The sequence below is a fragment of the Cornus florida genome, unplaced genomic scaffold (genome assembly GCF_030987335.1).
Source record: "Cornus florida cultivar Cherokee Brave unplaced genomic scaffold, ASM3098733v1 CherokeeBrave_3.0.0_Hap2_Chr09, whole genome shotgun sequence".
In the NCBI taxonomy this organism is placed as follows: domain Eukaryota; kingdom Viridiplantae; phylum Streptophyta; class Magnoliopsida; order Cornales; family Cornaceae; genus Cornus; species Cornus florida.
Window position 1 is genome coordinate 92,683,172 of NW_026775579.1, and position 72,089 is coordinate 92,755,260.

The following is a 72,089-nucleotide window of genomic DNA, read 5'->3' on the forward strand; positions in this document are numbered from 1 at the left end:
TCTCTTGACTAAAACTAGGTTTCTAATGTTCCATATAATTTAAAACTCATTAATCTTCAATCTACTTGAATCAGAACAGGAAATAGCAAAGATGAGTTATAACAAGAAATCTCGAAGCATGTAAACACATGCGGTTCGAAACGAACCTACCATACAAACCAGATCCCTGTTATTACTTCCCAGTGTGTTACAGACTAATTCAACTCTGTTCACGTTAATCTACATGAATTAATTCAGGAGTTACGCAAGAAAGAATCCGAAACAACCAATACGTAACATGTAACCACAACCAGTTTTGTTTTTCATTCAGACAAGCCATCCGGTTTAATATTAATCTTTATTAGTCCTGGACTTGCATTAAACATGTAATGAACACAAGTCCAAGGGAGAGAGTTAGGAATAGAACTTGCCTTTTGCCTTTAGCCTTGCACAGTCGTCTTCCTACTTTCTCCGGCAACGTCCTACTGAAATCCTCCTCTGTTCTCTCTTTCTACCTCCACTGTCGTGAATAGTTTGTTCTTTCTAAAACCCTAAGCAGACTTAATACTTATATTTATAGGTTTATGCGGAACCTAAAATCAAGCCAAACCCTACAATGAATCCTAACCGTCCCTTAGAGAATCCTAATTAAAAGCTACGTCGGCTACCAAGACTTAACTTCTAAAACAAAACCCTAAATAAAACCAAAGAATTAATTATATTTAAGAAAACAAATAAACTAACGAATTAATTCACATAACACCAATAAGTCAAGTAAATCAAATCCTTAAAAAGTCAATTAAACATAATTCAAAAACAATTAGTGAACAGATAATGAACAGAAAACAATTAATTAACAGATAATGAACAGAAAACAATTAATTAACAGAAAGCAATTAATGAACAGATAATGAACAGAAAACAATTAATTAACAGATAATGAACAGAAAACAATTAATTACCAGAAAGCAATTAAACAAAATACCGAGACTATCCTTTTGAAAATTAGGGGTATTACAGAAACCTTCAACCTTCGTCTGCAAATTCCGGAAAACCTAATACATTCCCTTCCTCCTTTGGTCACTGCCCCTTTTCCTCTGTTTTGCCTTCTCAAAACTAATACGTGCATAGGGTTTTCTAACCCTAGCAGACTTATTTTGTTCAATATATATAGGCCTTCATTCTATATTTAACCTACTTTTAATTTCGACTAAATTACAAGTCGGCTAAATACTCCCCGTAAAAGAAAATCCTAACCTTAATCTATATCCACAACCATTTAAAATATAAACCAAATGAGTCACCCAAGCATAACTGTAAATAAAGCAAAAAAAATAAATAAACAATTTACAAATAAATTATATAAACTAACCAACAATACACGTCAATTAAATCAGACTAATAAAATAATTAAATTAAATCACACATAAACAGTAATTACGCAATTTAAATTAAATACACACAACTAATAATTAAGCAACTAAGCAAATACACATAAAATAAATTCCCCAAATAAAACAATCAATTCAAACAACTAAGTCATATAATCAAATAAAAATGAAATAAAAACCAAAATGCAAAATTAAATTCCCATTTTGTCCTTTTGAAAATTAGGGGTATTATATTCTTCCCCCCTAACAAAAGGAATTCCGTCCTCGGAATTCACGAAACTCTGAATTAATTACTGTGCAAAATTCATTTTCGTTTTCGTGTGGCACAGCCGCTTATACGAGCTCCACCAAATTCCTAACATAACCAACAACATACCAAGTTTCTATGTAAAAGAAAAATAGTAAAAAAAAAAAAAAAAAAAAATGTACAACTCCTAGGTTGTATCTATCAACGCTCCAATCGTACCCAAAATGAAGCAAAGGGTAGCGATCCCTGTTTCTCCATGTTCAACAGAACAAACGCATAAAAGTTCGATACATCTGGCGTTTAACAAGTTAGTAGCGCTGTAGTATAGGCAACTGCCTAACTCGAGTAACAAAATCCGTGAAAAGTCAGTGTAATACGAAACATAGTTGTTGCTCCAACACGTTCAAAGACTCCATTGCCATAGCAGTGTTTAACCCTTATAAGAGATAACCACCTACTATAAGTCCGTTACCAGTGCAATGTATAACTGACATAGCACGCCAAAACAAACACCACGAATAGTGATGTTACAACACTACTTTATTGTAGCATTCCTATTTTGAAATATATCTGCGTCCTCATCTATTTTTTTTTCTTTTTCGTGTATGTCTTCTCTGTGATATCGTGAGTGATGAGAATCGTGGGAAGGTTTTGCGACTTAATGAAGGCTCCTGTGGAGAAACATTTTGGGAGGGTTTTACGATGGCAACGATTATGTTTGCAGCATTTGAGTTTGGACGGAATCTTGGTAGCAATTTTATAGCATTTTTAACCAGTGAAAATAAGCTGAAAGCAGCTAAAAAAAATATGAAGTAACACGAGAGGTTGCATTATATGATGAGAAGATGGGCCCGGGATCTCATAATAAGCTTCAAAGAATATAATTGATTCCGGTTTACCAAAAAAGCTTATCTACAAAGAGATGGAGAAATCATAGATGATTCAATCTTATCAACATATTTCAGCGTAGGCTGTCCCAAGTGTCCTATATTCAGTCGAGACTGAGAAAAAGAAGAAATATGAAGAAAATCTAGAGGAAAGGAAGAATGAACCCGATAAGGGAGAGTAAGATTAATTGATGATTTTTGTTCTCTGTATGCCGGTTCTATCTATATGCTTTTTGTTTCTTGTCAACGGCTCTGACCTGCTTTATGATATTTTTTCTTTGTTTCTGCGCACACTTTATATAATATTTATGCGTTTCTCATGAACTATTGCTGATCAAAGATTTTTATAAAAATTGAAATTAGTGTTAAATCTTATTTGCTATTGCCTTTTAATTTTGTACAAGTCATCATCTTATTGTATTCCATAGAGTGTTTAATGTTCAAATATATATATATATATTTGGAGTACTATAATTCTTATCTTTTTGAATTTTTTTGTACCAATAAATAATTGACAACCGGATTGTCCGTGAAATACACATGCTTACAAAATTATTGCACGGGTTATAATAAATGGTTGAATGTGCGCATTGTACCTTGCAACGGGAACATCCAGATTGTCGAGCGCGTGTATTGCACGTGTTGTGATGAACGGTTAAATGTGTCCGTCACCGTGCAATGAGCACATCTTCACCGTCCGTGCCCTAGCATATATTACATATGTGGTAATGAACGGTTGGATATGGACATTTCACCATGCAAAGGGCACATCCAGATCGTCATGTAAGCGTCCGCACGTGTATTGCACGCATGGTAATAAATGATTACTCGTTACACCGTCCAACGGACACATCTGAACTATCCGTGTAATACCCGTATGTGTATTACATGTGTGGTAATGAACGGTTGAATATGTCCGTTGTACGGTGCAACAAAAATTAGAATTTGTATATGAATGAAGGACACGTGTCTTAGGGTTTGTATATCAGGCAATCAATCTTTTTCTTTACTCTTTATTCACTTTTCCAATTTGTATATATGTTCAGACCACCATCAGCTTATTTTAAATTATTGAATGTAAATTATATTATTAATCTTTGAATTCTGTATGATAGTCTAGATTCTGGTAACACTTGACCCAAATCAAATACAAATAGGCCCAGTCCAAATGGCCCAAAGACTATTCAACCCTAATAGCAGACAAACATCTATAATCCATATTGTTAGTACTGTGTAGCTTAGAGACCAATTAGGTGTCGAAACATGTCCACTCCTTAAAGGGTTTTGCACATAAAGGTTTTGTCCTTTGTTTCTTCTGTGATTTACAGTAATTATTAAAAAAATTGAACTACATATATACACAAAATAAATACATTATATATTTTTGTAGAGAGAATTTTTTAAGACCGGGCACGAGTTCCTCAAGTGCAAAGCTCGTGCCATGCTCTCATATCTTTCTCCTTCCTTGCACCATCCTTTTCTTCCTCATTATTTTTCTTTTTCATCTCATCTTTTTGTTTCATTACCCAAAAAAAGATGAATACCTTGAAGACCAATTTGTTTGGCACTATGAAAGGTACTTGGAAATCACTGTTATTGAGGATTGGGAAGGTGATAAGCGGAGTTACCATTTTGTACAACACAATTGAAGCCGCAAATGTAAGTTATGGTTATTTGAGAGAAAAAATCACTAGGGAAGGGAAACTTAGAGAAGCTTGACGAATTGTTGAGGAAAAAAAGAGCAAAATAATGATTAATTTTGTGATTGGTCTAGGAAGGTACGACACTATTTTTAAAGAATCCATGGTGGTTGCCCGGGTTACAAAAGAATTGAAGAATAAGGTGATGATGGAGTTAAGGGAAACTAACCACATGAAAGTCCACGTCCAAGCAGTTCAGGAGAAGGAAGAGAATCCCATGGTGAAGCCACAAGAATAAGCCCCTGCAACAGGATTTTATGGGTTAGCTTTCCTTAACTTCTTCATCGCCTTATCCTTCAATTTTACTGGAACCCTGACCACCACTATGGATTCTTAAAGAATAGTGTCATACCTTACTTGACTAAGCACAAATTCAATTATTATTTTGCTCTTTTTCTGCTCAACAATTCGCTGAGTTTTCCTAAGTTTCCTTTCCCCAGTGATTTTTTCTCTTAGATTAACCATAACTTACATTTGCGGCTACAATTATACTGTACGAAATGGTAACTCCGCTCATCACCTCCTCAATCTTCAGCAACACTAGCTTTCAAGTGCCCTTCATAGTGCCAAACAAATTTGTCTTTAAGGTATTCATGTTTTTTTTTTTTTTTTTTTGGTAATGAAACAAAAAGATAGGATGAAGAAGAATAGTAAGAAAGAAGAACATTGTGCAGGGAAAGAGATGGTGCAGGGAAGGAGGAAAATGTGACAGTACGACCTACAAATATAAGAGACCATGGCACGAGTTTCGCACGAGTTTTGAAAATGAAACTAATAAGACTATTTTACCCACATTTTACCAATTTGTTTAATTTGATGAGTAAAAATCAAATTCATTATTTAGATTGGGCAAATTATTATTTTTCAAGAAGTTAGTATTAATTTGCAGTATAGCACCCTTTTTATATATACTAATTTTGAATTTTTTTTCAAGCAAATTTCATTTACACAAATTTTTTTTTTTTTTTTTTTTTTTTTTTTTTTTTTTTTTTGAGGTAGTTGCTATAAGTTTAACTCTCGTTAATCATTTGAAAATCCTTAATATTCAAGATTAATAGGTTCAAATATAGAAATAGCTCCAACATAACCATAACTTGTTTCAAAGATCACAAATTAAGATAGTTACAAATCAAATTAAGATAATAATGGCTTACTTCAAAGATCATTAATATGATCCACGGTACCACTTCAAATTTGAAAAATAGAACAAAAAGAAACATAACTCCGGCCATTGCCAGTAACAAAACCCTATTATCATATATTTTTCCCCAAAAACTAATATCATATCCAAAATAAAAATTAAATCCTAAAATATAATAAAGTTGATCACTTACCACCTGCTGCAGGGGCTTGTTCTCGTGGATTCACCCTAAGATTCTCTTCATTCACCTGAACTGATTGGATGTAGGCTTTCATGAGATATTCCCTTAACTCCTTCATCACCTTATCCTTCAAATTTTCTGGAATCTGGGTAACCACCATGGATTCTTCAAGAATAATATTGTACCTTCTTAGGCCAAGCACAAAATCGATCATTATTTTGCTCTTTTTCTCCTCAACAATTAGCCGAGCTTCCTTAAGTTTCCCTTTCCGAGTGATTTTTTCTCTCAGATAACCATAACTTACATTTGCGGCTTCAATTGTGCCGTACAAAATGGTAATTCCACTTATCACCTCTCCAATCCTCAGCAATACTAGTTTCCAAGTACCCTTCACAGTGCCAAACAAATTGGTGTTCAAGGTATTCATGTTTTTTTTTTTTTTTTTTATATTAAAACAAGAAGATGGGATGATGATGATAAAGAAGAAGAATAGTGAGGAAGAAGTGGATGGTGCAGGGAAGGAGGAAGATGTGACATTACGACCTGCAAATATAAAAGAGCATGGCACGAGTTTCACACGAGTTTCAGAAATGAAATTAATAGGATTATTTTACCTACGTTTTACCAATTTGTTTAATTTGATGAGTAAAAATCAAATTCATTATTTAGATTGGGTAAATTATTACTTTTCAAGAACTTAGTATTAATTTGCAGTTTAGCACCCTATGTGCATATATTAATTTTAAAAAAATTTCAAGCAAGTTTTATTTACACAAATTTTCTAATTAATTTTTTTGCTTGGAAGTGGTTGTTACAAGTTTAACTCTTGTTCAATCAAAAGAATCATATATATATTTGTAATTTTTATTGAAAATCTTGTTCTATTTAATGTGTAAAAATCAAATCAATTATTTTGGGGCAAGTAATTAATTTTTAAGAACTTAGTATTAATTTGCACCTTAGCACCCATGTATATATGCTAGTTTTGAAAAAATTTCAGGCAAATTTCATTTACACAAATATTCTAATAAAATTTTTTTTTTTTTTTTGAAGTGGTTGTTGTAAAGTTTAACTCTCATTGAATCAAAAGAATCATATCTATATAAATTAGAGCTCATTGACATGACAAATACACACATGAAGTGTTCATTTATGTCACACGTCTAGGTGTGTAAACGGGTCGAGTTTAGTAACTTTTGTTCGTATTTAAATAATATCATGTTTGTTGTTGAAAAGAAATCCAAACTGAAAACACCAATGGGTGTTTCTTAATATTTTTTGCACTATACGTACCAAATCAAAGCATTATAACTGTGAACAATACCAAAAAAATATAAAATAAAAAAGATAAAATCTCTAGTCATTTTGTTTTTCAATCTTATAACATTTTTTTATTAAATATGATTTTCAAGATTTTGCTTTCAAAAAACTTGCAACAAATTTTATTTTTACCAAAATATGTTTCTAATTACACACTTGGCAATAAACCGAAGATGCTGCAACTGGCCCCACAACAATAGCACCTAGCTTTCTTAGTATTTTTTCATTTCAAAAAAATCCTTGAGAGAGGCGATTTATTCATCCTGTGGCTCCTCAGTCTGATTTTTAGGCACCGAGAATAGACCAGTTGTCAAACCAAAAGTTTGTGATTTGCCCATTATATCAGACTTGACAAGAGGTTTGAAGGCAGGTCAAAGTTGAAGAATCTTCTTCCAATTCCAAGAGCATTACTGGGGAACTGCGATATGCCATATGCACCTTCCTCTCAGCAGGTAAGTATATATGTCCACAGTAAATTTGATTATTTCATTTGTAATTAAAAAAAAAAAAAAAAAAAAAAAAAAGATTAATAAAAAAACTATATTAATCTGAGCTATCTTATTCAAATTAATGTGCCATAAATATAAGAATATTGGTTATGAACTTATGATGGCCAATAATTTAATGGATGGCATTGGCCTTCATAGAGATAAAGCAAACATCAAGTAATTAGGGTGTGTGTGTGAAGCTTTGCTAAGTTTGATGGAAAGGATTAAAGTCCTTAACCACCTTCAAGGCCAATGCATTAGGTGGCACAGTACTCTTTTAGGCATGGAACAAGGCAACTAGGCAAGAAAACAACTAGTAACACACATACGCGCAACACTGGCGGAGAAAATAATGCAACAACACAATTAGAAGAAACTTGTGAAGAAAAAACAAATTAAGTATACCTTCCAATTAGCCGAAGGATAATTACATGTGTAAGTCGATCCTATAATTTCAACAACAACAAAATGTGGCACAGTACTCTTTTAGGCATGGAACAAGGCAGTTATCATTAGTGGCTGTTAGAAGTAAATTAAGCTCCATCCATTTGCATCACCATTGAGCTAGCGGCATGGTAGCCAATAGCCATGAAAAAGTCATGTCATGCCATGCCCCTATAGGAGGAATGGAGAAAAGGGAACATCAGACAAAATAAGGAATTCAAAAATGTGGAGCATTAAATTAGTGGTACGTGTTCCAGGATTACAACAAAATTTACCAATTCTACCGGTCATTGGGCACCAAAATTACCTTAAAGTCAAATGCATTTGTTACCAAATGTGAACAAAAATAAATAAATAAATAGACAAATAAATAAATAACAGATTTACATTTCACATTGACAACAGACTAAGCTGATTCAAAGCTTCATATCAGAACATAAATCACACCATTCATTATACATCAGCACAAATCATATGCAAAATATAGATATATACCCCATAGTCCATATGCAAAATGTAGATATATACCACATAGTCCATACATATATATGTGTGTAGGGAGAGAGAGAGATGAGTAGAGTGAGATTTAGGTAGGAAACCAAAAAATTCATTACTCTAAGAAAAATCTGAAGACCACCACCAACAACAACCCAGTACTTGCACCAAATCCATTTTATGCTGCAGTCAGATGTCTAAATGAAAAATCAAATTTCAACATTAATAAATAGCACTTTAGTTTTATGTAAACTTACATTTGAGCTTTGTACAGCACATATAATCCCATCTCAGAGATGTTCAGCATGTAAAAATTGGAGAACTCTGATCACTTCATGTTTTCTAGTAGTGTACATCTTGAACTGAGAAACCAAAACACCAGAAAATAAACGCACACATACACATACAAACACACGCATATAGAGAGAGCACATATATAGAGAGATCTGAGCAGAACCGAGAAATGTGTTTCGATTAAAGCAAGATTATTCAATTACTACATCATTAATCAATAATCACCCAAAAAAAACCCAACAAAGCTGTGACATTTAAACCCAGCACATCAAATACAAACCCCAAAAAATCAACCACCACATCCAAGGCAGTCACTTCGTCCATTAGTCCATTAAACTAGAGATTTTCAATGAATTCGCGGTGTACATGAAAAATTAGTGATGGTACGATTCTGCAACTGGATTGGTTTAGAGAGAAGGGTCAGTGATACATTGTTTCTCCAAGATTGGACATCATCATCTATCATTTTTATTTTTTTAAATGGCAAAACTGCATTAAAAATAAAAAAATAAAAAAAAATACTAGCATCAACAGACTAATCCCAAAAATCAAAACATAAATCCAGAAAATATATACAAATCCCAAAAATCAACCACCAAACAAAACAGTAATCCGGTCATTGTATCATAAACAAAACCAAAACCCTAAAGTGACATTTTGTTAGCATTGTTCACATAGTAGTTGTAAAATTCATATTAGCATTGTTTCATACATAATTTGAAAATCTACATTAAATTCATATTGTGTGTATTTATATATATATATATATAAAATGCGAAATATTATATTACTAAATTATTACTCATTTTTAGCCACCCAAATTTTAAATGCAATACGGTTATGGTATATTGCTATTAGAATTTGGGCTTTAAAAAATTTATACTATAACCGGATTGCATTTAAAGTTACTAAAGCCCAATCAAAAAATTTATTTTGAGGGGCTAAGTTTGGGCTAATGCGTGTTTGGGGCCGTGGCCCATACCTCCCTCCGCCAGTCCGCCCCTGGCTGTGGGCTCCACCACTATAATTTTCCTAATAATATTAACTACTCCGTATTAAGTAGAGCCATCCTCGTTTTACTCATTTAGCAAGCATGATTTGGATATGGACTTCTTCGTTTTGGTCAAAAATCACGCGATTATCAGTTATTAACAGGTCCAATCAAGGAATAAGAACATCTCTCATTATATATATTCAGACACTTCTTAGACTCCTTTTATTGAGATAGCTTACCTACTAAATTATTATTACGAATATTTAATTAATAATTTTCATTTTAAAAAATCAGTTCCATTTACATATAAATCACATGGTATGTTCAACTCAGTCAATATTTACTCTCATTTGTATGTAGGTTTTTGATTTATAAAATCAATGCTTATACAATTGGATACATCATAACTATTGGAATTTTTCCGAGAAAATATTAACACTATGTTAAATGGGGGATTTTACCGGAATTAGATTTGGAATGAGATTTCAGATTTTTGGAACCTCTTGAAGTTTAAGAGGTTTGGGATTTGGCGGAATTTCATGGGAAATTTCACACAGCATAAAAATCCTAGGAAAATCGGGAAGATTTTGAGGGGATTTGAAAACTAACTCTACTATCTTTTTTTTTGGTTAATTCCATCTACACCCCCTGATGTTTGCCTATATTTCACTTACACCCCCTCTACATTTCATAATTCCACTTACCTCCCTTGAGATTTTGATTTATGTAGCAAAATACCCCTTGCAGTTAAGCAACTGACGGTGTTAGCATGAACAAATCGGTATAAGGTCAATTTTGCCCTTCCAATACTTGAAATGACATTTTTAACCTCATTGACTAATGCAAATTTGCAAAATTACCATCCTGCCTACACCCATCTTTGATTCTTCTGTTGGTGGCAGGACTGTTCGGTGGGAATGAAATGTCCGGCGAGTCCATAGCTGTCTTGAACTGGGTTTCACCGAGGTGGATTGAGGACACTTGTAGGGTCGTTGTGCTAAAGCACGTTGATGGGTCGTTGTTTGGCTGCATTGAAGCACACTTGTGGCGTCATTGGACTGAAGCATGTTGTTGGGTCGTAGGAGGAGGTTGAGAAAGGCAGTGGCGGTGGTTTTTTGAGATAGTGGCAAAACCCATTAATTTTTCAACCAAATTTGCTAATTTTTTTTGTTCCAAATTATTTGAGTGATACAACAATAACAAGTATGAACACGCATAATTCAGATTTTTTTTTTTTGGCGAAGCTAAGCATATACATCGATCAGTCAATAGAGACCCAAAATTTTAAGCAAATTAATCCTAAATACGTGGTTTTTAAAGAAAGTATTAAAAGAGGAAATTCAAAAACTAAAATATCAAATTACATTATAACTAGGACCAATTGAATGTGGGAAACACTAAAGATGAAGGGAAATTAACCTTGATTTGAGCTTCTTGTGTTGATCTTAATCAGTTTTTTGGGCTTTACAGACTGGAAATTCGAAACAAATCCCTAAACAAAGTGAACCTTAGACATACGACTTTCTGTCGCATTTCATCACCTTCGGCATCTTCCTTGCTCACCACCAGCGATCCCAACAAACTTCACGTTGGCCATCCCACTACACCGCCGTGTCATACGACTTTCCGGCCTCTAGAAGGAAGTTCAGAATTGTTTTACTTCCCAATCCAAACTCTAGACCTTTGGCGTTTGGGATCACGGATCTCCGCCGAGGGCTTACCCTACGGCCTTCGTCGGACGCTTCTGTACCCAATGCTGACACACCTCGCCGCCAATATCAACAACTGGGAGACCATCACCGTCGACAACAATGGGATGTTAGATCTGCTCTCACCGTTTGCCGCCGTTAACAACATCGAGATTTAAGGTCGGTATGACTGAATCGTTGCTTGCCGGACTGAACTGGGTTTGGTTGAAGAGGACGGTGGAGTTACGACAAGAGTTGGCGTCACAAAAGGAGTCGCCGTCGTCTGAGATTCCTATCGTGTTGACTTGCCATCATTGGTTTTTGGATCGATGAGGTGCAACCATGCACGGCTACCACGGGTTCTTATCACAGCTATCGTCTTCCGTTGCGAGCTTCGCCGGACTGAATTAAACTTCACAGAATTTGGGATCGCCATCCGACTTAGGTGAAGCAATCTTCGACAAGTTAAAGAGGTGAAACGATTTCCACCGTCCGACTTGGTCACCGGCATTTACATCATGTGTCTGTGTAAAGAGAGATAAATAAAGGCCATTTAAGTCTTTTCATTTAAGTTATAAATTTTAATATATAATTCACGTGCAAAAAAGTAAAATCATACATTTCTGTTAGAAAACTAGACGGTGTTTACTGACAGGGGGTGTAGGTGGAATTATGAAATATAAAGGGGGTGTAGGTAGAATTATGAAATGTAAAGGGGTGTAAGTGGAATATAGGCAAACGTTAGGGGGTGTAATAGAGTTAACCCATTTTTTTTTTAACTTCAGATTTTTTAGAACTCTTGAATTTTAAGAGATTTGTGATCTGGCGGAATTTCATGAAAATTTTCATAAAACATAAAAATCCTAGAAAAATTGGGAGGATTTAAAAAAATTTAGTTCCAAACAAAGCCTAAATGGTAAGTAAGGTGTGTAACTATAGAAAATTATTACGATAGTTAGAAGAAAATGAAAAGGATGTGTGGTTTGATCAACATCCCCTCAGTTCAACAAATTTTTATGTCATGTAGTTATCACATCACATCAAAGTGTGGGGAAATGTCCATAATTTCACATTGTAAGCAATTTGGAATCGAGAAATTTGGTAATTTTAAATTAAAAAGAATAATTTAATAATTTAAAATGGAGACAATGCATTAATTGCATATCCAGTTAACGGATAAAGCCTTTGCTTTCTCAAAATTATTAAATATGACTAGCATGTTCCTCCTAATTTTAGCACCGAAAATGACTAGAAAAATGAATAACATTGTTGTGTGAAATTGTCAGATTTCAACCGACAATTGCTAAGATTTAGACTTGAATAGGAGGACAATTTTTTTTTTTTTTTTTTTTTTGGGAATAGGAGGATAGTTAATCTCCATAAAATATATAAAATGATAAATAAGTCTCTACTATATATATATATATATATATATATATATATATATATATATATATATATATATTTTATTGCAGTCTCTACTACTTACTTCCCAACATATTATATAGGGTAAAGTGCATTAAACCCCCCTGAACTATTGGGGTATGTGCAAGAAACCCCCCTGAACTATAAAAGTTGCAAAAAACCTCCCTGAACTATTAGGGTATGTGCAAGAAACTCCCCTGAATTATAAAAGTTGCAAAAAAAACCCCTGAACTATTGGGGTATGTGCAAAAAATCCCCCTAAACTATATATTTTTTTGCAGTTTACCCCATCTACGCGAATTGAGTGACTGAAAGGGACGATGAAGCCGAGGAATTTGTTACTGGGTCTCCTGTCATAGCTCCATCATAGTTGTTGCATCACCCGTCATATCCGTCGGCCATATATATCGCACTTTTCTGCACCGTTGCGTCAACCCATCGCCGTCACCGCCTTGCCCGCCGTTCAGCTCACCTTGCTCGCCGGTCCATTCCACCGTCCATTCCAATCTCGCTGGCCCATTCCGCCATCTCCATAGCTGAACACACCGCCATCCGTGTTTCGAGCACACAGCCGTCCACAGTTCACTGCCGAGCCCCCTTGAGCTCGCCGCCACCTCCACAGTTCACGGCCGAGTCAACCAAGCTCTCATCACAGCCTAGTCCTCCGCGCACAAGCCACCATCATCCGAGACCGAGCCATCCTGCCGACCTCGGATTTCTTTAGTCTCTTCTCTCTCTCTCTAACTCTCAGTTTTGGGTTGTGTTGGGTGAAAATCATCTTTTGGCTGGAAAAAAAAAAGTAAGAAGTGTATAAGTAAAAACGACGCAATGTACGTGTTATAAGGGTAAACTGGTCTTTCAAAATTTTTGGTACCGGAAGCTGATGTCATGGGGGTAAATTGTAACAAAATCATTGTTCAGGGGGGTAAATTGTAGTTCATGGGGGTTTCTTGCAAATGACCAATAGTTCAAGGGGGTAAATTGCAACAAAATCATAATTCAGGGGGGTTTTTTGTAGTTCAAGGGGGTTTCTTGTAAATGACCAATAGTTCAAGGGGGTTTAATGCATTTTACCCTATTATATATATGTACATGGAATCAACACCTGTAGGCTCTAGTAATTAAATAACTTAGGAAAAATTCTTTATATGGTTAATTTTTTAAAATTTAATGATGAGCGGCGAATCTTGTTCTTTTAGAGTTCAGGTAATTTATTCCGAAAATAAAAAAAAAATTCGAATAAACTTTTGTCCGAAAAAGATAGCGTGGAACTGAACCCATATTATAGATATATCAAATACTTTTAAAATATAGTGTTTTATGACTAATATATATATATATATATATATATATATATATATATATATATATATATATATATATATATAGGGTCCTGGGCTATGGTCAGGCTTAAAGGAATAAGTATGGACCTTCTTAACACCAATTGGTTTTAAGAGAGATGGTTCCCAACTTTGCACTTTGGTATCAGAGCCAAGTGTCAAGTCGCGGTTTTGAATCCCCGGGAGGGGGAATGGTGTAAAAAGATCTGTAACCACGAGATGGGGAAGGATCCGTACCCACTAGGTGGGTCTTGGGCTATGGTCAGGCTTAAAGGAATAAGTATGGACCTTCCTAACACCAATTGGTTTTAGGAGAGATGGTTCCCAGCTTTGCACTTTGGTGTGTGTATATATATATATATATATATATATATATATATATATGTTACATCTACGTAGGTTCTCTTGTATTTCTCTTGAAACAGTAACGGGTTGAAGTTTTTTTTGATGTAGTTTAGGATTTACTGTAAAATAAAAGAAAAGGAAGAAAAAAAAACCTCTGTACGTGCTGCCCTTGCTGACATTTTTGAACTACAATGCTTTTATAAGAAATGAAGATTATATATATTTTATTGACAAGAAACCGGTCAACCTGTTTGCTTTTAGAAAGGGGGAAAATCACATAACCCCCTGTTAGGGATGACAATTTGATCCGCCCATGCGGTTACCCGCCCTGCCCCGCCCTATTTTTGACGATTTTGAGGAACCGTTTTGCTTATTTGGCGCGGGAATGGTTTGATACAATAAAAAATCGCACGAGTTTGGTGCGGAGGCGGGGGGAGGTCGCCCGGCACCACCTCGCCCCGTTTAGATAGACAAATTACTTAAGTATCCTTATTTCATATTTCATTAATATATATATTTCCTCCTATATATTAAGTATTTTCTATTATATATTAAGTACTCTATATAACAATATTAAAGTAACAAATGAATTTTATTAAAAAGAAAGTTGCAATGATGAAGAATTGAAGATGAAGAAAAAAAAAAAAAAGGCAAATCCATTTCAACAATAATTAATTTATGGTCTTAAATAGGGATGGCAACGGGGCGGGTTTGGAGCAGGTTTCCCTAAATCCCGCCCCGCCCTTTTTAATTTTTGTCAAGTACATGCCCGCCCCTAGACCTGCGACGGGTTGGATTTTCATGTCCAGCCCCGCCCCGTTAGGAAATACTATGCCCCCGTGCCCGCCCCGCTAACAAATTTTTTTCTCCCACTTTTTGGAACTTAAGCTTCTACTATTTAAATGTGGAAAGCCTGGGAATGACACAATATAAATGAAATTATGTATCCCAACAAAAATAAAAAAATAACATACACAAACATAATTGAGAGAAAATAATAAACAAAAATAAAAATTTAATACAACCAATCACAAGAAGTTCTAAGCTTCAACTTCCACCATAACTAAAACAAAAACAAATTTAATACCAAGTTTACATCCCAAATTAGGATTGTAAGAGATGGGTAACTGGGTAAGCCGCTAAAATAAGTTATTAATATTATATATATATATATATACACACACACATATATATATTAAATATAATTATATGCTTAGCGGGGCGGGTCCCCTAGGATATATATATTGAACCGGTACCCGCCCTATGACCTGCTACGGGTACAAAATTTGTATCCATGCCCGCCCTAACGGTATAAAAAGTGTTCCCATATCTGTTATTAACGGAGAAGGACGGGGCGAAGCCCCAGTGGGACGGTAAAAATTGACATCCCTAGTCTTAAACGGGGCAGAACGGGTACCCGCGGGATAAAATATTAAACGGTTACAGGGATGGGGTGGAAAGTTTCCCTATTTTTACGATTTTGGGTTGGGACGGAAACATGATTTTTAAACAGTTGCGGGGGCAGGGGAGGGTACACCTGTCCAAACCTGCCCCCGTTACCGTCCCTATCCCCTATAATATTATTTTCGTTCAAAAAAAACCCCAGTAAAATTAAACAGCCTGAACTAACAAAAGTAGTCGAGTTGCCCCAAAATTGATTATTACGTTGTAAAGTGTCAAAATTGGCCTCATGATGTAATATTAAAATTTTAATTGATAATTCTTATTTTAAAATTCCAAAAATACCCCTTTAAAAGTGGGTTCATGATCTGTTCGTCATTTTGATTATTACGTTGTAATTTTGATCTGTTTGTTGTTCGGAATTCGAAGTTTTGGAGTCGAAAAGAGTCATTCTTGAATGAATTTGAGTCCCAAAAGGCGTTTCAGGGAGTTTCTCCATTGGATTACTGGTTTTGTACTCGTGAACGGATCAATCAGAGGAGAGAGAGAGCGCCGATATGATGAAATTGCTTCAACTTAACAAGAAAAAAAAATGCTTGCTCTGTTTCTTTGATGAGTCTGGTTTTAGAGAGAGAGAGGGGCGAAGATTTCACACATTTGTATTAGGCATTTCTTATCGATCTATCTATCTATCTATATTTATATATATCTGTATATATACATGTGTATACATATATGTGAACGAAGAGACACTAAAGGTATTTGATTTGCTTCTAATGACTTATTTGGTTACTGAAAAAGATAAGAAATTGTGATTGCAAATCTTAAATTTCTCTTTTTACAAAGATTTTCTCTTTTAAGACCCAGAATCTGATTCATTCAAATCAAACCCTAATGATGAGATTGTTGTTGCTGGGTTTGTTTTGTTTTTCCCCAATTACTCGACATTCTTGGCCAAACCGGGACTGTATGTGGAAGATTTGTTCGTGAGGGAGTGCTATAGGAGGAAAGGGTTTGGGAAGATGCTGTTGTCGGCATTGGCGGCACAGGCGGCGAAGATGGGTACTCCCTCTTGTTAACAAACGACGTCGTCTTGTTAATAATGAAAGGGTAAAATTGTCACTTCAAAATAATTTTAAGTTTTAATTTAATATTAAATAATAAGGTTGAATTTTAACTTCACAATCTAATAATTGGTCAATTATGGGTTTGGGAATAAAATGATAAGTTTTGTTAGTTCAGGTTTAATTTTAGTGAGGTTTTTTTTGAATGAAAATGATAGTGCGGAAGGTTACGTGATTTTTTTCCTTAAAGAAAAATACCATAAAGGTAGCAGGTACATACCGACTTTCTCTTTTTTTTTTTTTGGTTTTGAACGAAATTATATATATATATATATATATATATATATATATATTAAGAGAATTATAAAGCTTATATTAAGAGAATTATAAAGCCTGAAAGAGCGTTCTTTCAAATTTCAAGAAAAATGGAATTCGAGTAGAAAAGTAGTTTTATTTGTTATAGTCAGCTAAATTACACGATCTTTCTTAAGAAATGTCACTTTTACGTATGTTCTCGTTCAAATTCTCACTACTTACGGCTCTCACGCTCCTGCTCTTAAATTCGTTCCCACTCTCGCTCCTGCTCTCGCTTTATATGACTCTCAGTCTTATTCATGAAAAGTACTGACATTTTAGTACGACCATCAAATAAAGAAAATAAAATCAGAAATTAAATATTAAAATATTCCATAATCTTTTTATTTGTCAATCTTTCTATTATTTTAAAAAAATTGAGATAATAAAATTTAATAAATAATTTCATTAAAATAAGACCAACGTACGTTTAACTTTCATAAAAAAATAGGTAAAAGTGCAAAAAAAAAAACTCCTTAAACTATTTAATTTATTGCAAATCTCCCTTTAAAGTATCAAAGTGTGCAAATACCGAGAGCCACCGGATCAACATTTCTAACGTGTGTAGTCACGCGCATATGAAATTATAATAATGCCGAAACTGCCCTTTTTAATATATATATATATATATATATATATATAAATTTATTTATCTTGTGATAATTATATGTCTGAAGGCCTCACTCCACACACAGTGTATTTATATATATATATATATAATATATAGATTTAGTAGTATATAGACATCTGTGAAGCTATTTGTTAATGGAAAGTTGAATTATCATAGATCTGATCTGATAAGCATCATATTTATGTAATTACAAATTTCATATCCAATATATATATATACATCAAATACTATGGGGTTGTTGAAGAACGATGATGAATTGGAGATGCCTCACCGGAAACCCCATCGACAACTATTGGAATTGCAACCCAAACAGGACCAACCGACAACGCCTCGCCAACTGCGCCATAGGGTTTCACTTGGGGGAGGCAGAAAAGTATCAAAACCTACAATCTCAACTACTGGCTTGGAATGATAGGAAGTAAGAACATCAAGTTATACAAATAATCTGCAAATTTGAAAATCTATAATTGACAAATTGAAGATTAGGCCACCAAATTGAGCAAACTCAAATTATTTACAGAGTCTCAACGTTTCTTTCTCCTAAACCCTTCATGTTCTTTGATAAACAATGATCAGTGGTAATCATGAAAAGTATGAATCTAAAACATAAAACCCAATACAGTTGAACAATGAACTTGATCAAAAGATTCAAAACACAAGAACCCATATAAAAAAAATACTAAAATACAAACACAGAAATCAAATCAAACAACAGAAACCCAATCTCTCTCTCTCTCCCACAAAACTGACACAATATAAATTGTGAAATATGAAGTGAGTTATATAACAATTAAAGACAAGAAATTCATGAAAAAGTTGACAGACAAAGAACTAACTTAAATCTTGAGTGAGTTTACTTGGTTTCTGGAAATTGATGATAACACATGCATAAATTGTAAAATATGGAGTGGGTTGATTTGGGCATTGTAAGAACAAGAAGCAATGTTGAAGGGGAAATTAAATTACGCGTTCTCCAAGGCAGAGAATTGTCTGATGAAAGAAAAAGAGGAACCGGAAATTGATAGAAATCTTGGGTTTTCTTGGAAACTAGAGAGAGAAAGTGGAATTGAAAGAAAAGCAAAATCTGATTTTAGAAAAGAAAATGAGAGTGAAGCTTCGTGAGGTTAGAAATTTTCTAAATTCGTTTTCCTTCAATTTTTTAATGTGAACAGCTTCTCTGCAACTTCTATGTTGAGCATACTATATCTATCATCGTGGCTTGACTTTGACTCTTGGTGGTAACACTGTTGGGACCATCTTCACTCTGTATCTGAATCAGTTGATGAGTTGGCAGTCGAATTAGTGGGGGTAAATTGGTATTTCATAATTAGGATTTTTTTTCCTCTTTGATATAATTTAATAATTAATATTGTTTTAGTTATTTCAAATCAACAAATGCCGAAAAACTGATCCAGTGAATTTCACGGGTATTTGCACACTTTTATATAAAGTGTGTAATTCAGGAGTATTTTTAGTACTTTCGTTAAAAAAAAAACATAATAATAAATAAATAAATAATGAGTTGTAATTGGGTAAAACATTTCACCTTGCATATTGTAATGGACAAGAAGACGAAATTGCTAGTTGGAGACTTGGAGTAGGTCCCACGCGACTTAACTTTATGGCCATCTTCCAAGCAGACGCGACCATAGTCCACCTTACTCTTCTCTCTCCTAATCCTGACCCTTCTTCTTCAACAAATATCTTTATATATATATATATATATTTTTAGAATCACAGTTTCTATCAGTTTCAGAATTAATAATCTTTCTTTTCTAGATCTTGATCTTCTCTGTTACAATATAACATAAATTATTCATTCATTTCTTATTCTCGAGCCTAAGTAGGAAGAACGAGAAACAATGCAAGCAACCCATCCAGTCACTATCTCAGTTGCAGATGATCCAACAAAGGTTCCTCTCTCTCTTATATATATGTGTGTGTGTGTGTGTGTGTGTCTTTGAGTAAGTATACGCAAGTCTTGTTATGGTAGTTGTGTTTTGTTACCCAGAAATGCTACTTTAGATCATTTTACCCATAAAGAGTGGTCAGATGTCTAAGTGCCCTTTTTTAATTTTGTTGTATTTCGTTTAGTTTCGGCAAATTACCTGACACTGTTGAGTTCTTGGGGGCTTAAACGTGTTCTCTGCTTCTATTTCAGCTGAATTTGTCTAGTAACCATATTTTTAGAAAATTAAGAAGAAATTGTGTATGCTTAAGTTTAGGACTAAATATTTTAATTATGTGAAGAATTATGGTTTCAAAATCCATCTTTTAATGATTTTGTGCGAAACCAAAGTTGATTCTTGACAATTATTAATAATTTCTGGGTACAAATTATAGGGTTGTTGCAATTTTTGATGCAATTGACTTGTTACGGCTTTAAAAGTGGCATATCTTGATTAAATATAGAGAAATAGGAACTAGTGACCAATTCTCATGATTTTTAGGAATGTTTGAATGGAAGAGATTATCCAAATGGGGTACTTGAAAAATTGGATGCCACTGAAGCGTCGCATCTTTAAATTTGCAGCTGGAATTTAAATATGAAAAAATAGGAACTTGTGTGCCATGTTCATGACTTTTAGGAATGTCTGAATGCAAGTTGTTACTCTCAGTATTTGTGTATCATTTCTTATAGTTCACAAGTGATCTAGATACTAAGTTGGGATTCAAAATTTCTATGGCATCCATCCTTTAGCAAACAGTGTGAAAAGGTATATTTTTGTAGAAATAATTTCTTATGATATCATTTAGTAATATATAGAACATGTTTAATCCGTAGAGCTCTTTGATCTTGATTCTCACCTTGCGGGATATAAACTATTATTTGACCTGGAATAAGCATGCAAGTTTGCAATATGGTTTTGATGCATTGATCTAACCTGTCTGCGATACACTTCAATGTAGATAATATATTTCTGGAAAGCTCAAAAACTGAATGGCTTAAGAGTTGTTGAAATGTTAATTGCATGCAGGCTAATCTGGAAAGCAGTCCCACAAATGAAGTTGTAAATTCAGAACCAAGAGTGAGGTGCTCAGATCTCTCCCTTCAAATACCTCCTAGGCCCTCAGGCTTTGGCAGTAGCCGTAGTGGAAAGGGATTACTCCACTCTCAAGGTGGGTCTTCATCAGGAGGCTTTCTTCGGGCTTTAAGCTTCAAGAAGAAAGTTACTGCACCTGACGGTGAGAAAACCTCTCTCCTCAATTCGGATCCCGAAAGCCCAGTTTTGGCCAATTTAGTGTCCGCTTGGAAAAGATGTACTTCTCTTCCAGTGTCGCCTGCCTCAAAATTGTCCCCTTCAGCTACCACGCCTGCTTCAGCAAGGACATATGGTGAAAGGCAGAAGTCACATGTAAGTTAATCTCACTTGTATTGCACCTGGATTATGAACTCAAAAAATTATTTTATTTACTCTTTCTAATATTGGGTTTTACATGGAAGCTGATCTCAATAAATCATTTTAATGGATTAGCACTGTGGTCATGCCTGGCTACAAGTAAACTGCAATTCTAGCAAAAATATATAATGTTCTGCTTCAAAACTGAAAAAAAAGAAAAAAAGAAAAAAAAAGGATTTCTCATAATCCTGATATTATATATGTATGTGATAATAACATGTGGTTTGATTGCGGCTATGACCTTATAAAGAGTGAAATAGAAAAATAGCATCATGTATCACAGTTTTAAAATTTTATCCATTGAAACAAATGGAATCTTTCTGTTGAAGGGCGTGGAAGGTACTTTATCTCATTGAACTTCCCAGGAAGCTTAAAAAAAAAAAAAAATCTCCTTCTATCCTAAAAAGTGGTAGTCTGGTAGAATCTTCCTCAAATTTAATATGATAAGCATTTATTTCATTCACACTTCATTGGAAAGGGTAAATTTTCAAAATTAACCTTTCTTTCACATCGACTGTAGAAGTTTAATAGTTTAATATTTTAAATTTGTAAGACATTGTAAGTTAACTTTTCAAAGTGGACATTTATTGTGGGGCATCAAGAAAGGACAAAGGAGTAAAAGAACTTGGATTGAGATAGTAAGGAAAGATTGAGGTTATGGCATTAGATGTAGAAGAATGGTGAAGCAAGGTTTAATTAGCCAAACTTAGTTGGGATAAGGTGTTGAGTCCAGATGGAGTTAAAGAAAAAAAGAGAGGTACTTTCCAGTTACTGTTAATTATTTGGGATCAGCAGGTTACTGATTTGGGCATTTTTTACTTAATGTTAGAAGGCTCTTCTCTTTTTATATGATCATTATCTTACCACAGGGAAACTTCAAATTTTGAAATGCCTTAATTTAGAAGCATATTTTCTATCAATGGTCTAGAACCTTGTCAAGTTAAATAGTTGTGGTTAATTTCTTACAGATAGGGGCTGTTCAAGCTACCGTTTCGAGGTCCCTCTCTATTCCTGGGAGAAATATTGTTATTGTAAGATCGGTGTCTTTTGCTACACGTAAAGAGCCTGTTCAAAGTACAGATCCTAATGATGGTATGTAGTTTTCACATATATTCTCTATTTGAATTCCTTCTGCAGCTTACATATCGGGGAAAAAAAAAAAAAAAAAAAAAAATTTCCTTCTTTGGGTTGCTTTTATTGACTCGTAACGCAGTGGAAAATCTTTCCATCAGTATATGATTTGTCTAAGTTGCACCATCTTAAAATCTATATTGTTGAAATACAGGCAATTTTACTTCTTCTTCTTTTCCTTTTATTTTATAGATTTGCTTACTCTTTATTTATTATTATTATTATTTATATAGAAATGCTCCAAGAGTCCAAGTAGATTGAGTTTTCCAGTGTTTGTTCAATGGTTCTAACTTTTTTCAGTGCAAATAGTTTAAAGACTTAGAAATAACTATGATAGCATTTTTTTTTTTTTTTTGTAAAAAAAAACTATACATGTTTTCAAGTCACAAAGTCAAATACATGTGGCAGTGTAACTGATCTAGAATCACAATTCAGATGTTATCCATTGAAGGTCGGGTTATATTCAGACTGTGTATCAGAAATTGGTAAAATAATTTGTGATTGATGTTTTAACTGTTTATGTCTAATAGTCTCTTGTTTACCGTTATTCTTTGTACTACTCTGCTTTGTGAAGAATCAGATCAAATAACTCCTGCTCCAACGGAAGATGATGATGAAGAGATTCCTGAAGAGGAAGCAATATGCAGGATCTGTTACGAAGCTTGTGAAGAAGAAAATACACTCAAGATGGAATGTAGTTGCAAAGGTGCTCTCAGACTTATACATGAAGCATGTGCAATTAAGTGGTTTAGCCAAAGAGGAAACAAGATTTGCGAGGTCTGTGGGAAAGAGGTTTTGAACTTACCAGTGACATTGCTTCGTTTGTCGAGTTCCACTCAAAGAGATAACAGGCAGGAGCGCAATCAACAGATTTTGAATTCGCGATCAGTAAGGTGAGTGAATTATGGTCACTTGTTAAAAAAAAGGTGGAGTGAATTATGGTTGAAAGTTTCATCGAAGTAATTTGGTTTTCAATGTTGCTAGACCAGTTAACTTATCTGATCAACTATCTTTCAGCCTAAGCTGATGTTCTTAATTCATTATGACTCATCTGCATGACATCGGCTTTAACTCAATGTCACCCTTGAGCAAATCACTATCGGAATGTACAACTAAATCCTTGCTGACACAGTGAATTAAGGAAGTCCAAATCAAATCTTTTAATTGATATACTAACTTTCAATTAAAAGTGTTCATGGGTTCGCTCTCTTTGTTGTTTCTTCCTGTGGTGGTTTTAACTAATTCTGATTAATTTTCTTTTTTCATAATTTATGCAGTGCCTGGCAAGACTTTGTGGTGCTTGTTTTAATTAGCACAATATGCTATTTTTTCTTCCTTGAGCAGCTACTGGTAAGCTATCTGGCAGAAACAACATCAATATATTTAGATTGATATCTTTTATAGGATAAATCTTGTATTTTATCTCTTTTCTTAATAAGAAATAGAAATTGAATTTAGTATAGAAAAATGCATCAGAAAATGTATCCAGCCATCTCAAGATCAGAGTTAAAGAGTTGTAGAAGGCCAGAGTTGGTGGGTGGGTTCTGATATTATACTTCTTTTGTGCACCAGCTTACCATTCTAATACAGTGGCTCACGGTATATATGCCCAAGTCCCTCCTCGTCCAGATCCGATGTGGGACAAGAATCACACCCTCGTTGTGGTCGAACCACCCTGCTTACCCAGGGCTGACCCGGGCACCTCCCAACCAAGCGTTTAGCGTGTCACCGGATCGATCGTTGATACCAATTGTAACGGGTCGGGCACTTGCCAACCGACCTAAAAGCTTAAGTTGTTGGGTGGTGCTGCCTACTCTCTCATATATGCCCAAGTCTCTCCCCATCTGGATCCGATATGGGACAAGAATCTCTAACACTTACTATCATACATGCAAAAAAACAATAGCTCCAAAAATATTTGTTCAAGCTGTCTTTGTCATTTTTCACTAATTAGTACCCATCTTGCTTCACTTTCAAATCCATTTTTACTAACACACAAATGACTCTGATCTTTGGTATGTTTCAAAGCGGCTGTCTCAGACAACCAATCAGAGCTCAGACCCCACATGACCAAGCGTCAGCTTCTTTGATGCGTCATAGTGGGCAAGTCTTCTCATAAGATCCTCCATGGAGTAATACAAAGGATGTAGAATCAGGACCACCTTAGTTCAACTGTTCAGCTAAGAGCACTTCAGTTTGCTTGGATCAAAAAGTTGCATGAGCATCCTAGTGATCACTTAAATGGCTATTTCACTGTGCTTCCATTATCATGATCTAGTAGCCATTTTGATATGATTAGGGACATAAAAATATCAGAATGTGAGCGGCTATGAAGCATGGATTCTTCTAGAAGGAAACTATAGGATATATTGTTTGTATTGGACATTGATACTTGGATATTTGTGAATACGCGTCTTTCTAAGAATTTTATAACCTGAAAATAAAGTTTTTAATTTCAAACACGGATCCACTATTTAAAAAGTTCATATGTCCGAAAAAGAGATTTGGCGTTTCTAGTATATCATCATGCTATAAGGTATAATTGTGATAAACTCAACAAAAAATAAAGTATAGTTGTTAAGAAAAACAATAAAACAGAGTTCAAATGGTGGATTGTTTTTCGTAGACAAGAAGAATTGAGATATAATTAGGGTAAATCATGTCAGTTTGGTCCAAGTACGTCCATGCAACATAAGTTTCATTTTTCTTATGGGATTTTAGGCACATCAAACATTTGATAGACTGGTAAAAAATGAGGGTTTGTTGCAATATTTGTAAATAACGTGACAAACAATTACTTTCAAATTTTTATATGTACAATATACATATGTAGTTACATACATACATCTGTACTGCCATGCTAGTTGCATCCACATCATTTTTTTTTATGTCATATTGATGCATCCATCCATAACTTCTTGTATTTGTATCCCATATTCCCACCAGGGGCGGAGGGCTCCGCCCCTGATTCCCACATCCATATCTATGCTTCATAGGCTAATTCAGAATTCATATACTTTTGAGTAGAGGTGACAGAAATAGTACCAATTCAGAATTTTAATTTACATGTTTATACATTGATATCGGACACGGCAGTGCCAAATTTACACCTTCCTTTTGTAGATTCGTGACATGAAAACCCAAGCAATCATAATTGCTGCTCCGTTCTCTTTCACGCTTGGCGTTTTGGCATCTATTTTTGCGGTCATCCTAGGTACACATACTTGCGCCTCCAAAATTTTAACTTTTTTATATAGGGGGCATGACTGTCTTAGAGTTGCTTGTTTCACATGCAGCAATCAAAGAGTATATATGGACATATGCAGCTCTTGAGTTTGCCCTTGTGGCCATAATTCTCCACTTATTCTATTCTATGGTGAGTGATACTTCTGATAGGTGGTATTTAATCAACAATATATGCTTAACTTTGTTCACGGCTGTTCATGAATTTTATTTTATTTTTTTCTTTCTCTTTTCTTTTGGGATGGTTGGACGGTGGTGGAGGGCTTCTGCTTCTTTATCTTTCCATTGAAGAATTATGAATAATGTTACCAAACATGATTTCACTAATACTCAAATGGCTGCTGTGAATGTGTACATAGGTAAGTTCTAGTAACTCATGGGGGAGGAATTTAAATGGGAAACTGGGTGGTGGGTATAAAAAGCGTTGAATTCCTAATATTAAAACTTTTTTTTTTTTGATAAATAAATTTTATTAAAAAAATCGCTCAAAAGGGGAGCGAATCCCAAGGACAAAACAAGGCCAAAGGCGCCTCAAACCTTCAGAGAGGCCAAAAAAACAACCAACTCCTCAACAGATCTAAAATCTCTCCCTGAAACCCAACAAAAAAGAGTGGAAATAATAGAGAACTTAACCATAGAGATAGGCTTTTCCTTTCCATCGAAATATCTCCAATTTCTCTCAAGCCAAATGCACCACCAAATACAAAGAGGCGTTGCCCTTCAAGCATTCAGAATGAGAGCCCCCACATAAAATCCTCTCCAGGCCTCAATCAACCCTCTAGAGGATCCAGGCATAACCCACGGGATCCCAAACAACCCAATCATCAAATCCCAACAGCCCCTAGCCAAGCTACAATGAAGCAAAAGGTGATCAACGGTCTCCTAATAATGCAAGCACAAATAACATTTATTAACCACCACCTTATTCCTCCTCTTCAAATTGTCCTGGGTTAAAATCTTACCCAAGATAGAAGTCCAAGCAAAGAAGGCCACCTTGAGGGGAGTCTTGGATCGCCAAATAGACTTCCAAGGGAAAAAACCTCCGGCGCCAACCGTAAGACACCTGAAAAAGGAGCATTGTCTCAAAAGTAACGATTTTTTTATTTATTTTTTAATTCCTAGATAAAGAAGATAAAAGACTAGATTAGTAATCCTAAATAAATTGAAATCTGCCATGTCACTTGCTGCAAACCCGACTCCCCTCCACTTCATTTATTCCCACATTTCTCTGTGTCTCCTTTACTTATTTCGGATTTATTCCTACATGGATTATGACCACGTGCATCATATACGCATCACTTCCACTACAATTTTACCGCATCATATGTAATTCAATTTCAACCATTGATGTACATAGAGGCCGACTCAATTGAATTTGGGACTCTATATAGTTATTTATCTTCATACTAGCAGGATAAAAAAATAATGTTCAGATGGTACGAAACCACAGTTCAAAGTTATGTTGAGCTATGAATGCCTAGCTACTTGGGAAATATTATTATAGCAATCGAATTCTGCCTGCCTTATTTTCCTGAATCGCTTTGTTATTGAGATGGGGGGTTGTTCACTAGTGTTGCTCTAATCATTATCTTCTTGAAACAATTAATCTCCAATCAGCATAAAATTAATGCGTGCATGTTAGTCGTTAGCTAATAATCTTGAATATATTATGTTGCGTTTCAACATTGGATTCTTGTTTTAATGGTGGCTAAAGTATGAAGCCTTATGATAGCTGACTTCTCAATGCAGCTTCGTTTGAAGGCGGTTTATGCAATAATGCTATCCTCAATTTTGGGCTTTGGAATAGCAATGAGTCTCAACTCCTTCTATATTCAATATTTTGCTTGGCGAGTTAGGGTTTCCCAAAACTCTCCCCCAGTATGACCAGAATCTGGAGAGCAACAAGGTCTGCTGCATTCATGCAGGTTATATATATATATATTGATTACATTGGTGTAAATGTTAGTTCCTAGAAACAATGATTTCCAAAAACAAAAATGAAAGCTAGATATACTAGAGGGTATGTCACAAGGAGCTTTGAGTTACTCATTTTCACTTTGAAGGGCACTGTTGTAATCTCTGTAACATTTCTCCTAGTGCCATGATCCAAAATAAATGTAATTAGTTCTCCTTAATGGCATGTGACATGAGCTTCTCTCCTTGGAAGCATTTACGAAATTTGGAATGAACTTAGTGGGATAAATTGGTACTTGGTGTGTTTGTTTAATAGGGCAAGAAAGAATCAAACTTCCAGTTTGGCTCATATATTCCGTTGTACGCGTATAAATGGAAGAAGATTTTGTTTTGCATATAAAATTGATACTTAACAAATACATAAATAGTTGAACCGCATGGTACAATGCAAAAAACTTAAATTCGTGTGAATTATATTTCATTATATAAAAATTTCAAAGATTTTCACTCGATCTAAATTAATAATGAGATTCACAAATGGTGTGTAATATATCAACGTTACTGGTGCCTATCCTTTATAATTCTCCGAAAAACGTGATGAGTAACTTTGAAAAAAAGAAAAAAATTAATAGAGAGAGAGAGTGCAAACCTTACCAGTTCTAACTTGCGTCTTTCTTCCTTTTAATCATATTATTATAGCAATCGCTATCATTCAACACAAAAAAATTAAATTAATTATAGTTGAACTTACATAGAAAATCAGATCGAACTCAGTGGCTGTCCTATAATCAATGGTGGAGGTAGTGGTTTTAAAGCGGGAGTTGTGGCAGCAAAATTTCGACATGCAAGTCCAATTATTGCTAACAAAAAATTACAAGAGAATCTTTGTAGAAAACACTTCAATTTATATCTATAGCCATAAAAAGTTGAATGCATGAGATTTTTCTTTATATGTCACTAGTACGGTCGTCTGAAAAAAGAAATGATCATAATAAACAAGACGCCCAGACTATCTTTTGCATATCCAAGCAACAAATCATGAGTAAAAAAGAAAAATATGTACATTGGATTGTTCTTTACAAGAAAAAAAAAATTAAAAAAAAAACTTTGTTACAAAAAACTAAGACATAATTTAAACACATCTCCAGAAGCCTAAAGCTGAACAGAGAACGCATGAAGGGGAAATAATAACAATATCTTATTTACGTTTAGTCACCGGAATAGACTGATTACTGTCCTTCTTTAGCCATATGGTTGATCGCGTTCTCTTGAAATGATCCACAAAGAGACGATGTCTGCCATCAAAGATATGCGTGCAAGAACATTAGAAAAGCCAGAACAAATTTTATTTTATTTTTTCACCACGAGAGATATGCAGCTCAATCTTCGCCTTTTATGTAGTGGAAATATGGTGCCTAGGGGCACCATTCACCATGAACCTAGGAATGATCCTAGAAATAGATGATTTTTGTATGTCAGTTCATTCTGTTATCAGTGGCAAAGAAAAATTACAGAATTTTTTTTTTTTAAGAGAGATCAATGCATTGCTAAGATCAGCCTCAAGAATTGTATTCACGAAACAGTGAATAGCTCAATCATCTTCCTAAGCATTTTCATAGCCCTAAGAACGCACTTATAATAAAAATGATGGCACAGTTATCTCCCACTGATTTTCACATGAATTCTATGCATTCATTGCTACAGAAAACCAACCTTTGAAACTCCAGCTTCTGAGTAACTATTCCATTCAGTAGCAGCTCTGAACTGTAAACGGCTGCTCCTGCAGATATAAAAGTAATGTTGCAAATCTAATAAGATTCGTTTATTCTATTAATTGATACAGATGAAAAATGTAAACTTATTCTTAACCTTTCTCGAGGAATGGCACACAAACTGCATAATCTTCTTCACAAGATAGAACCAACAAATCATCTGGAATTCTATCATCCTTCAGTGCAGATCTGCCAATTCTCTCCACTGCCTGAGAACCATTTCAACTGGACTGAGAATTAATTCAAGGAATTGAAAGATCCGTAGAAGCTAATTGAGTCAGGATTCAGGAATTCATATAGAGAAATAGAAACCATGTGGCAATTGTCAGCAGCAAAATTTGGAAAAGAAGAAAATCTAAAGAAAGACTGGACACCAACATACTAACTAGCGGTCAAAGATTGGAATGCCAAGTGTGAGGACACATGTTCGAGTCTAAGAGCAAACAGTTAGAACTTTGTGAAAAAAAAAAAGTCATTAATGTCAGAGGTAACTCTCTCTAGTTTATTCCCTTCCTACTCCCTGTGCATAGGTGGAACCACCACCAGGTAATGGCTTTCTAAATTGAACCCCAATCTCTATCCCACTCCATACCTCAATAGAAAATCTTTAGAGAACATATGCAACTCCAATAACCTGCTAGTCTATGGTAGGGTGTGATTGCTAAGAAAGATGTTAGGAGTTCAAGACTCCCAAAGAGTATTAGTTAGTCCAATCTTGTTGGTTCTCATCCAACACATTGGGTAATGAAGGTTGGGGTCTGGTATTGTGTATTGGCCCAAAGGAAAAAAATGAACATCATATAAGAAAATAAGAATTAGAACCATCCAGATATCTTAACCGCTTAAAATTACAAATTATTAGTGATTTCTCCATTAAGTGCAGTTAGTGCACAGTGATCACTTACAAAGAATTTTTTTTTTTTATTAGTCCGAATTTTAGTTAGGGAGAAGTCTTCTCACACAGAGTGCATTTAAGTCGAGGTTAAAATTCAATTCTAGATTTACAAATTCAATCTTAGCCAACCCAGAGAAGTTACCTAAATTAAGAAAACTCCCAGGGCAGCTTTAGAATCTGTCATCTGTGGGCAATAGGAATTGTTTCACAACTCCTAAGCTACAACAAGAAGCCTTTTCCCAACTACTTTGTGTCGGCTACATGAATCCTATGTTTCCATTCCGCTCTTTCTAAGGCCACAGCCTTGGTCAAACCACATGCAATCATATCCTTCTTTACTAACTCTACCCATGTTAACTTTGGTCCTCCTCTTCCCCTAGTATAATTCTCAATGTGGACTATGTCACTCTTCCTAACTGGCACAAAAGATAAAAAAAAACCATTGAAACGTAACAAAATACATAATACTGTTGCATACTTCCAATTAGTTTTTAGATTGAATGCTTCCTAGGCATAACAACAGATGGATCGCTCTAAGTGACAAGATCTACAGGCAGATCTTTACTGGATCTCCAAATTCCAGTTCATGTTCAGAGACTGCGCTTGGTCTGACCTGTGTTTAGAAAATCTAATCTGAGAATTAGCATATTTATCTCTCCAGGCCCCTATATACAACCAACACAAGCACACACACATACACACATACACAAGGGAAAAAAAAAAAAGAAAAAGAAAAAGAAAAAAGAAAGATGGTTGATCCACAGAGACAACTGCAGCGGACAAAATACCCTGCCTCAGACTAAAAATTGACAGCAGCCACTCTTGACTCTTGAATACACTTTCACCTCAACATCGCACTCTGGTCGCTCAAGGATTACCTCACACTTCAAAGAGTTATCTCATCATGCTGGAAATACTAACACAAAGAACAGAAACAAGAGCCTGGTTATGACCACACCATTAAATTAACTTTAGACCAAAAGTCTTTACCAACCTCAAGTTGTAAACAGGGACCTAGAAAAACTAGATTCATCTTCAACAATTTATGTTTAAAGTTGGAATTTGGAACCTTAATGATGGACACCCAAGACTGAAGATAATAGATCTGCTTAATGGAAGTCTTATCATCATAAAAAAAAGTCTTATCATCATCAATTCATGCATGCATTCTGAGTTCAGAGAAAGCTAATCTGACATTGGCCTGCCTTTTATGTGTACAAACAGCTAAAAGAGGGATATGTTTCCCAAAATCCATTCTTGCATATCATTGTCACCTAAATAGCAAGCAATCTATAAACTTATTACAAACATGCTTCTCTTAAGGTCCTCTTGAGACTGAGTTATCATCTTCACAATGTGATAGAGAACATTTAGGTATGCAAACAAAAATAACAGTATAATCTTCAATGCTTCTGTTTGACAAAATCAATATAAAAAAAACTTTTGATTCTTTTATATCCTTTAAAAACTTCACTCAGTTTTCAAAAGTGATGCATATGCCATTGAAATAGAATTAACTCAAGGCATGTTTGGGAATCAGGTAACTAGAGGATCAATTAATAACTTTACTCACTGCAGTGAGATCACAACCTGCGAGACCAATATACAGAAGTGCAGGAGTACACAGTAATAGTATATATTTTGATCAACTTGAAACACAGTCAGCTTACAGTTAATGGTACAACAGGCTTCTTAATTAAATATTTCAATCATCAATCTAGCAATAGCATCTACAACAGACTTTCTGAAATTGTCGTTAAGAAAGATGCTTCATGGAGATTTAATTTTAAAGGGGAGAGAATAAAACATCCCAATATGTCTAATCTACTTCTTCATGCCAAAACTAAACCATCCAAGGACTTTTAGCAATGATAAATAGTGACCTAAAATCATATCAATCAATAGATCATCAAAGATAAATCAAACAACATGTATTACTTTGTCACAATAAATAAAGATAGATGTAAAGGAAAGACCAGGGAGAACTACGCACCAGACCATGAACTGCCTTAACCAAACTCGCTAGGACCTCTTTACCAGGCTTCGTATTTGGGGTGATCAAGACTTTTTGCCCCTGCAAAAAAATTATTTTGAGAAGGAACCAGATAGCACTGCAACTGATTTAACATACAAAATCGAGTAATTACCTGTAAAAGTGGACTCTGGCATGCACGTGCCAATGAAACTGGTAAGCTAAAACCAAACTCCTTTTCCTTTTTGGCATCTCTCAATATGTAATTTTTCTCATCAATAAAGCAGCTAGCTTGTCCACAGCTCTCAAGCCATAAATGTGTCACCACTGGTTTGCCAAAAGCAATAGCTTCTAACATATTTCTTGTACGCACAAATTTATCTGTTATAAAGTGTGTGGCAACGGAAATAGATGATGCTATTGAAGCTCCTAAACGGGCCAAAATCTGTGACAACAAATCAACAGCAATACATAGTTTGAAGTCTGAACCTGTTGTATCAATAAAAGTGTGGAAGGTACACAAATGACTACCTTTTTCTGCTGCTTGATTGTATCATCATCCAAGTGGTGACTGAACAGAGCTCGAATATTAGCCATATCTCTCCTTTTCCTTGAATCTTTGAATGGAGAAGTACATTCTAATCCATTGCCAATTAAACTATCAAGCTCTTTCATAAGGGATGCTCTTGCCAGGTTCTTCCTGCACGACTGTTTAAGATACTCATCACCCATACATATAGGTGATGCCTCAATTATAGGTGTCCTACAATTAACAGGAGTAGCACATTCTGACCCAGATGGTTTGCATCCCTCTCTTGGCGATGTATCTAACCTCCCATTGACTCCAACACAATCAGCAGATGATGACTTATCTGCATCACTCTTTCTGTCAACCTGCTGAGATGCCTGAACCCCATCTACATCTTTCAGAATCGTGTTCCCATTTATATCAACAGAATTATGATTTATGGTAGCATCCCCTGAACGTCCTCTAACTACACTCTGTTGTAAAGATCTTTGGTCAGACTGAAAGTCCAAGGAAGACAAAACTGAACCAGCATGAGTAGATGAACGTGTTTGCCTCTTTATGTTTAGATCCATGCAAGTGCTTATAGCATCAGTTTTTGACCTTTTTAACCTTTCAATAGATTGTGCATTAGCTTCTTTACCAACACATTGTTTGGATGATCCATGTTGGTTAGCAGTTCTGTTTAACTGACCTGACAACTTTCGATGAGTTCTTCTTCCTCTAAGACAGCTCAATTCATCAATTTTGAGAGCAGCAGCCTTACCAGTAAACTTTGGCCCAGGCTGCTTGTGCTCAGACAATTTGGCATCTTCAAGTTCTCCAGATAGAATGGAACCCAATCTAAAAAATTTCTGTGTATCATTTAAGACCTCAAAAGAATCAACACCTTTACTACTCCTTTTTCTTTTGCCTTTGAGGGCAGCAACTTCAGTCAGATCATTAATCCCTTCTCTAACATCAGTTGATGCATTTCCAGCCTGGGTTATTGCTTTCTTGCACTGCCTGGTTCGACAAGCTATGGGTGTAAAAGTACCAAGTTGTTCTTGCAAATCCTGTTTCTTGACTGACATACGCCCACTTGATGATGCAGTAACGTGACATTTATCAGACTCATCAATGTCATTTAGTTTTAGAGATTTTTTTCCCTTTCCTTTCTTAACAACTTCAGAAGGTCTGTTGTCCCAGCAATTATTGGTGGCAAGGAGTTCTTCAGCATTACACTTGGCCTTCTTCAGTTTGGTGCTTACCAGATCTATATCGGATGGCTTCTTGACCTTCTGAGAATGTTTGCGCGATGAAACAGGGGAGTCTTTGCTCTGTTTGGCATCAATCCTATTTGTTTGCTTGGGCTGTCTTGCAACAACTCTGCAATTAGAAGAACTCTCTTTCTTCTGAAGAAAATTATGCTTAAAATGTGCTCTATTCTTTTTTCCTCCATTAAGAGAATCATTGGACATGCTTTTGGCACCTTGATTAGCATCACTGCGGTCACAATCAGAAATGTCCACCCTGTGGCACAAGGCTTCCATTGCTTCAGCAGCCATTTGAGTATCAAATCCTACATTCAGCATGTCTAGCATATCCGTTTGAATACCAGTAGCCTCCAATGCATCTGAGGAACCTATGTTTAGCTGTTCATCCGCCGCCTTGATAAGATTCTTTCGAACTTTTGTTCTAGTTAGCTTTGCTGTTGTATCAATACCTTTTTCATTATGAAATTCTAACCTTGAATCTGAATGAAATATACCAACAATTTTTTCATGGGTGTCTAGTAGCTCTTCCTTGTCTCTGGACTCATTAACTGCCCCACTTCTTTTGGAGTCAGGACGCCTGAGCTTCCGAGTTTTGGTAAAAGATCTCTGGCTCTGATCTCCATTATCAAAGAATGATTCCTTCATTTTGCTGAAAAAGTCTCCTCCTCTTTCATCCTCAAGGTTATCATCCCAATCAAAAATCCTACTAACTGTGCTTTTACAATTAGCTCTCCTGGCCACACACTGAGTTCCTTTTGCACTAGAGACATGCTTTGATTTATCACCGGTGGACTTTCCATGGTGAGCTTCTTGATCAAACTCTGTAACGCTGAACTTCAGAAACCTGTCCACGAAATCAAGTGCATTCGCTTGCGATGACTCTCCAGGTTCTTGAGAGTCAACATAGCTCAATCCTGCCAACTCTTTATCGCAAGCAAGCAACTGAGGTAAGTCTGCTCCTCCAGCGGCATTATAGATGTGACCATTAGGTTCCTTGATCTCAGCAAGTGTATCCTCTGTGAAAAGTTTCCTAACTGTTGAACTACCCAGCCTGCACTTGTTTTCATTTCTAAATCCCATCATTTGTTCATTGTAGTCCCCTAAAATATGTTCCTGATTAACTGGTTCCCCAAATTGAAATGAATCTCTAGGTACACCATCATCCTCAAAGATATGTTCTTTTACAGACTGATACTCGCTCCCAATGGAACATGACCCACTATTGGTTCCCTCAAAAGACTTTCTACGAGCTGCCAAACCAGAGGCCCGTAAAGAAGCTGCACGAACTGAAGTAAAACCCTTTCTAACAGATCCTGTGTCAACAAGTCAATAATTAATATTCCAGATTGATATTACAGTTTCATACCCTTACATTCACACTTCACTGTGCATTAAATTTTCATTAAATTCACCAGTTCTAAATCCAAAGTAAATAAGGCATGCCAAATGCAACCAATTGTTCTGGTAAAAGAAGTCCTCTTTATTTCTTGAGAGGTTGGGTAAGGAGGTAGTTCTAGCATGGTGACAATTTAAATTATTTCCCATAAAAAAGAATGATGAAGTGCTCAAAAAGCAAAAATTATTACTTCACCATTGATTCAGTGTATAAAACTTTTCTAAGTGAGGTAAGCCAGATAGTCAGCACAAATTTCATGAAAATTCATCAGCTCTGACAGAAACATTGAAAAATATATATCAAAAATAATAAAAATAAAAGAACATAGTTTGAAGGAATAACAGCATAACAATACTTTGTGATAATAAAATAAAGATGCTCTACATTGATGTCTCGCTACAATTATCCAAATTTAAATTAAATATGAAAATCATGTCATTTGCTGGAAAAAATTGACTGCCTTTAACATCAGAGATAAACGCAAGTCATGTCAAGATAAAATGGGGCATCAGTGCATTTAGTATCAAATATTAACTAAAAATCAGTATAACCTAAAATAATGTCAGCTTCCAATATATACATATATAATGGTGGCTTCATCTAGCACATGAATGTTCAATATTCTACTGCACCTTATCTGCAAGTTCTGAGGCAGTGAACACAAACACCAACAGCGAGGCATAATGATAAGGAAAACAATAGATAGTTTTATCAGGAATAATCATCATCAGCTTGGGAAATAATGTCCCTTTATTCAAGTCAAACCCAACATGAGTAACGTTCTTCCCTTTATTCAAGTCAAACCCAACATGAGTAACATTCTTATAAAATTACTGTTAAAAAAATGTCATACATATTGTAATGATGCAAAACAGCAAAAGACTAGAAATGGTACCTGCTTTTGGTCCTCCAGTGTCTATGTCCAGTGGTGTTGCGGTAGACACATTGAGTTCTGGCAGGGAAAAAAAGAATTACTTTGGACACAACAGGCAAGTAATAACTTGTAGCAAGTCAAAGATAATAAGCACCAAAATGTGTAACCATATGAAAATAGAGTAGAGCTATGCTTTCAGGTACAAACTAACCAATCCGAAATCGAGCTATTAATAGAATGTGTACTCACCACCACAGCTGATTAAGTGGATCAGCAAAGATTTTTTATTTATTTTTTTAAAACGTAGATCAGCAAAGATTTTTATAAAACATTTTCCTTTCACTAAAAATAATATATGATGATGGCTGCCATTTCCGGAAGTGACTCCATTCAGGATAATGTATCATTATGAAAATTACCCATACAAGGTAAATTTCCCAAATCAATTTCAATTACAGGCCCAAACATATTTGAAGTAGTGGTCAAAATTTGCATCGTTAAGAATAAACAGAAAGTCGCAACATATATCTGCAAGGTAATCAAAACTCAGAAAGGGAAATCCGAATATATAAACTTCTAGAAGTAAGAACCAAAATAAAATTTCATATTTTATTGAAACTGGACTGACCTGAACTGCGCAGCTCATTATAAGCATCTGACTCTGCTTTAAATCCCCGATTATTTTGTTTGCAAAGAGTGGTGTATAGGATATTCTCTGGGTCCACTGGATCATTGTGAACTCTTTTAACAGAGTCATTATCAGATAATTCCTGATTACCCAAAACTTCAGTTCCAGTTGTTGCTTCACCATCACTATCGTCAACAACTTCATTACCGCACTCAACTAACAACTGGGTGCCCATGTCCTCAACACAAGGACCATCCAATGCTTGGGTTTCACCACCAAGGTTCATCATCTGGGTCTCAGATGCATCTTCGAGTGGAACAGTATCATCAAAAGGGACAGCACTTTGTAGAAATTGTAACTCATCAACATCCTCACCTTCAAATCTCTCACCTATTTCATTTTTCAAAAATGGGAAATCTCATAAAATAGATGACCAGAAAGTTCCTTGTATTTGTCAAATTTGTATATCTGGGTTATTCTCTATGGCTTATTCATCTTTTTCAAGTTAGAATGCGTTCATGACTTGTCCCAAATAAATAAATAAAACCGTAGGAACGTTAGTAAATGTCATTAGGAATTCATCGTAAACCAAGAAGTGACATCAGAAAATGGTAGGATGACAAAATTTTAGAAGATAATACATGAATATACAGAAGCAAGAACAATATCAAATTCTCATCTTTACTCTAAAAATACTGACCTGAACCACATTGCTCATTACTTAAAGCATTTGATTCAACTTTAAATCCCTGATCACCTTTTTTGCAAAGAGTGCCATGTAGCATATTTGCCAAATCAACTGGATGATTGCCAAATTTTTTCAAAGAGTCGCCATCAGACACCTCATCAGTATCATCCAAAACTTCAGTTCTATCAGTTCCCTCACCATCACTATCGACAATACCTTCATTGCACTCAAATAACAACTGGGTGTCCATATTCTCGACGCAGTCTGGATCATCCAAAACTTGGGTTTCACCACCAAGATTCACCACCTGGGTCTCAAATGTGTTCTCAAGTCGAATAGTATCATCAAAAGGCACAGACTTTTGTAGAAACTGTAACTCATCAACATCCTGACCTTTGAAATCCTCACCTATTTTATTTGTCAACAAATGTGTAATGTCATAATCAGGGGCGGGTGTAGAACTTTAGGTAAGGGGGGCAAGACTGAAATTTTGTAATAATTTTAGGGGGGCATTAGCAATATTTTAGGGGTATACATTGAAAAACAAAAAAAAATAACATGGTATATTAGTAAAAAATTAAAAATTCAGGGGGGCAATTACTTGGTAATTGCTCCGTCCCATAATTAATGCTTCCAAATATGACCAAAAGTTCTTCGTATTTTTCAAAATTTTATATCTGAGCTATTGAGAATAGAAACTATCATACCCACATATAACTGTTTACTCTTAAATTCCTTGCATTTGTCAAATTGTATGTGGGTTACTGCATTCTCATAAGAATCAACCAAATATATTAGAGACTCGGTAATTCCTCAAATTTAGCATCAGCAGCACAACATTCTTCTACCTTAATGCAACCAAAATTTAACTCTTCTGGCTTATTCATGTTTGTCAAATCATACATGTCAGGTGGCCATGGTAAAAAAAATCAAACTTGATCATAATATTTACACATTAACACATGATTTACACCTATAGCAATTCTTAAAGGGAATCACAACTACATTCTCTATCTTTATCTAGTCAAATTAGGTAATGGTGTGGCTCACTGTATCATAAAAATTGAAACTTGATCGACCGACCATACTCTCCATCACATATTACTCTTTATTTCAATAGCAAATGTAATAAAATAAACACAGCCACACTACACGACAATAGATTAAAAAAATAATAATGACAAAAAAAAAAAAAAAAAAAAAAAAAAAAAACCCACATTTCCCTGCTTGTAGTTCAACCAAGATTTGTTTCTATTATTTTCTTCACTGATGTCGAATTAATATTTGTTGGCTGCTGGCCATAATAATAAAATGCCAACTTGAAACACACAAATGTTCTATCTAATCAAAATCCTAATTCAACAAAGATGTCTTTTTCTCTATCTGTGAAAAATTAAAAATTAAAAATAAAAACTTAGAAGTAGACAATTAACATAAATCCGCATACGACTAAAAGATAAATAGAATTTACCAGATACTGAAACTGGAGAAAACTGACTGTCAAAGGTCTGAGTATCGTTCTCACTAAGATCCACAGCTAAATTCATCTTATTCGGTTTCATCTCATCATCACCACCACCACCAAGTGCTCCCAACTTAATTACCTGCAATCGAAAGTCAAATCCATACTTAAACCTAGCAAAAAACTGATTTTTATGAAACGAATTCTAAAAAAAAAAATTAATTGACATAGATAGATATACAAATATATATATATATATATATATATATATATAGATATATACTCGTCTCCGACTATATCAGGAAAATTGAAAATAATCACGAGTCGAATTATAAGGGTCTTACATACTAATGAGGCGAAGTGGATGAAGATTGTCGTGTTATTGGGTGAACGGAAGATACAGATGAGAGAGAAAATAAAATTAGGGTTGGAGAAGTGGAGGGAAAATAGAGAGAGATGCGAGGAATGCGGTTTGTTTTTGGAGGGAAAATTGATCACCCTATTCTACCATATACAAAATCTTTACTGTGGTGGCCATAAAAGGTGCAAAAACACTCTAGGGCTTCTCTCTCGGTTTTGTGCTTTTACTTTTTTATTTTCTTGATTTTCTGTTCTCGTAAGCAAGGAATAGGATTTCTTGATTTGTTCTATTCTCCGAATTAGAAAATTTTGAAAAAAATATTACTTTTCATGATTATTTAAGTTTCTAATTATTTTTTAAAAAAAAACATTTTTTTTTTTATAGATAATTTTATAAACAATAATGTAAGTCTCATACTATTCAAATAATAAAATTATATATATATATATATATATATATATATTACAAAAATTCATACAAACTCGACGAACAATTAAAATTTTATTTTTTTATTTTTTATTTTTTTATTCACTTCTCTTTTTTCATCAACCCAAACAAGACTTTGGAACGGATGAAAGTTTAAAACTACTATGAGGGCCTCTTTCGTTTGATTTCTATGTGGGTGGTAAATCTGTGGTAGCATTTATATATTTAATTGAATTCATTGTCTATATTTTGTCCAATTTTTTAGTTGAATTGAACTAAAAATCATTATTTGATAAACTTCTGCTTACAGAATTTCTCAATAATCACATTTTTTTTAATTCTTCTAATCTAACTTAAGGAGCGCGCGCGCTCTCTCTCTCTCTCTCTCTCTCTCTCTCCACACACACACATATATCCAACATTCTAGTGGCTGCCATGCCACAGTCCGCAATCTAATCTTTGACTAATATTAGGGTCCCTCCTACTTTCATATCTGTGCATAAAACCCCCCATTGGAATTCAAAAAAAACGCTCTCTCTCTCTCTCTCTCTCTCTCTCTCTCTCTCTCTCTCTCCACACACACACACATATCCAACATTGTAGTGGCTGCCATGCCACAGTCCGCAATCTAATCTTTGACTAATATTAGGGTCCCTCCTACTTTCATATCTGTGCATAAAACCCCCCATTGGAATTCAAAAAAAACCCTACACTTCAGAACGTTATCACAGTGGTAAATGACAAAAATAACCCTTTGATATACCAATATATTTAAAGGTTTAAAATTAGTATTTTGTAAATTACAAGAATAACATTGATGATATTGCTCCGGTAAATTACAAAGCATCACCAAGTAGGATGCCGTTGAACGTTGCCTCGCGTCATTGTCAATAATTTTCTACAATCTCCCAGTCAGTTGGGTTCTTAACTCCAAGATCATTTAGCAAAATTCACTTTGGACGCGACGGTCCGAGATAGACAATAATACCTTATTTTCTCTCTCATATATAGTATTTCATTTTTATCAAATATCCAGTAATTGTGTGGGTGTCCAATTATGTATCAAGATGAGTTCCGAATATCAAGTAATTGCGTGATTGCACGGTTCGAGAGAGAGAGAGGAGATGATATCAAGATGAAGAGTTGGAAGGAAAGGAATACAGGTGAAGGGATGAAGGGTATTTCTGGAATAACAAAACTAACCCACATCATATTGTTGGCATGTGCTCAATAAGGGGCACTTTTGTCATAAAATTGGGTTTATAGGAGCACACGACTCTATATATCAAAGAAAGCTTCCCAATTTTTTTTTTCAAAAGTGATTTCATGTATGATTTGTAGTGAGACTAAATTTATAAAATTTTGAAATAAAATTAAAAAACAAAATAAAATAACGTACCAACAGAAACCTACCAATATTATGGTATAAAAGTCTAATTAAAGGCACAAAACACTATATGAAACATGCAAATTGTAATAAGATTTTATAATGTACCAATATTATGATGCAAGACATATGACTTGTTGCTGCATGCAATATTTGTTTTAGTTCTTTTCTTAACTTTATAGTAAAGATAACCATTGTGTTGAGAATGAAATATTAGTGCTTGCTACGTTATTTTCTATTGGTATGTTTATTTTGTTTTGCTATTTTATTTGATTTTATAATTATGTAAATTTAGTCTCACTAAAAATATACATGAAATCAATTTGAAAAGATAATTCAGAAAAAAAAATAAATTTATGTAACTGCATGTGATTGGTTAGAACATATATTAATTCCTCAATATCTAAGTGACTGCTCTAAACAAAAGATTAAAAATTTAAACCTCACAAAGTTGTTATTTGAATATATAATAACAGATTTATAATATTCTTACAATTGTCTCAAAAAAAAAAAAAAAACAAACAAACAAACAAACGAAGGTTGATAAGGAAACAAGTTGATCTAAGCATAAATAGAATTGAGCGTTCTCATTACATTGAAATTGGTGGGAATTTGATATTTTTTTCTTCTTATAAACTATGATTTTTTTATTATTATTATTTTTTGAATTGAAACAAAAGGAGATATTCTTTGGGTCTTCGTATTTTTTGAATTGTAGCTTCAATGGACCTTTAGCTTATGACTAATTTTCAGACGACATTCTTAATTATTCATCCTGATCGAATCTTTTAGCTGTAATTGTTCATATCAACTTTTAGTATTTACCTCACTAAATCGAGGTATATTTTATGTGAATTCCCAGAGCTTGTTTTAACCTTTTGGGCTTGTTTGTCTACCTTTTGGACTAAGTTTTTCCCAGCATTGGGTTGTTTTGGGCGAAGGCCCTCCACGTACCTATTACTTTAATTATATTAGTAGCTTCAAATTTCTATAAAAAAAAAAAAAACAAAAAAATTTCCAAAATAAAGATGGAAAGGGAAGGAAAGACTGAATTTTTAATGAAACTTTTGTGAATACTAGATTTGTCCTTATTTTATAAAAGAAAAACTTTATGAAGAAGGGTATAGTTGTGTAGGTGTTGAATATATCTCACTTCAGATGGACCACATTTTTTGGTCAAATGGTCAACAGACTATGTCACATCAGCAATAATGGCCCACAAAACTTGGTCAAATGGTCAACAATCAACGCCACATCAGAAACGATGGCCCACAAGTCAAACGGTCTAAATTGCATGACACTTACCACGTTAGTATACCTCAAACAGAAGATCGAAGACTTGAAGACCTAAGTTGGGAGCAGGACTTAGGATTACTTGGGATCCGAGGTAGACTGAGAGAGGTGGAAGCACAAACAAACTCGAGAGAAAGAGAGTGAATATGACAGTGTAGTAGCACACCATTAACTCCCTTGATGAAGGTGTATGGAAGAAGCATGAGATGTTATTTAACCCTCACCCTTTTCTGTTCTACCTTTCGCTTAGCCTTGGATTACCTCCTTATATAGGCCAAGTGAGAGGTTGGGTGATGTCATATGACATCACATGTGGAGCCCATTAACATTAAAAAATAAAGTTAATTGAGATGGGTCCAAAATGTATGGGAGTCAAAATGGTATATATCTCTCTCTATGAGTCAGGTCGAGTGTCAATTCAACGAGCCCTGAACTTCAACTAAATGTAGGTGTTGAATATATCTCACTTCAGATGGACCACATTTATTGGTCAAATGGTCAACAGACTATGCCACATTATCAACAATGGCCCACGAAGCTTGGTCAAATGGTCAACAAGCGACGCCACATCGGAAACGATGGCCTATAAGTCAAACGGTCTAAATTGCATAACACTTACCACATTAGTATACCTCAAACAGAAGATCGAAGATTTAAAAACCTGAGTTGGGAGCAGGACTCAGGATTACTTGGGATCCGAGAAGGTTCTTGGTTTGGTGGATGAAGTCCAGGGCTCGTTGAATTGACACTCGACCTGACTCATAGAAAGAGAGATACCATTTTGACTCCCATACATTTTTGACCCATCTCAATTAACTTTATTTTATAATGTTAATGGGCCCCACATGTGATGTCATATGACATCACCCAACCTCTCACTTGGCCTATATAAGGAAGTGATCTAAGGCTAAGCGAGAGGTAGAACAGAAAAGGGTGAAGGTTAAATAACCTCTCATGCTTCCTCCATACACCTTCATCAAGGGAGTTAATGGTGTGCTACTACACTGCCAGATTCACTCTATCTCTCTCGAGTTTGCCTATGTTTCCACCTCTCTCAGTCCACCTCGGATCCCAAGTAATCCTGAGTCATGCTCCCAACTTAGGTCTTCAAGTTTTCTATCTTCTGTTTGAGGTATACTAACGTGGTAAGTGTCATGCAATTTAGACCGTTTAACTTGTGGGCCATCGTTTCTGATGTGGCGTCGCTTGTTAACCATTTGACCAAGCTTTGTGGGCCATTGTTGATGATGTGGTATAGTCTGTTGACCATTTGACCAAGAAATATGGTCCATCTGAAGTGAGATATATTCAACAATCCCATACATTTTGGACCCATCTTGATGAGTGCTGAAAAGTGCGTATTTAAACCCCTTAAGGTTAGGCATTCTAGTACCTTTATCTATCTTACTTTACTATTTTAGATTGATTTCGTATTATTTCCATTTTCAGGCACTTATCCCGAAAATAAGCTAACTCAACCAAATAAGAGCTTAATTGAAACAATTAAGGGATTAAACAAAGAAATGAGCAAAATGGAGAAAGAATAAAGTAAATGAAGCCAAAGGTGGGAAGTAGCAAAGTTCGATTAATCCAAGTTCAAGGTTCGATCGATAGAACAATGATCAATCTCAGCATTTCAAGATAGATCTAAGCCTTGACCCAAAAGCATAAAGTCCAAAAGTTCAATCGATCCAACACCACCCTTCGATCGATCGAACACTTTTGTCCTTATCCAAATGATTGATCCCATTCACAGCTGTACCACCCACTAACCACTTTTGTCCTTTTCCCATAAATATCTCCCAAAATATCTCGGATTTGTCTTTTCCCAAAAAACTCAGCCAGTTGGATCGATCCAGCCTAAGTTCGATAGATCTCAGCCAGTTCGATCGATCCAAGTCCAAGGTTCGATCGATCGAATTTCCTCCAGTGCGAAAAAGTTAAATTTCCAGCTTGTGCAATCCGTCCTCAATCCAATCATTAGAGAATATTCTTTACACGACCCCAGCTCATTTTGTGTGCCACTTGACCTACCTATAAAAGGAATATGATGCACCTTTTGAGCATATAGACTATTCTAGGGTTTAATCTTTTGAGAGGAAGCATAGAGGATGAGGCTAGAGACACCATTGGAGTTCTTCATCAACAGGGAGCAGATTTAAACTATGGAGTTAGCCCTTGAGGGTTGGAGCAACATCACCATGAGTGGCTAGACATCCTTTTGGGGCAAACATGCTTTCTATATCTTAATCTTGTGTATTATTGAGGGATTAGTGTTGTAATTGATGTTTTGACACTTTGATATATATAGATCTTGTTTATTCAATGATTTATATGGTTTAATGCTTCCAATTGATCATTTCATTATATCCATATGCTATGTATGCTATAATAGATGTTCATGTACTTGTCTCTAGATTTTGTGTTATTGATGCATGTCTATGTGTATTGATGCTACAGATTTAGAGATTGTCAAAACATAGTGCTTAAATGAATGCTCTTGTGATTTTCTTGATGGTTCATACTTATTCCTTGATGGATTGTGCCTCTCCCCTAGTTTATTTTCATGCTAGTAGTGTAGATGTAGTGTAGTGTTAAATGAAAGGACAATTTATGCTTGTTGTTTGATGATCCAAGCTTTTGAATGCAAGTAACATATGTCTCTATCCTTGTGTTGTATTTGAATTGTGAGCTTAATGAAATGATTAATGACTTGTTTTGATCTATTGTACATTTCACATGTTGTTTAGACAATATATGCTTTATTGCTTAGATATATTGTGTATTTCATATGATGTTTAGACAATACATGCTTAACTAGTCATCATTGCTTGTTGAATCAACCAAACACACACACACCAATATTGCAACACACCATTTGCTTTCATTAATCACTTGTCAATGATATAGAAATGCATTGCTTGGTGGCGACCTCTAAACCCCAAGATCTCTCTCTTACTTACTCTTAATTGCATTCTTTGTTATTACTTAGTTTAATTTAGTTGTTCTCTAATCAACCAACCAACCAATTATTTGATCACTCGACCTACTAGCCTTAATAACGATTCCACGACATTGCTCGACCCTCACAAATCCCTTGGGACGATCTCTACTCGCCCTGGCTATATTTATGGTGAAAGGTAGTAGTGGCTTCTATAAATGTAAAACTCTTGGCCCTCGCCTTAGATAGCTTGATGTGGTGGGGCAACACACGACCGCATCACATCTCAATTAACTTTATTTTATAATGTTAATGGGCCCCACATGTGATGTCATATGACATCATCCAACCTCTCACTTGGCCTATATAAGGAGGTGATCCAAAGTTAAGTGAGAGGTAGAACAGATGTAATACCCCTAGTTTTAAAAGGGATATAATTGGAATTTTACTGTTTATTTTATTGTTTTCATTATTTCTTTTATTATTTTGAGGTGCTTATATGATTACGTGTTTGGATGGTTTTCTGTTTTTGGGTGATATTTGAATTAATTGAATTTTTATTTTATTACTTGCATAATTGGACCTATTTGTAATTATTTGAATTATTTACGTAAATTATATTGTTACTTGATTGAATGGACTTATTGGTAATTAGTGGAATTGGTTGCGTGAATTTTCATTACTGGGTTTAAATTATTATAATTAAGTTACGTGAGTTTTTGGGACGTCACCTAAGTGTAGCCGACATAGATTTTAAATGTAGGTTTTGTTTATGGGCCGACTAGGATTTAGATTAGGGCTCTGTCTTTAATCCTACGGGGAATAGGGTTTTAACCAAGTCTATGTATATATAGAACAATATGTCACCTTAGGGTTTTAGCAAACATAGATCCTATTACGTTCAGAGTTGTTGAAAGAAAACAGAGAGGAACAGAGAGAGGTTGTGGGAAACAAACAGAGCAACTGTGGTGAGGGTTGGCCGTGGCTTGAATGACGGACGTCAGAGAAAGGAAGATGGAGAAATGGGAGATTTAACAGTGAATTGGATTGCCAGAAAAACTTAGAAAGACGGCAACAGAGGTTTGGATCCAAACTGTAAAGGCAAGTTCTGTTCTTTCTCTCTCCCGTTGGCCTGTATTCTGTGCATCCTTAGATAATCTCTAGGGTTTCTAAATTGATTATTAAATTGAACCTTACATGCTTATTATATGTTAAATCAATTATTTTGTATACGTGAATTAACTTTGTTACAGTTCATGCAAGTGTGGGTTGGTTACAGTGTATGTTCTTCCTAAGCATGGTTAATCGGTAAATGTTCTAAGGTTTTTATTTAAAACAAACTGACTTAAGTAAGGGCAGGATGATTCTGGACATACTTAGGACTCTTAGGAAGAGTTTTAAAAACAAATAGAAGGAGTGGAAGTGGCCGGGGTCAAAGCAGATCATCGGAAACGAAGAAGGAAGCGGAACAGTGGGCTTAAAGGAGGAGAGATCCGACTCCAGAAGTTTGGAGGCGGCTCCCCCCTTTTTGGAGGTGGCTCCAAAGTGCTTTGGAGGCGGCTCTAAACACTTTGAGCCTGCTCCAAAAGGCTCCTTTCAAATTGAACATTCTGATTTTTTTTTTTTCAAACTGTGGTTACTATTTGAGCATGGGAACTGTTCTGATGGTTCTGGAATTTCACAGAGGAATTATGAAGTTGATTTTGGGTGTTATTGAGACCTTAAATTGATTGAATTTGACCTCTAAGTCAATGAGACAAACAGTATGAAATTACTGAACTTTCTACGCTGCTAACGGATAGAAAAGACTAAATTGCTAAATCTTGTTTTAAAAATTTAACGGATTGTAGCATGGACTCTAAACATGATATTAGGCTATATTAGAGCCACATTAAATAAATTAATGGTTTTGCACTCCTGGAGTTAATCGTAGGAAAGTATACAGCGGTGCCGGCTGTTAACAGATGGAAGGGGTTTAATTGCCTAATTTAATTTTAGTAATTTAACGAATTATATATATATTCATAAATCTTATTTTTGGTTGCATGCTGGGGTCATTATATTTGATCTATGCATACCTTGGATGTTAATTGTTAGAAATATTGATTCTGTACCGCGATACATGGAATTAAGGGATTTTAATTGCTGTAATATTAAGCACTACACTGCAATTATTGGGATTAGGGTTTGGACTTAGATTGCTGAACTAGTAGTTAGGTTCTGTCAATCTAATTGGGTGTTGGCCTAGGATTAATTGAAGAATTAATTATATATATTTTCTGTCAATTACTTGGATGGATGCTGAATAATTAACTTGATGAACTATTAAACTTTGTCTTGTTAGTTACGTGGATGGATTCTGGTTTATAAATGATGAACTGTTTAGATTCTGTTTATTATCTATTTGGATTATATGGATGTGTTTGATGTACTGTATAAAATGTTGCATCATTTGCATTATATGTACCGGTATGGGACGGTGGCATATCAGGGATGGATTAGATCAAAAAGCTAAGTCCTACCCCTTCATACATACGGAATAGATTAACTAAAACAGTTAACTCCTACATTGATGCATGTCCTGTCAACTAAAACAGTTGAACGACATAATAGATGGTTGTTTATATTTACTGTTAGTAGAATGAATAGGGATTTAATTAAAACACTTAAATCCTAATTTTATGTTGTGTCATGGCAACGAACTGTTGAGCGGCACTACGCTGGTTTGGATGGAATTTATATATATAAACTATGGTACTGCGGTCTGAGCTTGAGTCTCATAGTCGACGGTTAGGGAGCGTATATGCAGTAGGATGCTTAGCTAGCTATGCTGGTTGAAGTATACCCTGTTAGGCTTAGGTAGTCATGCCCTACTTAGGTGCGTTTTGCATGTTGCCTTCTATTCAGGTTGAGACCCTCAGCATAGCCTAGTGAAAGTCCTGTAGTGTGGTTAAATGTATATATCTATTTACGGACTATATAGATATGGTTGAGACATCTAGGATGTATCTACGTATCGGGTCTTTGTTTATATTGTAATTAGGATAGAACTTGTTCGTGGGCCTGACCCACTATTATTTTTCAGGTAACGGATGGTATTAGGTCTTAGAGCTTATTCGTGCTGAGCAAAGACGACTACTCACTCTACCGACAACGTAGGCGGTTCCTGTATGATTTAGCATTGGATTTCTTTCCGGTGATTCATTTCTTAGTGTTGGTTTTAATAGGGGTCCACCAGATGGATTCCCGAGTTGTATTAGAATTGGAGAAGTTGGATGTATCAGATTAATTATTTATTTATAAAATTTTTATTCTGAGGTTTTTCTTTAAAGGATTTTAATTTTAGTTTCTTTTCAGTAAATCTTTTTTTTCATTCCTACTATCTAAATTGTATTCTGTGTTCGTTAATTACTAATTGGTTTGATATCCTCGAGTAATCGGGCGTGGGCCTGGCCAACCCGCATCCAGGAATCTGGGGGTATCACAGAAAAGGGTGAGGGTTAAATAACCTCTCATGCTTCTTCCATACACCTTCATCAAGGAAGTTAATGGTGTGTTACTATACTGCCATATTCACTTTCTCTCTCTCTCGAGTTTGTCTGTGCTTCCACCTCTCTCAGTCCACCTCGGATCCCAAGTAATCCTGAGTCATGTTCCCAACTCAGGTCTTCAAGTCTTCGATCTTCTGTTTGAGGTATACTAACGTGGTAAGTGTCATGCAATTTAGACCGTTTGACTTGTGGGCCATCGTTTCTGATGTGGCATAGTTTGTTGACCATTTGACCAAGAAATGTGGTCCATCTGAAGTGATATATATTCAACACCTACAAGTTGTAAATTCATTATAATAGTTTCATTTTCATTATTTCTCAAACATGATTACTATCATTTTATTTAATTTCTTTTCCTATTTCATTTATTTTCCTATATTAATCAACCAAACATAATTAACACTATCATTTCCTTTATTTTTTTTTTCTCTCCTAATTAATGTGATCATTTCGTTTATTTTCTTGTTGTACCAAACATAGCCTTAGTTTTGGAATTTTCATATTTTCTCATAATCCAACTAGATTTTTATTTAGAAAAAATATATAGATTTTTATTCATATTGCTAGAAAAGTTCCTATATGAAGAAATTGATGGTTTGGAATTTTATAAAAAAGGCATTATTGATTCCAACAACATTTGATGGACCATTTGTTGACTAATAGAATTGTTTTAAAATAAGACAATACTTGCCTACTCATCGGTGAATAGGAAATATATGCTTACCTTGATGTGGTGTAAAATTTGTGGAACACGTATCCCTACAATATAAAATAATAAAAATTAAAAGATTTGAGTGGTTATCTGGATTAAACTCAATATGATCCAAATCTAACTCTCTTTCCCTCACTCGCGTTACTCATTTTGTCCAGGGAGTGAATGAGAAGGGGATCTTGTTGAAAAATATTTTAAACTAAAATTCTTAAATAAAATAATATTACAAGATACACACAAAGCTCTATATGATGAAAAGAAATAATAACTATAAATGTAATGATACATAGATATTTGTTTTCCGCTAAAAGAAAAAAAAAAAAAAAAAGATCATAAATAAGTAATAACAATTTATCCTACAATTAACATATTATCTATTAAACCATGTGAACCAGATTTTATGTAATTTAGATCAAAATAATTGATAAGTATATATAAGGATTACACATTAAATCATGAAATATAAAAGTCAAAACTTCCACTATTAGCATATTAGGGTTTCAGCGGAATAGTTTGAGAGAAAGAGGCCGAGTTAAATTAGGATTTGATTTGCATCCATTTGGATTGACCCAGTAAGCATTCAAATTTTTAATTTTTATTATTTCCTATTTTAGGGACACTTGTCAAATTACTTTTACACCACATCAAGGGTAAGCACATGTACTTCCTACTCACCGAAAAGTAGGCAAATATTGTCCTTTTATAAATATACCAGTATACCATTTTCTATAGATTTTGTCTTTTGCAATAATATAGATAAATTTTGTATTAACAAAATTTTATTAAATACTAATATTTTATGATACCCCTGAATTTCCGAATGCGGGTTGGCCAGGCCCACGCCCGAATACCCGAGGATATCAAAACAAATTGATAATAAACGAACACAGAGTACAAAAGAATAAAGAAGAATAAATAAAATGCTGACAAGAAACTAAAATGATAATCTAATAATAAACCTCGTAATATATTTCCATTAATTAATAAACTCTTCTGATACAACTGATCCTCCAAAATACAACTCGGGAATCCATACTGTGTGGACCCCTAGAAAATCCAAATTAAACAAATGATAATAATCTAAAACAGGAAACTGAATCATAAAGGAACTCCTATGTAGTATCGGAAGAATGAAGTAGACTGATCCCCGCTCAGCACGAACAACCTCTACTTGTGACGAACACCTGAAAAATAACGGTGGGTCAGGTTCACAAACAAGTTCTACTCTACTACAGTCCAAGCAGAGATCCGATACACGTATACATCCTAGTCAATCTAACAGTAACTAGTAGTCCGTATATATATATACACACACTAAAGGAACCTCACTAGACTATAGGGTTGTCTCAACCTGAATAGTAGGCAACATGCAAAACACACATATAGTGGGCATGAGTACCTAGACCTACCAGGGTACACAACTACACTATATCTAGCTACACATCCCTGGCGATATACGCGCCCTAACCATTGATCCTGAGACTCAAGCTCATATCATGGTACCATACTTATATATATAAAATCTAGTAATCATCCTATCTAGTATAAATTAATCCTCCATAAGTCATTCAACTTGTTCAGCTGACCTGACTTGAATATAAGTAGGACTTAACATTTTAGTTAATCCATTCCCTTATATAATAAATTAATCATCCATAAGTCATTCAACTTGTTCAGCTGATTGGACTTAAATATAAGTAGGACTTAACATTTTAGTTAATCCATTCGCTTATATAAAATAGGTAGGACTTAACTAATAAGTTAATCCATCCCTAGAATGCCACCGTCCAATATCGGTGCATTAAACCACACAATCCAACAATTGATGTAACAATTAAGGAAATACATCAAATATTCCATAAATAACTATGGTAAATATGATATCAAGTTATCACATAATAGGAATGACTTATTATTTCTTTAAACTTCCTATATCATATGTCCTACACAAACTGAATCTTATACATGATGATATTTTATTATACCGTTAAATAAGGATTCTCCATATCTAATTCATCCTACACATTTAATCTCAATTGTTAAAATATTTTAAAAGATTAAATCCATTCGTTTGTTTAAAACATTCAAATAGCAAGCATCATTATGATTAAGTTTATTTAAATTTATTAAAACCCAAACCTAATCCCTATTTAATGTTCAGGAATCTTAGGCATGTTTCTACGTTCCATCATTTCACAGGTATGAAAAAATACATAATTTAAACATGTAAAAATTTACATAAGAAATCAAATCAAAATCATGCATTTTATCAATTCATAACACAAGAACAAATATGAACCAATTTCATAAAACCTATGTTCTAACCCAATTAAACATGCATAATTATTTAATTTTATGTGTTTAATAAATTCTGGAATTTCCTAGGCATGTACAGAAACACGAGTCAAAGGGAAAGAGATAGAAGAAGAACTTGCCTTAAACTTTCGGATTGAAAGTTAAATTTCTTCTTCCTTGATCTTCTCTCTAAAGGGTTTTTTCCTCATTCCTTCCTCTTTCTCATTCTCTCTCTAACTTTCTCTCTCTAGAATATATTACGTGATATATTTTCACTCCTTTTTTAACCTATAGTTGTGTATTTATAGGCTAAGTAATAACCCTATTCCTTTTTCCAATCCAAGTTAACTTAATAAAGAAAAATAAAAAAAATGAAAATATTAAAAAAGTAACTTAAAATATGTTACGTATATAATCTATGTATATCCTTATTAATTAAATAAAATATATACATTAGATTATTTATTAATACTAAAGTTACCATAATATTAAAAGGTAACTTAAAACTTGTTACGTATATAATCTATTTATATCCTCATTAAATAAATAAAATATATACATCAGATTATTTATTTATACTAAAGTTACCATAATATTAAAAAATAACTTAAAACATGTTACGTATATAATCTATCTGTATCCTCATTAAATAAATAAAATATATACATCAGATTATTTATTTATACTAAAGTTACCATAATATTAAAAAGGTAACTTAAAACATGTTACGTATAAAATATATGTATATCCTTATTATATAAATATATAAAATATATACATCAGATTATTTATTAATACTAAAGTTACTATAATATTAATAAATTACTTTCCTTTTTATATATATGTATATACATATATATCTATATATATACATATACAACTATCCATGAGTAATTATCCATACCCATCCAACTTCCTATCCAAGTAGTTCATGGGACTCAATTAGTTAGCCCATTACCACCAACCATAACCATAAAATAAAATAAAATAAAACATTTAATCATTTAATTTATAATTAATTACAATTAATCAAATACATCATTTAAGCATATAATCTAATTAAACAAATAATACAAATAACACCTAGACAAAATATAAATAACACATAGATAAGTAACCAATTAATCAAGTAACACTTAATTCAATTAAACACATAAACAATTAGTCAAATAATCAATTAAACAATTAAAAAAAATACAATAAAAATAAATAAATAAATACCGAGACTATCCTTTTAAAATTAGGGGTATTACATTCTTCCCCCCTAACAAAAGGAATTCCGTCCTCGGAATTCGCCCTTACTTCCTTCCATTATTCTTCCATTATGCTTGGAAACTGTGAGTGAAAAATATCCTCCTATTCCCAAGTAGACGCAACCTCACTATAAGGGCTCCACTTAACTCCAATATACCAAGTGGTAGACAGGGTTCCTATATTTTAAGAAACATAATAATCATACGATGCGTAGGTTGTATCAAATAACAACATAAGCCTCCCATGTCGACAAGGGAATGATCTACATACCTCCAAGTGCCATAGAATATACGCACAAACTCGTATGCACCCAGAGCTAATAATTTGGCAACGCTAATTCAGAGGCGACTGCCTCAATTGCGAAACACAATCTTCTAAAAGTCAATGTAATAAGTAAAATTGACCTTTCTCCAAAAATCGCCTTTCTTCCTACATAGAAAATAGAACGAGCAAACTACTCCCTGATAGAAAAACTCTAGTATACGAGTTCAACTATTTACAACATCCTACTGTTGCCTCCCAACCGCGCGTAATTCAATACAAAGGGAAGTATCTCTTTCCGACATATTTTTAAATGAAGTCAAGGTCTGATTGTACAACCCATACTTCCATTTCCAACCAACAAATGAGAGGTATGCATTGTGAAAGATACAAAACCTCCAAAGTTGTCACACTAACCTCCTTGTGCTAACAATATCACAGATAAAATTCCGACAAGTGAAGTAAACACTTCCAACTGTCCATGAAAATCTAGGATATACACCTCAAACATATCCTTTATGGTCTAATTTAATCTCTCGATTAATTCCTCCGTCTATAGATATGAAGTAGAGCTGCTGCTCCAAAATCTTCATAAAGCTTCTTCGAAATAGCACTTTGCATCCACTAATATAGACATCCACTGTGAAGTTCTAAAATAAGTATCACTCAAATTTATGTCCTCAAGCGATCTTTCTCAATCCACCACTCAGATTCCATATGGAAAATTGAAATTCCAAATCAATGTTGATCCTTCCCATCGACCGTCACTCCTATTTAATTTAACTTCTATATTTGTTATAGGAAGTGGCTAAAGATTCCTACGATATCCGATGATCAACTTTCCACCTTTGTAGCAGGTTTTATACTTAGGGTAATTGTATATGCATCCTTATCTGTATCTGTTCACCAAAAATGACATTTGATGTCGTGATGTACCTTCTAACTGTCTGGGTGTACCAAGAAAAATTATAAATTTTCATCTCAGTCGCCCGACAGTCATATCACTATTTATAGAAACTACTAACTCCTCCTCCAATACCTTAAACTCCACCTGAGTAAGGTAACACCTTCTCTAGGGTCAGCTCCGGTATTCAAAATTGACCTCCTGAACTACCTTGGTAATAACAAGTGTTATTATTCACACTTTGCATCCATCTAAGCCGTCTCGTGATCCGTTATATTCGTATGAACTGATATCTTACCAGCTCGATCAAAATAGACAAAATGAAACTGATTTAATTTTATTAGTCAACCAATATCCCATCTAGAATCCTGACCCTTGCATCAAATCAGCAATCCCTCAACTAAATCCGTGAAAATGCTCTGTCATTTCCACTTCAGTATAGAAAATAGCTACAAGAATCCAGTGATCTCTGATGGTCCATCTCTACTATTTAATAGATATTAGACTTAGAGAAAAAACACTATATTCCTCTTCCTGCATGTCCTCCAAACATCTGCTTCATACTGTGAAGTATCATGTTTCTACTAGGATGAATAAAGAACTAAGAGTTGTGAAACTCAATCCTTGCATCCTCCATCAAATTTGTCTACAGAAAGTACCGTTAGTCCGGTACCACTAGCTTTCGTCTGTACCCATTGTTTAAATTGGAGCATCTTCAAAAGCGAATTCTGTAACTAAATCTATCCACCACTGATCCGTGATAAACTTGCCGATATTAAAAATCAATCGGTAATTAAATTTATCAATAGTTAACTATGACTTTAACTTAACAAAAGTCAACAAACTACGACCTTTCCATACATACCATACACCTTATCTTTATATAAGTATTTGGTCTCACCATCTTGTCTTTGACGTACTCTGCTTCTTTAAGACAAGTTAATGACAATCCGACTTCTTTATCTAACTTCAAAAGAACATGAAATCTTCCCATCCTCTACATAAGTCATCAATTTCCTTGCAACAGCTAATTGTTGCAAATTGTGACTAAAAAAATAATTCCATATTATTTATGGAAATGAAGAGACTTAGTTTCCTCCTCCATGTGCAACACCGGCAAATTCCTCCCCAATGACACACCCTTTTGAATAAATTCTTGATTAAGAATTTACTGATGAATATTTATTCAGTCTCCTATCCTCACTCGGTGTTATTCCAATAAGTACTTAATCCAGTACTAAATCCTCCTTCTGACTTGGTAACAACTTCTGAAATTTTCAATAAGATGTTCAGCAAATCCAGCACCTCTGATATATCATCATGGCGTTTTAGTGATCTTTATTTACCACTACCTCACGCATACCAAAACATTAACAATCACCAATATCATGGCGTTGTAATATGATACGAATCCATACCTAACGTAAAGTATATCAAATTAATCGTTCTAGATTGTTTGACTCGTAGTGATGGTTTAATTATCCCATCCCAAAACACACCATAATGACACATGTCCAGGTCCAATAGATTGGTTAGATTTATGTGTATCTACCAAATCCTATGACCGTATGCTCACAAATTTAGCGTAAATAACGCTATGACTCCATGTTATTAAAACAATAATTGGTTGATCACACACTTATGTCCCCAACTAAACCACATACCAAATCCTGAGTAATTAACAAAAAAATAAAATAAAACACGTATGATCAACACAATAGAACAAAATATACTCCTACTTAAGATATCGTTCTTTTTAGAAAAGAAAGTCTCATTTGAAATCAACCTTACTAGATTGTTTCAAAATTTCCTTTTATAGTTTCGTAAATAATCATTCAACCTCGAAACATATCCTTTAAAATATCGCTTAAAAGCACAAATGTTTGCCTAAGCAAATACCAAGGGCTTAACCCTCATCCTCCTTATATGCGGAATGTAAACTGTTTAACTTGACTTTATAAATCGAATTGGAACGTCACAACATAATACCAATGCCTTTTTGTATGTGATTTAAAAATTATGTATTTCGTTCTGATAAGAACACATCCGATCCCCAAACTCCTGAATAATACTTTTTATATACCTATTTTAGAGATGATAAGAAAGCTTAATTATTTGTAGATTGATCAACCCCAATTCTACTAATAACATTCGCTATACTACTAGTAATTCAGATCACCTCGTGCGATCATCCATCTTCAAGATTTAATACCCTCTCTATTGGATGCACATAAATCTCCTTCATTAGGATCTTCTTCGGCTCCTACTCCTCACTTGTTTCCTTTTTGACATCAACTGAAGTCGTGTTGTCCCCGATATACGATGACCTATCATGTACACCTAAATCCTTCATTGGCTTATACTTTTAAAGTAACGGCAAACGAACCTAAACCATCGATCCCTAACTCTGCCTTCTTGCAACGAAATCAATAACGTACTCCTTTACTCCTTTGGGTCTTTATCGCTTTCGCCTTGAACCCATCCTTTTCCTAATACCAACCATTCTATGACTACAAAATATAATTGACATCAGCTCATCCTAACAAACCGTAAATAGAGTACAACGAATCCTAATACGGGCTCTAAGTTTTAAGAGACGCAACGCGGAAGTCACATAACGAAAGACACTCCTAAGGACACTTGAACCTGGAGTGCTCTGATACCAACTATGATACTCCCGAATTTCCGAATGCGGGTTGGCCAGGCCCACGCCCGAATACCTGAGGATATCAAAACAAATTGATAATAAACGAACACAGAGTACAAAAGAATAAAGAAGAATAAATAAAATGCTGACAAGAAACTAAAATGATAATCTAATAATAAACCTCGTAATATATTTCCATTAATTAATAAACTCTTCTGATACAACTGATCCTCCAAAATACAACTCGGGAATCCATACTGTGTGGACCCCTAGAAAATCCAAACTAAATAAATGACAATAATCTAAAACAGGAAACTGGATCATAAAAGAACTTCTATGTAGCATCGGAAGAATGAAGTAGACTGATCCCCGCTCAGCACGAATAACCTCTACTCGTGATGAACACCTGAAAAATAATGGTGGGTCAGGCCCACAAACAAGTTCTACTCTACTACAGTCCAAGCAGAGATCCGATACACGTATACATCCTAGTCAATCCTACAGTAACTAGTAATCCGTTATATATATATACACACTAAAGGAACCTCACTAGACTATAGGGTTGTCTCAACCTGAATAGTAGGCAACATGCAAAACGCACATATAGTGGACATGAGTACCTAGACCTACCAGGGTACACAACTACACTATATCTAGCTACACATCCCTGGCGATATACGCGCTCTAACCATTGATCCTGAGACTCAAGCTCATATCATGGTACCATACTTATATATATATAATCTAATAACCATCCTATCCAGTATAAATTAATCCTCCATAAGTCATTCAACTTATTCAGCTGACCTGACTTGAATATAAGTAGGACTTAACATTTTAGTTAATCCATTCCCTTATATAATAAATTAATCATCCATAAGTCATTCAACTTGTTCAGCTGACTGGACTTAAATATAAGTAGGACTTAACATTTTAGTTAATCCATTCACTTATATAAAATAGGTAGGACTTAACTAATAAGTTAATCCATCCCTAGAATGCCACCGTCCAATATCGGTGCATTAAACCACACAATCCAACAATTGATGTAACAATTAAGAAAATACATCAAATATTCCATAAATAACTATGGTAAATATGATATCAAGTTATCACATAATAGGAATGACTTATTATTTCTTTAAACTTCTTATATCATATGTCCTACACAAACTGAATCTTATACATGATGATATTTTATTATACCATTAAATAAGGATTCTCCATATCCAATTCATCCATTTTTAACGATTTTATTAAATACTAATCTTTCCTTTCCTTTCCTTTTCTCCCATTTTTTGAAAAATAGCAAAATGAACATATTCCAAATCTTTTTGTTACCTTTTTTTTCTTTTCATTAGGGTGTTACCTTCCAATCAAAAAGAAAAATACCTTAGAATAAATACTCAAGGGATAACTTAGGCTCAAGTTAAAAAAACACATATGATTATGCATATTGTTTGAGAAAAAAAATTAAAGGACCTTAATTAATACAAAATACCATAAAACTAAATACTAAGGGAAAATTTAGGCTCAAGTTGAAAAACACAGTTGAGTTGATTGTGCATATTGTTTGATAATAAGTTAAATGTTTCTGTTGTATTGATGATATAGTATCACACACCAATTATATATAAATGCTAGAATATACAGCAGGCTAAAGCCTAAACAGTTACAATAGGCCAACGCCCTTACAATGCCCAAGCCATAGAAAGCAAAATAGGCATATGAGCCCATCAAATGGTCTAAAAATAGTTATAGTATAGCGCTTCCTAGACTATTGATGTCTAACCCGAAAAAAGCCACATGAGCCCATCAAATGGTACATTGCAGCTATATAGCCTGCTCAGGCTTATTTTCTGTGTAAACTGAGGTTCAACACTTGGAAATTAGCCACAGGTTTTTGCAGGGGCATTATGGTCCTTTTATAGTGATATTATATGTTTATATATATGTTCATATACCTGCATTGTATTGAACAATTGTGGTTTAGGCTGCATTAATGTGACTTATACACTCTAAGGATTTGTATTAAGCTGTAATTGACAAGTAGTTGTTACAAGGGTAATTTGGTCCTTCTACATTGAGCTTAGATGAACTGAGGTGGCAAGGGTGTATTGCTTCATTCAAATGAAGAATGTCAGAACATTATATGTGCAATCATTGGCTAAAAGTGACAGGTATATATCCTTATTGAAGAAGGACTATTGTAGTGAGTTTCACTATATATATGTTGTGATAGAAGTTTTAGGGTTTAAGCCTTGTTGAAAACCCTAAAAGAACCCTAAAAATAATCTGCATTATACTATACTCGAGAGCCTCCTTTAAGTAAACATTTATATAACTTTTGATGATGATCTGAGCTTGTAATCTTAAAAAAAATGTCACTGGATTGATCTTTGTTACAGTACTCACCATGGAGGTTGATTTGCTATCAAAGATATATTGCTAGTGCAAGACTGGTTTGAAGTTTGAGTTTGAGCCTAAGGTTGTTGTGGTGCTAAGTGAAGGATGAGACAGGTATATTTGAGCTAATTACATTTGCTGAGCACTTGTTTTTGAACTATACTATGCTGCAAATGATTTTTCACTCTCAGATGAGTGATTTGGTCAATTTTTTGGTTTAGCTTAGTGATTCATGTATAGATTAATTATACCTTGCTATACAATGAATGATCTACATGCTAACAAGTTTGTATTAATGAATCCAAGCTGTTGAAGTTGGTTTTTGGACAAAACTTCAGTTATCTCAGGTTTTGACCAACCAAAACCTTAAGTTCTAGAGCGAACAGTTGTTGTTAAAGCCTTATTGTGAATATAATGCTATATACATGACGTACTTATCAAGTTAACCATCTAAGTATATTTGTAATGGTGATATAAGGTTGTGGGATTGATTACAGAATTTTTGGGACACAAATTTCCAATTTTACCCATCAAACCTTAGTTTCAACAGAAAGGGTCTTAGAGGTTATAGATTGGTATTTTGAGCTGCACAACTACTCTTATCTTTTGTGTATGCTTGACTATTATTGATATATAGTATAAAATTCTTTTATACGTATTTGGTGATTAGTTGTGAGAACTTACAGGGTCCAAGTAAGGGTGTTCAGGACAGGGGGAGTGCAGTGTGCACTGTGTTAAGCTAGTATGTGTATAGACTGTGAAAATTAGTGTTTTAACTTGTACAAGGGTGTGTGCAGAGTGTGAGACAGTTGAACATGTAACTACTTGCATACATCCAGTGGAACTTATTATTGGTTGAGGCCAAAAACTAAGGTTTTTTCCTATTGAGAGTTTCTTTGTACATCTTGTGTTCAATTTGAGCTGTTTGAACTCACGGCACATTCTTAATATTTTTATTATCCTAAAAACTTTTCAACATTAAGAAAAAAAAAAATTATATAGTTAATTATATGGGTAATGGGCCTCTCTTTTATTCTTTTGTTTTTTTTTGTTTTTTTTTGTTTTTAGTCTTTTTTTGACCCAATATTTTAAATTTTTGCTTCTTTTTAATTAGGTTTAAATTTAATTTTCTTCTAATGTCTACAACTTGACTTGGAATGTGCCTAATATTAATATTACTGATGCAAATATGAATGGTGAGAATGATAGTTGAAAAAGAATGGTGGTTTGTGTCAAAAAATAATATTTTGCATGAAATGCACCATTGGAGTAAAATTGGTAAAATGTAGCATTTTGACATAGTAGCACTTGCCAAAATATAGATTTGACATGTAAAAATGACTTTTAGCACTGGAAATGGTCTAAGACGTTAAAATACATCCTCTATGATTTTAAAATAAATAAAAAAATTCAAATCAAATTCCCACCAATTTCCATTTAATGAGAAGGCTCGATTGTATTTATGCTTAGATCAACTTGTTTCCTTATCTTATATTATTATTATTATTATTATTTTTTAAGATAATTGTAAGAAGATTATAAATCTGTAATTATACATTCAAAGAACAACTTTGTGAGGTTTAAACTATGTATAGTATAGGCATGAACTCGGCATGTTGCAGAATCCAAATCAGAGATAGTTGCTCTGTTTTTTATTTTTTTAATCATTATAAAGTCGCAAACCCGATTCAAGTTGAACAAAATTAGACACAGAAACAATACTCGTTACGTGTGCCCCACTTAATTTCTGAATGTACCAAACATAAATGTCTAGTAATAAACTAGGAAAAAAATAAAATAATAAGAAAATTAAGAAAAAATGATTAATTCTACCTCCACCCCACGTCAGTAACCACCATCTAATTTTCTAACAGAAATGTGTGATTTTACTTTTTTGCACATAAATTATATATTAAAATTTATAACTTAAATGAAAAGACTTAAACACCCTCTATTTCTCCCGCTCTACATACAGGCACGTGATGTAAACGCAGGTGACCAAGTCGGACGGCGAAGTATATCTTATCCAATGTACTTGTTCACTTTATGATTGGTAAAAAATACAATTTGTTATACTCCTATGTCACAGTACATATGATCGTCAATATATATTTTAAATTTTGATTTTCATTTGATTGGTATGCATGTGGGCCTATATAAATCTAAAACCATGAAATCGAAACTTCTGTTACAATTTTTTTTTTTGGTTAGTTTTAATTCGATTCGGTTCTATTATTTTTACTAATTTGGTCTAGATTTATTTGAAAACGAGGCCGAAAATTCTATGTGCACTTCTAGTGTAATTTTACAATGGATAGTGAGGACCATGAGGTAGATGGTATTGTTTTAACGATTTCATTCAATTTCATCAGTTCAGTCCGGCGAAGCTCGCAACGGATGACGGCAATTGGGATAAGAACCCGTGTCGGTCGTGGCTGCACCTCGTTGATCCAAAAACTGGTGATGGTAAGGCAACATGACAGGAACCTCCGACGACGGTGACTCCTTCTACGACGCTAACTTTTGTCGTAACTCCACCGTCCTCTTCGACCAAACCCAGTTCAGTGCGGCGAGCAACGATTCAGTCATACTGACCTTGCATCCCGATGTTGTCGACGGCGGCAGACGGTGAGAACAAATTTGACATCCCAGTGTTGTTGACGGCGCAGACGATGATGGTCTCCCGGTTGTTGATATCGGCGGCGAGGTGTGTTACCGTTAGGTACAGAGGCGTTTGACGAAGGTCGTGGGGTAAGCCCAATGCGGAAATCCGTGATCCCAAACGCCAAGGGTCTAGAGTTTGGCTCGGGAAGTAAAGTGATTCTAAACTTCCCTCCCGAGGCTGGAAAGTCGTATAACACGGCGGTGTAGTGGGATGGCTGAAGTGAAGTTTGTTGGGATCGCCAGTGGTGAGCGAGGAAGATACCGACGGTGATAAAGTTCGACGGGACGTCGCGCATCGCCGTTGGCTCCCCCCACCACTATCTTCTTTTTCAACGACTGTCGCTATCTCAAAAAGCCACCACCACTGCCTTTCTCAACCTCCTTCTACGATCCAACAACGTGCTTTAGTCCGATGAGTCTACAAGCGTGCTTTAGTGCGGCCAAACAACGACCCATCAACATGCTTTAGTACAGCGACGCTACAAGCGTCCTTAACCCACCTCGGTGAAACCCAGTTCAAGACGGCAAAGGACTCGCCGGACATTGCATTCCCGCCATCAACAGAATAATTGAAGATGGGTGTAGGCAGTGATAGGCTAAGGGTAATTTTGTAAATTTGCATTGATGAATGAGGTTTAAAATGTCATTTCAAGTATTAGAAGGGTAAAATTGACCTTGTATCAATGTGTTCATGCTGACACCGTCAGTTGCTTAACAGTAAGGGATAATTTGTTACATAAACCAAAACCTCAAAAGAGGGACGTAGGTGAAATTATGAAACGCAGAGGGGTGTAAATGGAATATAAACAAACCTTAGGGAGTGTAGGTGGAATTAACCCAAAAATAAAATAGTAATACACCTTTATATAAACTGATAGAATGGAGTTTTGAGTACAATTTCTGACCAAACTGGTATTCTCACTGGCAGTCAAGAAGAACACTTGTGGAAAGGTAATGATTTGGACCATTTGGTCATAATGTTGATTGACAATCTTGTGTCTCCCCTAAATTGTCAAAATTTTCCTTTGGTCATTTTATGTATTATGTATATTCCAATCAATTCTCATACTTAAAAATTACCAACTTATAATAATTTTGTCCTTTTAATAATTAAATTTCCATCAATTTTCATTATTGAATTTGCGGGTCTTGAGAAGGCTCAATTTTATTTATGCTTAGATCTATTTGTTTTTCGTAATTCTGTATATTTTGAAATAATGATAAGATAAGAAGATTACAAATCCTTTATTATTTTTAAAGAACAACTTTAAACTTTTCACATTTTGCTTAAAGGGATCACTTACATGTTGACATATTTAATTCCTTATCAAATTCTTGTTGATTCTATTAAAGCATTGAGAGGTTAAAAAGACTTTATTCCTTCATTTTTTAATGTTCATTTAAATAGACTAAAATTGTCCACTTGTTCTTTTCCATTTTCGCAGGGATGATTGGGTAAATAGAGAATAATTAAGTGCATTTGCAAGTTTAAAGGAATTTTGGTTACATTTTTAAAATTAAATATAAAATTTAAAAAGAGTGTTTAATGTGAAATTTAAAATTGTTTAATATGAATTCGAAGTTGAAGAGATTATACAAAATGGCCTCCTTAATTCAGTTTTTATTTATTTTTAAAATTTAAAAAGGAAATGTTTAATATGGAATTTGAAAAGCTTTCAATGGACTAAATTTATTTATTATAAAAAGAAAATGAAATTTGAAGAGCTTTCAATGAGAGTGGAGCAATGTAAAAAAAATAAAGTGCTAATATTCCCTCCACCTCCATTTTTTCAATATTACAACCTCATGGGTCTATATTGGTCTATTTTATTAAATTCTACAACACCTATAATACAATTGTGTTCCCTTTATTACTCATTGTGTTTTCTCTCAGTGGACTAACAAAGGACAAAATGTGACTATACTAGAAAAAGGTGTTGTATAATATAATATACTAATATATATATATATATATATATATATATATATATATATATATATATATCACACACACAATTTAAGTTAGAAGTGCGATTCAAAAGCAAGAATTCAAGGACTTACCTTCCGGATCCCCTCCCAACGTCGATATATATAGATTTTTTTTTTTTTTCAAGACAAGAGTGTTAGAAACTAAATTAGTAGATGTAGAGAGTCGAAATCTGACATTCTAAAATTCACGAGAGGTGCCAATCCATTGAATTATCCAGACATTCGCCTCTCGCATATAGGTACGTAATACTATTGTGAAAGCTATATTATAATAAGACCAAAGGAAGAGGTACACAAATAGACAAAGCACGGTACTATTGTTCTGGTTGTGAATCATTAAACACATTTAAGTACTACAATGGCCTAAAAAAAAAATTTGTCATCCTATAAATAATTTGAAATTGAGATATTTTATAAAATATGCATTTGTAATAATTCATCGTTTAAATTGATGAGCGCTGAAAAGTATGCATTTAAACCCCTTAAGCTTAGGTATTCTAGAACCTTTATTTACTTTATTTTCCCGCTTTAGATTGATATTGTATTATTTCCATTTTCAGGTACTTATCCTCAAAATAAGCTAACTCAGCTAAATAAGAGCATAATTAAAGCAATCTTGAGATAAATCAAAGAAATGAGCAAAGTGGGAGCAAAAGGAAGCAAGTGGTGAAAATTCAGCAAGTTCGATCGATCTCAGAAAATATTCGATCGATCGAAAGTTCATCGATCTCAGCATTTCAAGATGTATCCAAGCTCTTTTGTCTTTATCCAAAGATTCCGCAAAGTTCGATCGATCCAACTTTCTTCTGATCGGTCGAAAAGATTCCATCTTATCCAATTGTACCACCCTACCTACCACATTTACCTCTTTCCCAAAAATATCTTCAAAATATCTCAGATTTGTCTTTATCCAAAAAGGCGCCGCCATAGAGGATCGATCCAGCTTAAGTTCGATAGATCTCAGCCATGTTCGATCGATCGAACTTTCCAAAGTGTAAGAAAATCCAATTTCCAGCTCATTAAAAGTCGTCTCATATCCAATCATTTGGGGGAATATTGGTGTACGAGCCCAGCTCATTGGGGGTGATATTTAACCTACCTATATAAGGAATATGAGACATTCTTGACATAGACTAGAGAGATACACTAGAGACACAATTTTCAATATTTCTTAGTAAAGAAGAAAAGAAAATAGGAGGCTAGAGACACAAGTTTGGAGTTCTTCTATCAACCAAGAAGAGGAACAATCTCTACCATTGAGTTAGCCTTTGAGGGTTGGAGAACACTATCCATGAGTAGCTAGACATCCTCTTGGGGCTAGAGTTAGCCCTAAGCATACTTTCTACATCTTGATTTATGTATTTTTTAGGGGATTTGTATTGTGATACATGTTTTAACACTTATATATATATATATATATATATATCTTGTTTATTTAATGATTTGTGTGATTTAATGCTTCCAATTAATCATTTCATTTTATCCATATATCTATGTATGCTAGAATAGATGTTCATGTGTTTATTTATAGATTTTGTGTTATTGATGCATGTCTATGTGTATTAATGCTATAAATCTAGAGATTGTCAAGACATAGTGTTTAATGGAATGCTGTTGTGGTTTATTTGATGGTTCATACTCATTTTTTGATGGATTGTGCCTCTCCCTTAGTTTAGTTAGTTTAATTTCATGTTATTAGCTTAATTGTAGTGTAGTTGTAGTTTAGATGTTAAATGGGAGGACAATCCATACTTGTTGTTTGATGTTCCATACTTATGAAAGCAAGTAGCATATGTCTCTAACCTTGTGATGTGTTTGGATTATGAGCTTAAAGAAATGATTAATGGCTTAGTTTGATATATTGTGTTATCCACCATGTTGCTTAGACAATATATGCTTAATTTGTCATCCATGCTTGTTAAAACAACCATACACACACACTATGTTGCAATATATGTTTTCCCCCTCATTAATCATTCATTTGATCATGAGAAATAATTCTCCAAAGGGAATTAATTTTCAAGTGATTAAATAAAAATTAAGGGGTTATATGTATTTTTTAATTAGGTAGATATAGAATATCCAAAGGTAACTTATTTGTTTAATTAAATAATACATCACTAATGAAGGTATACATATAAATACATGTAAGCATCATTATTAGTATTTTATAGTTGCCACCCAAAGGGGTACTATAGTTATACATTGTATTTATATTTTAAATTATTTATACATACGTGTTGTTAACTCAAAGCATTATTGTTGTGAGCATTTTATCTTATTATGTTTCTTTGTTATATCCCTTAATACGCATGCTACATTTGTTCTTGTTCTCAATAGGACTAACTTCTCATAATGGAATGAGTAAGTTAAGTTCAAAATTTAGGTGTGTTAAATCAAGATTTAGTATTTTAAATCGAGAAACATACTGTTATTATTGATTAAAACAGTGAGGAATAAAATATTCTCCATAAAGCTTGGAAGAGATCGAACAGATTAAGTATTATGGTTATGCGAATAATTGTTCCCCATAGTGATAGTGCTAAGGAAAATTTGAATATAAGAATATTTTCGTATTGTAGATAAATATCTAAAATGAAAATTATTAATTGATATAGCTACTATGCATTTTTTTTTTTTTGTTGGTACTCGTATCATGTATGAACGTTTTTTTTTTAGATGACTAATGTCGCTACAAAATTGAGAACCTTATGGATGATTATGAATGAGAATTTTCTTATTCAATTTATTCTCAATTTCTTGTCTATTCAGTATGGGTTATTTTGAATTAACACTATTAAGATAAGTGGAAAGTAATTTAATTTAGAAGGAGACAAGACTTAAGTAACAAGGTAATCATTATGTTCATCTGATGACTCAAGAAGTTATAAATAAATTTTGGGAATAAGTCTGAAAAGGCATTAAGTGAGCAACACCCAAAATTAAAAGATTTAGGTCAATCTACTAAAAGAATTCAATGTAATAATGAAAAAGTGTCATTAATGTATTGAACACTTTTAGAAAAATTACATGAAATATAAAGAATGATTCAAAAAAGAATGGTAAACTTTTGGCTTTTGTATATTTCGAATTACTTATTGAAATTCTTTCTAATACATGATATGTTGACTTAAGTACTAATATTTATATTTCTAATAGATGTAAGAATTTCTTATGGCCTAAATCACAAATTCAAATAAGAATTTCTTATATATGATAATTGGGAAAAAGTTTTGTTGAAACTATTGTGACATTATGTTTAATGTTAGACAGAGAATTTTATTAAAATTATTTTAAACTTTTTAGGTTTATTCAATTTCCTATAATTTGATTTTATTTCAAAACTTTATGTTAATGGTTTTTCATTTAAATTTGATAATGATATTTATTTAAGAAATTCTAATTTGTGAGTTATGGTATTATTGTTGATAATTTTTGTAAATTCAAACTTGATAGTTTATTAAAAACCTTTTGATCTTGCATCATAATGTTAGAATTAAGCGTAACTCAATTAATAGAAAATTTATCTTTCTTGTTGCATAAAAGATTAGGTCAATATCTAGTGAAATGTTAAGAAAACTAGTAAAGAATATGATTCTTCTGAATCTAAACTTTAATGTTTTTGGTGTGTGTATGGATTGTATTAAGGGTAAACAAACCAAATACACAAATACATGAGCCACAATAAGTACATAACTTCTTAAAATTATTCATACAGACATTTGTAAACCTTCTGATGTTCAATCTTTTGGAGGAGAAAAGTATTTTATCGCCTTTATAGTTGATTTTTCACGTTATGGATTTATCTATTTGTTGAATGAAAAATCTCAGGAAGTAGGTATTCTTGAAGTATACATAAATAAGGTTGAAAAACAACTAAATAGAAAAGTGGAAATCATAAGGTCATATAGATGCGGTGAATATTATGGAAAGTATGATGAAACGGGTTAATACTCTAACCGTTGGCTAAACTCCTTAAAATATATATAACATTTGTGCTCAATACACTTTGCTATATATGCTACAACAGAAGCGTGTAGCTGTAAAGCATAATCACACTCTTATGGAATTGGTTAGGAGTATGTTAAGTAATTCCTCGTTACCCATAATGTTGTGGATATTAAGTAATCTAAAAGATACAAGTTTTACTTTCCTAAACACTGTACGATAATTATTGAAACTAATAATGTCTGATTCATTAAGAATGGTGAAGTCAGTGGGAGTGATAAAAATAAGAATGTGATCATTTAAAAAGTTATGGTACAAATTTCCTTATCCATAACCTCTAAAGAAATAATTGTTCATTCAGTTGTTGAACTGCATAACACCGAAGAATAATTGAATGATCAGCAACTCCATGATGAGATTGTCATCAATGAATATATCGTAAAAGAATCATAAGGAATAACATTAAGACGATCTCAAAAAGGAGATCTGCTATTCCGGATGACTATGTGGTATATCTGCAAGAATTTAATTTTGATTGATTTTCTGAATGGGAGTTTAGAAAGATGAAGTTTATGTGGAACAACCTGAAGGCTTTACAGTAAAGAGTAAATAATACATGGTCTGTAAACTTAAGATGTTAATATATGAACTTAAACAAGCTTCCTGGCAATGGTATATTAAGTTCAATGATACCATTATTTCTTTTTGTCTTAAGTAAAACACTGTTGATCAGTGTATATATACTATAAAGTTAGTGAGAGTAAGTTTATATTTTTGATTCTATATATATTGATGATATTTTGTTTGCTAGTAGTGATCTTAATTTATTATAAGAAACTAAAAGTTATCTCTAAGAACTTTGAAATAAAATATATGGATGAGACATTCTACATAATAGGAATATAAATATTTCATAATAGATCACGTGGATTTTTTAGAATTGTCTCATAAAGCATATATTAAAAGAGTTCTAGAAGATTTGGCTGGAGGAATAATATTATGAAAAGTGCAAAGTAATTTATTATTTGTCTATTAATAATTTTTTAATTTGTAACATGCTTTGAGACTACAATTTATTGTTGCAGAATTTATTTCAGGACTTGGAGTTATGGGTACTATTTTCAAATTGCTGAAAATTTATGCTGCAATTGTTGATCTTCTTGTATGAAAAATGATAGGTACTCTAAAGTTGAAATACTTTATCATTAAAGAAGATGTTTAGAAACAAAGAATGTCTATTGAACATATAAATACACAATTTATGATTTCAATCCATTAACGAATGAAACTACCACTCAAGACATTTATGGAACGTGTTGAAAGAATGGGTCTTGAATGTAGTCAATGATGATTATTTTTTAATTGTGGATTGCTTAACAGTGTTTATATGTATTTGACATTTTGCGCTGATTAAATGTGTTTCTGATCTTTCTTATTAATTAATGTACATGTACGTATTACTTTAATAAATGGTAATAAGAATAGTCTTGGAAAATACATTATTGTTAGATTAGTATTGATACTTTTCATTTATAGACTATGTTGAATAGATTACTAGTGTTGTGGTACATAGAAGGAATTGTGTCATTTAAGGACATATAACCGCCATGACTCACATTAGTAATTTATTTATCATGGTATTTATGATGACCAATTTAATGAGTCAATCTGATTTATGGTGCACACTAATGACTATTTTACTAAACCACTACCGAAGTTATCATATAGGCCAAGTGGGAGACGGTAGGATATTTCTTATATTGTGTGGCCCACATGTTTTGGACATGTGATATATTTCATTAATTAGTGGTTAAATAAATAGGTATCAGATTAATATTATATTATTTGGTCAACTTATAAATTACCTTTTATGATAATTAATTATTGGAGAAGTGTTTTCCCTATTTATTCCTTACTTTGATGGAAAATGGAATTAAGGTTATTAAAAAGGAAAACTGGTCCTCTCTCTGCCATTATAAAAGTGCATATATCCCATCAATTATGTACGCTAATGAATACAACACGTATAATATTTATGTGTGCAAAAGGCCAAAAGAGAGAAATCGGTTTCCATGCTTTGGCTATTGCAGTTTATCTCGTTATTCGTTCCGCAAAAAGGATCTCAAAATTGGACTTGATCTCTACGTTATTTGCAATCACAGATCGAGGTATTTATATCTAACTAGTATTTATTTATGCATTATAGACTATGTGAAAATAATGAAGTTTTAAGATTCTGAAATTCATATTTATTTGTGATGAATGGTTTGCACGAATAAATTAAATTTTACATACGGATCATTATGAAAACTTGGCAGTTGAATTTTTAAAGAGTATTTTAACTTAATATACTCTCTTTTTTAGAGAGTTACATAAGAACAATTCTTAAAACTTGTCAACCTAACAGGGGTAAAAAAATAATTATTATTCTTAACTATATAACTTATAACCGCAATAAGATATTACGTCTAAAATTATTTTCTAATTAAATATTTTCTTTTTAGATTGGTTGCAGGAAGTGCAATAATCATACATTATTTAAAAGTCGTAATTACATATTCTGAAATTTCATAATCATTGCAGTCATGTAATATTTTTTATATAACATATAATTTTATTCATTAAGTCCTCTATTTATATAATTTATTGTGATGTCAACCAATTTAGACCATTAAAATTGACCATAAGCTGTTACTTATGAATGAAAGATATATTCTAATCTTAGTATTGACCATACCTCAATAGTGAATAGTTGAGTCTACACACATAAATCTATTTCAATCGTGTGAGTTTTCATGTAGATAATCTTTGAACTATAATATTGCAATATGTAGGAGGAAAATTTTGGGGCACACGTCTTAGAGTAATGATTTTTCTATCCATTGTCGGCCTATTTTGTTCTTCTGGTGTGCAGCTTTACCACGTAGCTCATACCTATCAAGTATAATGCTATTCACAATAGTACTACTCATATATAAGTGTATATCACCGTGTGTGTGTGTGTGTATAATAATATAGATCAACAATTTTTGCATTTGATAGATTTCCGTAAGTGTTATTGTGTCAATGGGAAAATCAGTCAACCTTTTCTAGTTTTAGAGTCAGAAAACATATTCAAATATTGTTCTACTATTATTGGGTCCAACCAATTTCCATTTTTAATACAGGCAAGGCAATTGAGGTGTATTTCTTGTGAGGAAGTCGGTCAATTCCAAGTTGATGTACAAATTTTATTTTTATTTATATCAATTAAGAAGGCACTATGCGTTAGGAAACGTGCAATATTTAAAAACTTTTCGAGGGATTTTAATTCATAGATCTTGATTCATCACATAGAGACAAGTTTTATGTAAAAATAAAACATGATGTATCATTCAATTAAAAAATTGAATACTTATATCAAGGTTTGAGTAAACCTTAGATCTCTCCTCTAAAATGAATGTTCTCACTTATTGTAGATCCCTTTTGCTAGACACCTTTTTCATGAATCTCCATCTTCTTGGTAATGGTCTTGCCTTTAGGAATCACTCATAAGCCTCCATGAATGACCTTGGAAAACTAGGCTTGTGGGAGACTTCTTTAGATAAGAACATAAACCTTAATTTTCTAGAAAGAGAAAATATATTCCTTTTTCCTTCTAAAAATCACACCTAAAATATACATAGACCATGTATATTTATTGGCAACATAAAGGTAAAGAAAAGGAAACAACTAATCCTTCTCAATCTCTAATTCACATGTCTCAAATCTAATATGATTCCAATATCAAGTTGGGCTATGAGTGAGAATCCATTGGGCCTATTATTTTATTGGCTACAATGAATTAATAATTGGCCCGGTCTATGGACCCAATTCAATTAATTCATAAATTAATTTCTACTCTACTAAAAGAAATTAATCGAACTCCAATTAAATAATAAATAACCTCTAAGTCAATATTGCACTTTAACCCCTCTATGCATAATTAGTTATCGGATAAATAAAGCCATCAATCCGACTACTTAATTAATATATTTATTTTGGTACCTTTGATTATTTCTGGCTCAATCACAATAAAACATTTGTTTGACAAAAATAATAATT

General features: G+C 33.9%; 2 protein-coding genes across 8 annotated transcripts; one reads left to right on the plus strand and one right to left on the minus strand.

Annotated features, from left to right (window-relative positions):
* The first annotated feature begins 19,468 nt into the window (after positions 1 to 19,468).
* On the plus strand, positions 19,469 to 27,795 carry LOC132275229 (uncharacterized). Of its 5 annotated transcripts, none has more exons than XM_059776669.1 (8): positions 19,481 to 19,722; positions 20,788 to 21,165; positions 22,179 to 22,302; positions 22,922 to 23,234; positions 23,619 to 23,691; positions 25,465 to 25,555; positions 25,638 to 25,717; positions 27,334 to 27,795. In XM_059776669.1, exons 1-8 carry the CDS (start codon positions 19,672 to 19,674, stop codon positions 27,466 to 27,468), a joined length of 1,245 nt encoding a protein of 414 aa, XP_059632652.1. In that variant the 5' UTR covers positions 19,481 to 19,671; the 3' UTR covers positions 27,469 to 27,795. The 5 variants fall into 5 exon arrangements, with proteins under 5 accessions (XP_059632650.1, XP_059632649.1, XP_059632653.1 ...); XM_059776668.1 differs by having other exon boundaries at positions 19,483 to 19,722; positions 22,916 to 23,234; XM_059776667.1 differs by lacking the exons at positions 25,465 to 25,555; positions 25,638 to 25,717; positions 27,334 to 27,795 and adding an exon at positions 23,914 to 25,457 and having other exon boundaries at positions 19,469 to 19,722.
* A 672-nt stretch (positions 27,796 to 28,467) lies between these two features.
* LOC132275227 (uncharacterized) lies at positions 28,468 to 39,588 on the minus strand. Of its 3 annotated transcripts, none has more exons than XM_059776664.1 (11): positions 39,316 to 39,587; positions 38,977 to 39,109; positions 37,518 to 37,913; positions 36,818 to 37,207; positions 36,211 to 36,267; positions 32,669 to 35,232; positions 32,313 to 32,582; positions 32,159 to 32,239; positions 29,368 to 29,479; positions 29,212 to 29,278; positions 28,468 to 28,793 (listed from the first exon to the last, which is right to left on the minus strand). In XM_059776664.1, exons 2-11 carry the CDS (start codon positions 39,065 to 39,067, stop codon positions 28,697 to 28,699), a joined length of 4,125 nt encoding a protein of 1,374 aa, XP_059632647.1. In that variant the 5' UTR covers positions 39,068 to 39,109; positions 39,316 to 39,587; the 3' UTR covers positions 28,468 to 28,696. The 3 variants fall into 3 exon arrangements, with proteins under 3 accessions (XP_059632647.1, XP_059632646.1, XP_059632648.1); XM_059776663.1 differs by having other exon boundaries at positions 39,312 to 39,587; XM_059776665.1 differs by lacking the exon at positions 28,468 to 28,793 and adding an exon at positions 28,800 to 28,949 and having other exon boundaries at positions 39,312 to 39,588.
* Between the last annotated feature and the right edge of the window lie 32,501 nt (positions 39,589 to 72,089).

Excerpts from the sequence above, each read along its gene's own strand:
- LOC132275229 (XM_059776666.1), top strand. The coding sequence starts at position 19,672 with ATGCAAGCAACCCATCCAGTCACTATCTCAGTTGCAGATGATCCAACA. Across the intron at positions 19,723-20,787 it reads TTGCAGATGATCCAACAAAG|GCTAATCTGGAAAGCAGTCC; the intron begins GTTCCTCTCTCT and ends AATTGCATGCAG. Across the intron at positions 21,166-22,178 it reads GTGAAAGGCAGAAGTCACAT|ATAGGGGCTGTTCAAGCTAC; the intron begins GTAAGTTAATCT and ends AATTTCTTACAG.
- LOC132275227 (XM_059776664.1), bottom strand. The coding sequence starts at position 39,067 with ATGAAACCGAATAAGATGAATTTAGCTGTGGATCTTAGTGAGAACGAT. Across the intron at positions 32,583-32,668 it reads CAATCAAGCAGCAGAAAAAG|ATTTTGGCCCGTTTAGGAGC; the intron begins GTAGTCATTTGT and ends TTGTTGTCACAG. Across the intron at positions 28,794-29,211 it reads CAGAAGCTGGAGTTTCAAAG|ACATCGTCTCTTTGTGGATC; the intron begins GTTGGTTTTCTG and ends CTTTGATGGCAG.